We start from the raw sequence: 67,727 nt of genomic DNA, 5'->3' as shown, positions 1-67,727 counted from the left end.
CCATTGGAACACGGATTTTCTAAGGAAACACTTTGTATAGCGGTGGAGGTGTCCGAAACCATTGTGGGCACCCCAACGCATGATTATTCCTTATAAAAAGTGATCCAAGTTTTCCATCAAAATACTCGTCCCCTCCATAGTCACGCCAGAGTAGACGCCGCAAATTAAGCCGGGCAGTCAAATACAGACATGTTCACAACGGTGGTTGGGATAGCAAATCTGACCACCTCGGCTAAGACCGTGCGCGTAAGAGGAAGCGACCAACATGCCAACATGCACAAAAGCGTATAAGCACTGTTGAGACGCAAATCTGACTGCCCCGGCCAATCCGGGAGCAGCAGAGGAAGCGATCAATATGTCTACACATACGGAAAGCAGTCGAACTGCGAACAAGCAGCTGTTAACTCGCCACAACGACCAGCATGCTTAGGAACGTATAAGCACTGTTGAGACGCAAATCGGACACCTCGGCCAGACCGAGAGTGAAAGAGGAAGCGGTCAACACGTCTACAGATACGAACACCTCGGCCGTTAACCCGAAGAATGACGGGAACACAACGACTGATACGTAACATGTTCACAACGGTGGTTGGGATAGCAAATCTGACCGCCTCGGCTAAGACCGTGCGCGTAGGAGGAAGCGACCAACATGCCAACATGTTTAAAAAAGACGTTAAATACAGTTGAGATACGCATTCTAATTGCCTCGGCCAAGCCGAAAGTCTCAACTAATAACGCAGGAGGACAACTCAGAGAAATATGAGATAAAGACCTCGGCCAAGCCGGAGGCAAAATAAACAAACTCTTATTGAAATATTTGCAGGTAATACAAAGAAAGGAGTCGACGGCCGTCCCAATAAGGGTAGCCCAAACTCAACCTACCAAAGTTTTACAAAAAAAGAAGGAACAACAAAAGGTTACAGACATAAGACATTAAGTGCCAAAAGATGGGAGGGAGGAAAGGCTCAATAGTTGGCCCCCGAACAGCTAAAGCTATCCGAGATGCCAGGTGAGTCTGGTGACGACCGCCCGTCTCCCTATGCTTGTTGCTACCCTCCATCAGCGGCAGCAGCATCATCTTCGGTGGCCGGCCCAGAAGAAGGCTTGGCAGCTTCGCATGCCCTTACCCTTTCAGCCTCCTCTCCGGCCTCCTTAACTTTTGCATCATAGGCCGCCTTGGCCTCAGCTACCTGAGCAGCCTTCGCTGCCTCCGCCTTCTCCGCCGCCGTTTTCTCTGCAGCATCGGCCATCTCATCCAGATGCCGGTCAAATTCTTCCCATGGGAAGGAGCCTTCAGAAACGATCTTCTTTATTGCCTCCCTGCTAGCCTCTTCAGCTTGGTCCCGGTACTGGGCACACATGTTAGGGATGACCTCGGTTTGCAGCATCTCAATGTCCTCCTCCCTCTGGGCAAGGACAGCCTTTGTGCTCTTGTGCGCCTTTACCTCGATGGAATGCAAAGACTTCCATTCTTCCCTCTTAAGGACCGCAGAGTTGAAAGCATCCTGAAATTTGGTTTTCTCCTCCAGCAGCTTGGCAGCGTCAGCCACCGCAGCCTTAGTCTTGGCTCTCTCGGCTAGGACCGCCTTTTCAGCGTTCTCCCTAAGCTTTTGCGCAGCCACCGCTGCCCCAGCCTTGGCCTCCTCGGCCTCCTTCTTAGCAGCGGCCAGTTCAAGCTTCGTCCGTTCAAGCGCAGGAGTAGCTCGAGCCATGACCGTCTCTTGCTCCAAAATATGAGCGCCGGCTAGTTCATTCCACCTAGCCAGCTTCTTGCACAACCTTGTGCCTTCCACCACAAGCTGAGCAGGGGAAGGCTTCACGGAGGAGGAGTCAACGACGACATTCGGACTGACCGCCTGCGCTGGCCGCTTCTCCAATTGCCGTTCAGTAAGAACAGCGGCTGCCGTCGGCGGATCTGCAAAATATTCACACAGAGCATCAATGTCAACATTCATCGACATGCCAGAAAGTCTGTCATCAGGGATGCCCAATGAACCAGCTAAGTCTGAGCCACAGGTTAGATCCGTACCAGCCTTGGCCTTCTTGGTTGGAGGCCCCTTTTCTTTACCGACCTCGGTAACCACAGCGGCGACAGACTCGGTCTCTTTTCTCTTATTCAAAGAGGGAGGGGCCTTCGCAACAGTGACCTCCACATCCTCGACATTGATGACCACCTGCTGTTCTTGGATCACGGGGATAGAAGGCTGAGCCGGAGTTGACGCCGTCGCCGCCGTAGACGTCGTCTTTCGTGCCCGGCGCGGTACGTTACCAGCTACCCGCGCTTGAGCCGCCATCACGTCCAGTGCCTTCAACTTCTCCTTCATTAGGTCGTTGGGGGCCGGTCTACGATCACGCGTTAGTTTCAGCCTTAGGGTGCCGCTGAACAACGTTCCCGTCCTTATCGAGCCCCAACTTCTTCAAGATCTCCTCAGACAGATCCGGGCCAAACCGGTCTGCAAGAAACCAGACAAGGGTTAAACAAAAGAAGATAAACCAAAGCTCTAAAGCAGAAGCATAACAAGCAAAGATGGGCCTCACACCGACCCTACTCACCCTGTTTGAGGGCCAGTATGAGGCCGGTATGGCAGAGCAGCTCATCCTGAAGAATGATCTGCGTCGGGGGCATCCATCCCGTCTCAGCCTCAAACAACTGCATTGCCCGCTTCTCATCCTCCTTAAGATGGACCCTGCTTGCGTCCATCTTAAGCTTACTCCGGGAGACATACTTTTCACGCTCCCCCTATTCTCACACCGCAGGTTGACGCGACTTTGGAAGGACCGGGGCAGCGGATAGTCCTCCGGCACCTCGACGTATACCCACCGCCCCTTCCAGTCCTTACAAGATGTAATTTTGGACACGGTAACATAACCCGGCTCCGTCTGAACGCTGAACCACCCCGTGCTACCTTGGATGGACGGCCGAAGATGATGAAGCCGGCGGAATAGGTTAACCGTAGGAACCTCCCCCTTGAACAAACAAACCCATACAAAGCTCACAATCGTCCTAATGGCCAACGGATGCAGTTGTGCCACAGCGACGTTCATAGCTTTAATAATGGCGGCGACGTGTACATTCAGAGGAAACCGGAGCCCATACTTCAGGTGTCTGATGTATACACCGATATGGCCCTGGGGAGGACAACAGACCGACTGACCCTCCTGAGGTACAACTATTCCATACTCCCCGCCGAAGAAGTAATGGTTTTCAAAAAGTTCAGGCCCCGAACAAGCGGCGAACTTGTTTATCCAAGCACCATCAGGACTGATCGAGCAGACGTCGCCGTGATGCGAAGGATGCGGCCTCTCACCACCAGAATCAGTCACCTCCTCATCATCATCATCATCCTCCCATTCCTCCAAAACTTTTGGATCAACTTCGGGAGACGACGACCTCGAACCCCCAAACCCTACTGGGGTGACAACTAATGCCTTCTCTTCATCAGGACGCGACGGGGAGCCCCCCGGCGCAGAAGTACTAGGTCCGGCATCAGCAGAAGACATAATAACAACGGATATTTAACAAGAAAAAAGATTGAAGAATTTGTTTGATTACCTTGGAAGAAAATGTTACACCGAGTAAACGCTTCGAGAAATTAGAAAGAAAAAAAAAAAAGGAACTCTGCGAAAGAGAAGGCTAGAAAGAAGAAATTTTTTGAGAAAATGAAAATTTGGTAACCAAAATCCCTGGCTAACTGCTCTATTTATAGAGCAAAGCCCGTGAAACGGACCAATCAGGGCAAAGCCCATGAAGCGTCCACCAATCAACGCCGAGCCACGTGTCAAGCATGCAGCAAGGGAATGTCAATCGACGAACAGTTACAAAGCTTCTTCAACACGCTCCTTGACGGAATGCCAATCGACGTATCTTCTTCAAACACGCTCCTTGGTATCTACTTGCATAACGGCCCGCTGTTCAACCAAGCTTGGCAGCACCGGCGCGGGGGCAATCAAAAGCACACGGCACTCACAACCTCGGTCTCGGCCAGCACTATTTTCTTTTCCACATCTGATGTCCATTACACATCCATGTGGAGGGGGATATGATACGGCCTAAGCGAAACCAAGCCGAGGAAGAAGAAGCCGATGGAGAAAGCCAACATGCGCAGAATATACGCTCAACACACATCGGAGCTCATACCACGGCATAGACTACGCTGGGGGCAAATTGATGGGGCATATTCTGCACCCGCTGACCGAGTCAACATCTTGAGTAAGGTCAAAGATAAAAGACAACAGGTCAACGTATTAGACAGCCTAGCCGATGCGGCCCATCGGCCTGTCACTTGGGTCCCGGCTAGGACAACTAGCCAGCCGGGATACATATCCGCGTACTCATATCCAAGACCCCTCGGCCGGCCTGCCATGGGTCCATCGGCCGAGGGTAAAACGGTCTTTCCACCTGCTAGCCACTTGGCCACTTGCCACTACGTGACAAAAGGTGAAAGTCTATAAATACTCCTCAACCCTCATTGAGGAAAGGATCCGAAAAATATAACCTAAACCACTCATAATCTGGTATAAACTCCCTTATCTCTCTACAACATACTTTGCCAAGTATCACACAACTTAATCCCTTTAAGTTTACTGACTTGAGCGTCGGAGTGAGTACGCTCGGTGCTAAGCCGAGCCCTTAGTTTGTTCATTGTTTCAGGAGAGGCCGAAAGGAAGAGTCAAGCAAATTCATCGTTCAACAAGCTTACGTGGTAACAACACACTCGTAATCACACCCCTAATGCAACCAATACTAATATAGTGCGATCCTCGGTCCACCTTTAACCCTTATTCAATCTTCAATCTAAAGAGTTTGGTCCGATCCGTTCCTGCACCAATAAACACCCCTACTTTTATCCCATGGTGAGGCCAATTAAGAATCAACTAGTTTTTGAACCCGTGCACTGCACGGGTGGAAACGGAAATTATTATTAAAAGTAACAACTTACATATTTTTTGCATTTAGTAAATTATTAAATTTTAAAAAATTTCCCTTTGTCTACTACCCATACACTTTTGATAATATGATTTTTTTTATTCGAAATACTATGATTTTTTTCTCGAATTTTGATAAGTTATTGGCAAGTAGTCGAAGTAGGCGCCTGAGGTAACTTAGACTTGTCAAAATTGAGCTGATCCGAATAGCCCTACCCGACACCCAAATTCAGGACCAAAGCTTGATCTGAACCCGAATTGTGTAAAACAATGGATAAGTAACTTCTTATATGAAACTCCCTTTGTCCCACTCATTTGTTTGCTTATTCCATTTTAGGTTGTCTCAATCAATTGTGTGTTTTTATATTTTAGGAATGCCTTTGATAAGCAATTTGATACTCCACACTCAATTTGATCCACTTGTTATTTAATAATTGACCCCCTCCTCTTTTCTTGGCATTTGTGTCCAAAGCAAAGGCAAACGAATGATTGGGACGAAAGGACTCAAGGGAGTATGAAAATTCATATTTTATTTACCCAATTGTTATTACACAAACTAAAACTATTGCAATGCGACACATGTTATTTTCCTACCCCGTTTACGTATCAATGTTTACGTTCTCATACACATTTAAGTAAAGATGTCTAAAATGGTTTTCCTACCCCGTTGGCATATCAATGTTTACGTTTTAATACTCCGCCTTAAACTTAAAACGGATCAAATAAAATCCATATGATAAAAGAATAATATCTAGGGATTAATAATAAGCTTGTCCGATCCATCCAATTACGGTGTTATTTAACCCCATTTTAAGAAATACCTTATGCATTTTATAATGTGAAGTATCAAAATGGTGGTAAATACAAACCATAACCGTTGTGAATTTCTACGTCATTGAATTTCTATGTTAGTTATATTTCTTCAAATATACTCTTTCGTCCAATTCATTTATTTCTGTACCTTTGATTAAAAGACCTCACACAAAGAATATCAAAGATAAACAAATGATTTTGACATTGGAAAGGAATCCCTTTTTGACGTTAATGAGGATAGACATAATTGGAATAATCATAATCCAAATCATTTTGAATGAATTTGGCCAAATTAATATGCTAATTTTCTAATTGGAATATTAATTGGAAAGTAACCCTTTTTTTCTTAATTTTGTGGGAGATGCTGTTTGAAGTTAATGAGAATAGTATTCAAATTACATCTACTAAATTTAACGCAAATCACATTATTGTTATTTGAGGTAAATTTACAATTCTTAACAATTAACAGTTTAGGAAATATAATATATGATTATGATAATATATGGTAATAATATTTTAATATATAGTCTTTCACCTGGTTATGACACGTGGCATTCAATACGAAGTATATATACATCAAGATGTCCTACTATAAAAGAACATTTGGAGTTGCTTATGATAAAACAGTAACATTGATGTGAAATACCAATAACATTATCGAGTATAAATTAACAATTTAACATAGATAACATCTTTCCTATTATCTTATTCTATCTAATATTCTCTAATATTTCTTATTCTATCTAATATTCTCTAATATTTGAAGTATAAATATAAAATTATAAAAAAAGGAAGAAGCGAAAAACGTAACTAAATAAAACAACACAATCAATGGCTCCCAACAGTTATCAAGTCTCTTGTTGGGTCTAATGCACTTTTGCAAATTGAAAATGAACAATATGATAAACAAAAAAAAATGAAAAAAAATGACATAATTCTAATTTTTGTTCCTTAAATAAAATTTACCTAAACGAAGGTAACAAATTTATTTGTCTACTATTGTGATATAAAGTGTAGATTAGACGGAATCTCAACAAATCACGATTTAATTTCAAATTTAATTTAATAATGATAATTTCTCCTATAATCATGTTAATTCCTCAAATAAACTCTCCCTATTATGGAAATAATATCATATCAAATATTCATGTGTTTAGAAAGAATCAATATTATCATTCTATTTTAGGATTTTGTACGTGATTTAATCTTCCTAGCTATATGACCTTTAGACTTTTGAGACGTGTAACTTTTGGTGTCATCGTCGCTAAAATCAGGCATTGCCACAAGGCACATGCTTCACTTGAAATCTAGACACATGAAAAAACATAATAGGAGTATTAAAAAAGACATAGATTTAAGTGGATTCTAATTCGAAGAGATCGCAGTAGGTAATTCTTCTTACTAATTCTAATTCAAGATGCACTCCAACCCGAGTCCCCACGCCTGAAAAGGAAGTAGTATTTACCATATCTTTTCAACCGCTGCTTGAAGTGATTCTCGCATGATGTATAATACTCGTTAGCATCGATGTCAATATTTTTTACATGAGCATGTGTGACACACAATATACCACCTTGATAATTCTTGCGCAATAAATAATACACGTACCATTTTCGAACCACATTTTCTTGAACATTTAGGTATATGAGGTATCGTTATGATTGTGATGTCGTTGATGGTGGGAACTGGTGGTAAGTAGGCTACTTTGAGATATTTTGGGTGAAAGTTTAAAAGTGAGTAATGGTGGTTTTGAAAGTACGATGTCGACCTAGGTAAATGGAAGTGGAGGTGACAGTCATTGACACGACGAAAAACATGACACGAACCCGACACGAAGTTAGCGGGTTAGGGTTAAGACGTTGTGCCCCATTTAAGTAATTGGGTTGACACGAACACGACACAAAACATAAGTGGGCCAGGTTAGGGTTGAGCTCTTTTGAAACGAATAACCCATTTATTTAAAAGTATTTTAATATATTTGGGTTGAATCAATAACCTAACCAAACAATTTAAAAATAAGCATTTTCATTCATCGTTTTTTGGATATTAGGGCTGCAAAACTCGGTTTATTTTATTAGTTTATTGGGTTAAACGGGTTAAGTGGGTTAAAAATGACCTGCTAAAAGATAAATGGGTTAAACAGCTCGGGTTTGGTTATAGAAAAATTAAATGGGTTGGGTTAGGGTTGAGACAAGTGACCCGTTTATGTAATTGGGTCGGGTTAGGGTTGAGGTAGTTGTGACCCGTTTAAAGTTGACACAGACACGAACACGACACGACTCGATCTGTTTGCCAGAATCACACGGGATCAAAATAAGATGAGGTATATTTATCTTTCTTTTTTTGGTACATATGAGGTATATTTATCTTGAACAGCTTCATTTAAAATATGTATAATTTATTTAGGTAAGATTTTATCAGAATAATCTTTTTTTTTTTAAGAAAATATCAGAATAATCTTAAATAACTTGATTTTTACCATAAATTATTTTATTAGTAAGGCCAGGTTAATATTCCAAGATTGATACGCAATTGTTTCATTAGGAAAGATCTCAATATTCTTCTTGCCTTGATGGTCGGCTATTAATTATGGAGTAGGATATTAATACTTATATACTTCCTAAATTACTAACGTTAGAGATTATATGTATAACTGCTATAAATACGTAAATATACATATATTGACAAATTTAAACAGTGGACGACACGTGGCATTCCAACATGTTGTGACACGTGGCGATCAAAGAGGCTACCGGTTATTGCTTTAATATAATATATGATATGATAAGGAGGGCTTTAAAAAGAATGTTTATTTCCAAAACGGAAAAAAAAAATCATTGAAGGGTACTTAAATATTGCTTTCTCATTAAGAGGAAAAATATTGCAATATCGATCCTAATTTTTCTTTTTATTTTTTTTTTTTTTAAAAAAAATATGAAAACTCTTGCATATTCAGGTAATTTTGGCTCAATCAAGAAGCTAAAGCTGGATAATTCGGAAGCGGTATGTTGAATTTGTTGTTTACTTGATTATTTATTTTTTGTTGGGTTATTCCAAAACGGTATCTTTGTGCTGCTAAGTGGTAAAACAGTAGAGCAAGACGGCCTTTAACCGATCCCCTTGCTCGCTATCTGCGGGAGCCCTTGAGACTCTGGGATAAAATTACCTATTTTATTATGAATTTTTTTTATATTTATTTATTAGTGTTTATGTGATTTGCAAATTTCTTGGGAGTTTATTATGGATACAAGCTTAATTAATTGAAATATATGAGTAATTAGAGAAGCAAGTTTGATCACTTGTACTCTCTCCGTCCCAATCATTTGTTACACGGTTATTTTGTGTGTGAGCATATTTTAATCAAAGTTAAACAAATGATCAAGACGGAAAATTTCATCATAGGCAAACTAGTATGATCGAGCTTTGACGATTTGCAAAATACTGTATATTGCTTTGCAAATTTTTTAGTTGTTTATTTATTGTGAATGAAAGTTTGACTCGTTGAAATACGAGTGATTAGAGAGGTAAGTGTGATTACTAATGTGAATGTAGTGCACACAAACGAGTAGTACAACAAGTTTCGTCTCAATCATTTGTTTAACTTTTCTATGTTGTGCGAGCGGTATTTTAATCAAAGTTAAACAAATGTTTAGGATAGACGGAAGATTTCACCGCAGGCAAACTAGTTAAACAATAAGATAAACTTAAAAAGTTTGAACTTTTAACTAAAATTTTGTCTTAATTGAGCTTTGACATATTGAACAAGATACAGTCTTTTCATTAGCTGCAACAACAACAACAACATCATTACCCCAGTGCCTCAATGGCTCCCGCAAATTGCGGGGTAAGGGGGGGTCGGATGTACGCTGCCTTTCCCTTGTGTTAGAAACACAAAGAGGCTGTTTCCGAATGACCAAGACAGAAATTGCGTAATGTGTCAGGTACTGGGATCCATGATGACTGACCGGTTAAGCGCGTTACCTGATGAGATTCTCGGCTACATGCTCTCCTTTTTGACATTGAGGGATTCTGTAAGAACAAGGTTATTGTCAGCGAGGTGGAGATATCTGTCTGATTACCGCTGTGTTCTCCACTTTGATGCACTTAATGTGCTGGGAAATGAAAACAACAACCGCGAGTTATATCAGTCCAAGTTTGTAAGTGTTGTTGATCATTATCTAGAAATATGGAAAGGTTGGAACTTAAGTGCGCTTAAAATCCATTTCTGTCTGCACAATAAACACGCTTTGCATATTGATAAGTGGGTTGAAAGTGGTATTCGGATGGAAGTTGAGGATTTAGATCTCAGATTTCCGTCAACCAATCCCGAGGAACGTTATGTGCTCTCTGATCAACTGTTTCACTCTGGAAAGGCCTTTTCTTTCAAGTGCTTACGGCTGAGATATTGTACCCTAACATTCTCTTCTGGGTGCACAAGTTGGATAAGTTGTTTAGCTACGCTTGAGTTATATTTTGTACCTTTGTGTCAAGAGGACATAGAGTGTCTCATGTCTGGTGGCTTGAATCTCACATCACTTAGCCTGGTTCACTGCTTCAACACAGATATCTCGTCTGTAATTGAACTGCCCCGTTTGAAGAAACTCTTCCTTAACAATACGTTCACAAAGATTGAGCTCAAGTGTCCCAATCTTGAGTCACTTAAATGTGAAGGCCGCGTAGATTATTTTAAATTTTCAAATGTCCCTCTTTTGAAAAACGTGAATCTGAGACTCCAATACCATTATCGGGGCTGCTCACTCACATTTGAAGACCTCGCCATACATGCTCCTAAGCTTCAAAAATTGTCGCTTTTGGTGATGACTCTGGTCAGTAATAAATGATTTGGATACTTTGTCCGGAGTAATATTATTCCTCATTGTCACTTGCTTTATGACATTATTTCTTGTTTATCTTCAGGTACAGCCGCGTCCTGCAAATAACTCTCTGTGTCTAAAGCGCTTGGAGCTTCTAACTGATGTACCAACTGGCTTTGACCTTTTTACCATCACTAGTTTGTTAAATGCTTCTCCGTTCCTCGAGATATTACATCTGCAGGTTAGTATTTGGTTTCTAAATGCTGGTTTTGAAGTGAATTGTTCTCGATTGTTTGTATTTGCTTCATTTCAACCTTTGATCTGTTATTGATTTGTTCTTAAAAATTGCATCATTTTATCCTTGGAGCATGTTTTTTTAATGTAGGGTTCTAGCTAGCGTTACTATGTTACTCCACCTATTTTCCTAAATCAGTTTCTTAGGAATGATTCTTTTTAGGATCTTGTACTTGTCTGTTATTAATATTTTAAATCTCCCTTTGTGCACAAACAGTTGCGGATGCGTAACTACACCAAACAGAGTCCCCATATAGAATATTCAGACTGTCCGCATTTGAACTTGAAAGAAGTCAAAATTGATGGATTTAGAAGATGGTGGAACGAGATGGAGCTTGCTCGATATTTGTTGAAAAATGCAGTGGCTCTTGAGCGAATGGTCATTGTATGTCTATGTGATTGTTCCTCGACGATAGACGGGAGTGTTTCTAGCTACTGTTCCTCAATAAGAGAAGAAATCGCTACCACCCTACTGCGAGACATGAAAACATCTACAGAATTGGTGTTTACGACCCCAATTCCATGTAGTGTTTCGAATGGATGGGATATTTCCAATTATGGGGTGCGAGTTTTTTGTGGAGAATGAGCTTCTCAGTCAGTCGGATCGTGATCTTGCTTCAAGTTGAAGTATTTTGGGGTCTCTTCTTCTTCAGTATAGACCAACTTAAATCAGAAGACTTTTAACTTACTTTATATTCATCTTATATGATAACAAACTCGCTCTCTACTTATCTCTTCAACCTTCATTACTACTATTGTATGTGATCTTCATTCTTCATTATTCTCTTGCACAATTATCATATACTCTGTACCTCCAACATACATATAATGCTTGTCAATTAGTGAACATATCTATAATCATTAACTACAATACTACACATTAAAAAAATATTTCAAGTGGGGGGTTACACTTTGACCCAACAATTCATGCATTTTACTCATTTAAAACCCCCTGTAAAGTGTAATCCTTCAATTCAATGTCATACAAATCATACTCACTTGTTCATTCCTAATCGACGAGACTTCCAAGAGCAAACTAGTCACCACTTGATAGAGGGATGCAACTGCTCTCTTAACCATTCACTGCACTTGTTTACGGCAACAATAATAGTCTCTAAATCCAACCATTTCCATTACAACAAACCAATCGTTTCTTATGGGTCAAAGTTATACATTAATTAACTTAGTCTCATACTACAATACATACTAACTATTACAACCAAACAAATCAAAGTCGCTTGCATAACAACAATACACAACAATACATGGGCTTCATGCTTCATCCACGACTCCAAAATTCAACCACCACTTCTCTAGTCAACAACGTTGTTTTTACTCCCATTCCACAAACATTGATAAGCTCAAGTTCGATCTTTGGATTTTATTTAACAAGATTTTTGAGTCTTCACGCTTCACGTGGTTGAATGTTGCCTCGTATGTATACTTACCGCCTCCCATTCATCTTGTATTAGCACGTAAATATGCGCTCTCACGACAAGTGCACCATTTAAGGGAACAACCACCACATATTTCGACAGCGGTATTTCACTACCAACTATCTTCCCAGGACGTGTCTCGCTTTTATCAAATAGCGTGGTTTGGAAGAATTTTTTCTCATAGTGTGTATTGTACCTAAAATTCGCATATCTCCCATTTATCCTCCCAAAAACTCGTCCCATTACAGGATTACCGGAGTTAGACTTAAGAATAAACTTGAGCTTTGCTTGAACAGCATCGGCAAAGATGGTATAGTGAACCGTCGCAAAACCTCTTTCACCTCTAACAATTGAACATAAGCGCTTATTTAGCCAATTTCTCACTGAGTGGAAGTTATATGCCACATAACCATTACAATCTCATCTCTTTCAATATCCTTCAGGTCAATTTCCATGGTAAAATACGGACCTTCAATACAACGGCTAGGAGAAGATTTTAGTGGAATAGGTTCATAAGAGCGCAAATGCTTCGGGTTTGTCTCGGCTCTATAAAACATCTGCAAATCTCCATTTGAATGCTTGACATTAATTGTCCCGTAAAGATTCAAATTATCCATATCAACTCAATTACCATATGCACAAACTGAGATTGAGAACACTTCCACCCGCATTTCAGGGAAGCTCGACATAATCCTGATAACACCAAAAAAAATTAATCAACAAGAGTTTTTGAATACTATTACATTAATGAAAAAACACCTATTAAAATAGCTTTTACATACTATGACGTAGGCGCTAGCTCCTTCAAAAACAATTTTACTTCACATCAAAATGCGGAGTATAATAAAACAAATAAGTTATGATGCAAAATGCAAAATTGCGAAACACAATACAGATCACAAGAATCACTAAACTTAAAAATATCAAAAGTTATATTTAGGATCCTCTAAAGAAGATTAAAAACATTTTAAAACATCAGAAATATATAAATCGACCATAATTTTTTTTTTTGACAAATCACTTGAGAGAAGAGAGCCACATACCAATTTCGATTTCCCAATGCTTCTAGTCTTGGGTGAATAGTAATGGGCTGAAAGTTCTCTTGGTTTATATATCTAAGCCTCTTTTTACATTTCTCAATGAGTCTACTCGATATAATAGACTTTTCTTCTCCTTCTTCCCAATTGCGATCTTCTATTACTTTGCTTCTACTACGATCGAGCCACTCGCATAGTTTAGCTTCGCAGAGAAAAAAAGTTGCATGGCCCCATTTAACTAGTATCCTCAAACGAAACTTTTGTCCTAGCAACTCTTAATGTGTGCCCTTAGGGCACACTTTAGAAAAACCCTAATAATATACTATTCTCTCAATAACTTTCCTGTTTCTTTTTTCATCAATTCTATTGACTTTCCTTATTTCTATTTTTTGGAAACTTTTGTATTATGGTAGAAATTTTTGAGTAATCCTCTAACAATAATTTTTAGGGCTTGTTTGGATTGAGGGTAAAAGGAGGGGAATGAATATGGGAGTAATAATTAGTGAAAATTACAATTTACCACCTTCTATTTGCCGTATTTTACAACTTACCACCATGTTTTTCATTTATTACAACTTAACACCTACGTTTTACCGTATATTCCCGAACTCCCACCGTATTTCTATCCTGATATTCATTTAACATAATTTCCGACTCTTTTAAAAGAATAAACTATGGGATGACCGAAATACCCCTATTGTATTCCCTCAACCTACCTCCCACCCTGCGACCACATCCCCACCAATTAACAGCCACCAACCTTCACTCCTCCTACCGCGCGCCACGACCACCCTTACGCTGTGGACCACCTCCATACACCGCACATTTAAACACCCCATACTAACCCACCTCTTTACCATCCCACCAACAACCCATTCCAACCGCCTCGCTCGCTTCCTTGTCAAAAACTCACAAAAAGGTCCTTTAGCACACCCATACACATCATGTGTCTCAAATCTGGTACCACCACAATTACAGCCGCCGCACCATTTTTAGAGACATTACAGCTTGAAGATTCTTCTTCTTATTGAAATCTGAAGAATTTGAAGTTTACAAGAGAGAGCAAAGATGGAGGAAGATTAAGAAGTCATACTTTTTATGGATTCGGAAACAACAATCTTCTTCCTGCAAAATTCGAGATATTACAAACAATTTTTACCCACTAAACTCCTACGAAGACACCCGAGATTCGCAGCCTAAGTTGTTGTCGGAGAGAAGGCAATGGTGTACTTACCCCTCTCCATCCCTTAAAACCGTAGATCTAGAGGTTTCGTCGATTAAGGTGGTGACGACGACAAGGTGAGGTGATGGTATTTGGAGCTAGGTGTCGGGGTGTGCACTACAAAACAAAGGTTCCATAGCGACGGAAAACTCCGTCGCAAATATGTCAATCCCGTCGCAAAAATAGATCTTGCGACGGAATTGCGACGGATTTAATCCGTCGCTCTATTTCGTAGCAAATTTTGGTTTTGCGACGGGAATTCCGTCGCTGCTAAATACCTGCGACGGATCGATGTCGTCGCAAATACCCGTCGCAAAAGAGTGACTTGCGACGGAAAATCCGTCGCTAATCACTGTTCATTGAAGGCCACGTGGTCACTAAAGTCAAACAGAAAGTCAAAATCTGCGACGGAAAATCCATCGCAGATTACTGTTCATATGGGACACGTGGTCACTAAAGTCAAACAGGAAGTCAAAATCTGCGACGGAAAATCCGTCGCAGATCACTGTTCATATGGGACACGTGTCCCCAAAGTCAAACAGGAAGTCAAACCTTGCAACGGATTTTCCGTCGCTAATTCCGTCGCAGGGATTAAATGCCCAGTGGGTTTACAGCGCTTTTCCAGCGCCCAAATTGCTTTGAAAGCAATTACATTACTCCCGGTGTCCTACAAACATACAGAAAATCCAGCAATTGACAAATTCACAACTCGTTCAAGACGAGATTCCCAAACAACGTCTTCGCATTAACTTAAAATAAAAGGTTTACAACCGTTTAGTACAATAATTGTTCAACAAAGAAAGCCAAATAAGTCCATAAACTACGGGATAGGAATGATAACTACTAATCAACAAACAACTACATCAATACACGGGAGTGGGAGTAGGAGTAGGCCTAGCATTGTCGCCACCATCATCATCATCAAAGTCATTCCTAGTTTGAGATGGACCTCCGGGGTTACAAGTTTGAGTGGTAAAACCTTGTTGGCTCAAGAACTCCTCTATTGCCGCAAGCCTTTGAGATTGTTCGGCCTCGACTTGCTTAAGTCGGGCATTCTCTTTTGCGACTCTACCAACAAAACCCGGAGTATGAGGAGTAGAAAAGAGGTTACCAATCGAGCGGCGGTGGTGCTCCCAAATTTATGGTGCTTTGCATTTCCCGCGCCAAGTACTCTACCTTTCTTATCAAATCCTCCATGTTCTTCAATATAAATCTCATTATCATCGATGTTCTCGACCCCTTGACTCGGTTTGAGTTTTCTTTGTGATTATTTTACCCTATATCAATAAAAAACGAAAGATTAGATACCATCTACTAAATAATCATGATTGAAAAAATGAGTTAAAAATTAAATAATTTTATTAACTTACGAAGAGTTGACCAGTTTTTTTGGATAACCATCCTTTTGTGCTATGCTTCCTTGTCTTCTCCAACACTTGCAAAGCGGACGGAATATCTCCTTTCCCATCTTTATCAATCTGCAATTTTGATACTTGTTAAATATAATTAGTAACTTTAAATAAAATTAAAGAAAAAAAAGGTACTAAGTTAAAAAAAAAAAAGTGAAGAAATTACCATTGAGTCCATATATTGCAAAGTGTTTTTTCGACCCATTACGTGAGTAGCCAACGCCTTCCCTTTCTCGTCACTTCCCGACCTACGGTTGGCGAATTCTCTCCGATCTTGGCGTGAAACTAGGATCTTCAAGTGGTCTATTCCTCAATCACTACTACAGATACAGGCTATAACAACGGTTAAAAACCGTTGTTATATAAAAAAGCGGACGTTGTTAAAGCGTCCGTTGTAGAAGGTTTTAACAACGGTTGGTTTACTTAACGAAACCGTTGTTAAAACTATTAACAACGGTTTTATGTATAAAAACCCGTTGTGGAAAGTGTGACTCAATTTTGGGGGGAAAGTTGTAACAACGGGTTGTAATATACAAAACCGTTGTTATAACTAAAGACAACGGGTTGTTTTAAAATAACCGTTGTTGTTTGTTCTTAAAAAAATAAAAAAAAATTAAATTAAATATTACTAGATGCATGCATAATTACGGCCTGTTAGAATTCCGATGCATGCATTATTACTGACATCACTGTACATATGAACGGATAATATGGAATGAGAAGGGTTAGTAATAGGATTTGAAGCAGCATTATTGAGAGATATGATGATGATTATTATGGCACAACTTCCTAACATATATATTAATTAAAAAGCAATTAACTCAACCCACACATTGCTTAGTATAAATAAATTGCATATCTCAACTAACATTTCCATTATCTCATATATTCATCTCCAAACTCTAACTGTTAAAACAAACTCTACTTAATCTTTCAAATCAAACTCAAAAAACTCTAACAAAATGAATGATTTCATCCTAAAGACTCTTACCATGATCGAGAACAACAACAACTTCATCCGCCTGGTTCCTCCCATATTGAGGAAAGTTTCAGAGCTACCTTGCGGAAGCTCGATCCGCACCGAAGCACACCAAAGAAAATGGCTTGACGGGAGCAAAGATTGATCGGCTATATGACGATATAGCAATCTGGCTGAACGGAACCTCCAAATAGCCAAGGAGGAGAGGACGGATACGATAGAGCACAATAAGATCCTCCATGAAAATATAAGAATTGCATTTTTACATATGTAATTTTTTTTTTTAATTTATGTATTTATAAATATATATATATATATTAATTATGTTTATCTTACTTCTTCATCTTGCTTCTTCATTGTTTTAGTAACTAATTATGCGAACAATACTTAAACAAATAACATAATGGTCGATAAAAACACATACATGCAAAAGAAATAAATAGAAAAAGAAAATAATGACGATGAAACTAACAGCGACGGCGAGATTTACCTGATAAATACAGAACGTAATATACGATGAAATCACAGTGACGGCGAGAAGATAAAGCGACGATGAGAAAGAGAGAAATAGAGAAAGAGAGAAAGAGAGTGTGTATGTGTTTTGTGTTTGTTTGTCTGCTGTTTTTGTGTTTGTGTTTGTGTATTAAGGGTTGTGTTTTGTGGTCAGCAGACTTGTTTGTGTGGTTTATAGTATGGAAGGTATTGACAACGGTTATTAAACAACAACCGTTGTGAAATATGTTTTAACAACGGTTGTAAAAAACACCCGTTGTTAAATAAGTTTTAACAACGGGTTTCAAAAATAACCGTTGTGATTACTTTTCACTAACTTTGCGCCAATTTTGCGCCAAATTATTAACAACGGTTGTGCATGTGTGACCCGTTGTTAAAACTAATAACAACGGTTTTTATAACCATACCCGTTGTAATTGATTTTAGTAAAATTCGCGCCATACATTCTACAACGTCTATTGTGATTTTCGTGAATAATCGTTGTTAAAGGGGCGTTGTAGTTGCCTGGATTTGTAGTAGTGAATTGACAGTGCAAGTCAACACTAATCCAATCCGGCTTTTCATGCTCTTCCTTATGATAAGCTCGATAAATCATTTGCCGTAAACGGGTCTTCATGGCATCTTCCCAAGCCTTCTTAACCCTTGCCTTGTCACGGGGATCGTAACTAACACGCCACTGTTCAATAAAAAATAAAGTTAGAAAATAAACTTTATTGTAAATAAATATAAAATAAATAAATAAAATACCTAGTATTAAATTAAATGACAATTGCTAATACCTCAAACCAATTCCACCAATCCTTCTTTAGAGTAGATGACGCCGATTTCCAATTAGGAGCATGTTCTTTGTAGTTGCATCCAATAGTATCCGATATCAAGCTCACAACTTTTTCATTACTGAACCTGAAAAAAAAGAATGAGAAGATAATAAATATTTATATATATATATATATATATATATATATATATATATATAAAGGAAAAAGTTAAAAAACGCCCCAGAGGCATTCGTTTAGCTAACATTAATTTACATATGTACCCCTATGATACCAAATCTTTACCGTCATTCAAGCACTCTTGTTCCTTCTTTTTCTCAACCTCCCCTGTGAATCTCTCTCTTTCTTTACCAAATTCCCAGTGACCTAATTTTCTCCCATAAATATTAAATACTACTCCACTATAATTCTAGGTCCATTAAAATGAAATTTGTATCACGATTACCACCATTCATGGACTTTATCCCTTGTTCAAGATGTTCTTTCGGTGCCGAAAGCGCGGTGATCAACCTTAACTCATTACCTCCGACGTCGTCATTCCCAAATACCACCAAAACCCTCTTTTAACCTCATTCTCAAAAGGGTTCACCATTCCCCTCATAGGGTGTCTATTGTTCGAATCCGGGCTTCGCCACCGATGGACTCATCCTAAAAAGGGTTTAGGGTTCAATTTTTTTTCGAATGAATTTTCGAGCATGAGAGAAAAAACGATTTGATTTAATGGCTGGTTTGGGTGGTCAGGGACGGGTGAGGGTGCGGTGGTGGTCTTGGTGAGTGGTAGTTTACTATTGTAATGGTTGTAATGGTGATTGGAGATAGTGGCGTAGTGTATAAGGAGTTTTTAGTTGAGAAATTTGCGGGAGACAAATAAAAGAACCGGTCTTTTTTAATTTTCATCTAATATATTAATGTCTGAATATTGGGCTTAACAAGTGCCCCGGGGCACTCGTTATCAATATCCTAATAGTAATCACTCTCCTCTTCATTTGTGTTGTGCCACACGACACACCCCTTCTACAAAAGCCAAAAACACCCTTTGTCTTTTACCCAAGACCACGTGACTCAGGAAACAACTCCCTCAAAATTTGTACCCGACCGGGCAACATTACACCCGCCCGGGTATAACTTCACCCGACCGGGTATCTTTTCGCCCCTCGGCTGCATTAATTTCACTTGATGGTTTCGTTGACTCTTCTTGCTTCTTGCTTTCTTCTTCCATTAAAGACATCGACACCATGAAAACTGTGATGGGTTGGGTTTCGATTCAAAGGTAACTTCAGATCTATGATTACTCAATTCCAGCGCAAGATCGAAAGTGAGGTCTAATTGTTGTTGCTCGTTGTTGTTTGAGATTGAACGGAGCAGCTGAGGTCGTGGGCTTGGTGCCGTCGATGGTGGAAGGAGATGAGCTCGAGTTTGAGAATCGAGAGCTGCTGGTGTCGGGTTCGATTGGTGACTCGACATTAGTGGGGTCGATTGATGGGTATGGCTGCGACATTGAGGAGCTCCGATTCGGGTTTTCGGGTTGACGAGCCAAGTGATTGATTGTGCTTGTTGATGGTTGATATGGTGGCTTGATTGGTGGAGCACGGAGGAGCTGATCAGTGGAGGAAATTGTGGTGGGCGGATGGTGGATGTTTGGTTGATGATGGTATGGTGATGTACGATGATGATGTATAGTTGTAAAAGAAGGGTGAACAAATGTGTGGCAATTATTTTGATGAATTAATCTTGGCATTTGGTATTGAATTCATTTTCAAGATGCACTTGAGTACAACTTTTGAGGATGAACAAAAATGATAGGAATTTGCCACTTGAATTAATTGGGAATGGGGATGGTCAACTGTTTGACCTCAATCTTCTTTTATTATCGTTTGACACCGTCTTATTCACCCGCTCTCACTTGTTCGCTACCTACAAATACAAAAATATGAGAGGAGTTACCATATACTTGAGATAAAACAATTATTCCCGATAAATGTAATAAAACTAATTACTCCTAATTAATTAACAAAATGAGCTTTTTAACATTTAAAGCAAACAAAATCGAGTCAAACACAAGATAAAAGCATGGGTAAAATGACACTAAATTACGACTTATCAAGGGTATGTGAAACTCTTATAGCATATTAAAGGATTGATTAGGACCATACCATATGACGGATACCGAATAAAGAAGAACGAAAAATCTCGCAATCCTCTGCCTCCAAACGATTAAGCAACAAGGACCAACACTCAATCACTTTTTCATCCATTGGCGTCTCAGGGAGCATGGACAACATTTGCAACCTATTAATTGATCCGTGCCGGCCATAACTCACAAGTGGTTCACCGTAGTTCGGGGACAGTGTTAATCGAGGCTATAACGTATACTAAATGGGAAGGTAACTGCTATTAAAATGACTGCATAACTTCACTGATGAAATGTATAACTGCAGATTAGGAATGCGTAACTCCATTAACGATATGTATAACTTCAGTGATTAAACATATAACTCCAGGTATTACTCTAGATATAACTCCAGGCCTCTGATGTATAACTTCAAAGTATATATTGTACAACTCTGAGCATATACTGTAAAACTCTAGGCAAATAATGTAGAATTCCAGTATGGAAATGTCTCTATATTGATAAAACTTAATATGATAAAACATTAGGATTTTAGACAGCTTACCCATTTGGAAATTTGTAGTCATCAAGGAAAACGTAATCAGCCACTTGTTTGCGATACACCGGGATATCCCTAATTAATGCCTTGTTCAACTTCAGCATCTTGGCGACCACTGTAAGGTCGGCGTCTGGTTCCCCGCAATATGTGGTGCAACCAAGGCCATCGCCCTTACCACGGGAGCGGCTATTAATGTGAGAGGGCCCGACTAGACGGCGTCCGGCCCGGGGCTACTTTGGAAGGTGGAGTCTGATAGCTTGAACTCGACTTTAGAGCAAGGGCGTTTAGCGAATCTTTCTCTCCCAGGCAATTCCAAAGACCTCTCTTCCTTCCACTTGTGTTGCTTAGGCTAACCTCTCGTTTATCACGCACTCCTCCATTTCACGGTCTTTATGCTCCTTAAAAGCTGTTACCCTAGATAACACAGCTTCCCTGTCCACGTTAATGTCACTGATGACAAGGGTGGCAGCAATTTCCGCTCGCATGAGGTCATTGTTGTCCTTTGTCCCTATGGTACAGTCGAATGGCTCTCCAAGGTACAGCAACATATGAACCATGACGTAAAGACCACAATCATTGTCGGTATACCCCGATCCTGCCAGTTTAATTTAATGTTGACAAAAGGAAACCCTTCAACTTTCTTCCCTTTGTCGAGCCCTTTGTAGGCCATATACTTTCCCATTGCGTCAGCCTGGCAGAAGTTAGGCAAGGCGTTTAAAAGGGGAAGACTAATTAACAAAACAATGGAGCTGATAATTAATCTAGTCACCAGTTTTATAAGACTTACAGTAATACGCGCAATCCCTCCGTATGGTAATTTCAGAAGATCGTCCTCGTAAGAACGATTATCAAGGTACTCGATCTGCTCGGAGAGGAAATTTATGCAAATGCAAGAGTAATGATCTTGATCGCCAGTGCTAACCGGGACGAAAACCTACAAACGTGCACCAAAAGTCTAAGATTTATAAAACATAATTAGCAGATTAGAGGCATACATATTGTGCATAATTGGAATTATACATTCTATGGTTGGAGCTATACATTATATGTCTAGAGTTGTACATTCAATTTCTAGAGTTATACAGTATCTTCTTGCAGTTGTACATTATGTACAGTAAGCAGATGCCTAGAGTTATACAGTATATGCTTACAGTTGTACATTATGTGCAGTGAGTTATACATTCTATAGTTAAAGTTATACATTCTATGCCTAGAGTTATGGAGTGAAGTTAGCCACTCATCAAAACTCTAAGCATATACTGTATAACTCTAGGCAAATAATGTATAACTTCAGCCCTAAAATGTATAACTCTAGTCATTCTGAAAGCTAAAGTTATATAATGTATAACTCTAGCCATAAAAAGTATAACTCCAGGCCTCTAATGTATAACTCCAAAGCATATACTGTACAACTCTAAGCATATACTGTAAAACTCTAGGCAAATAATGTATAATTTCAGTATGGAAATGTCTCTATATTGATATCTGAGCTCACCATATCAGAGTCCAGTTGGAATGGACTAGAACACGACTCTTGCCACATGTCCCACAAGGCACAAAAGCCTTCAGAATGATCAACAACCAAGTTTTTTTTTCCTGCCTTGCCAAATTGCAATTGCTAGGTCCTATAAAAATGGTAGACGGGGGTTGCCAGCTTGTATCACAAGTTACGTACAGTTTGTCACAAAAATAACTTGCGGGACTTTGAGCACACTTACAGCGTGACCTAGGCCAAAGAAACAGCGCGAACTTGCAACAGCTGCGGTGTTCGCGTGCGTAAGCTGATTGAGTAGTACAGACCAGCAGTCGATGACATTGGCCATAATCTGAGACCCGGGCATCAACGTCTGGAGATCGATACGCGTTATGCAGTTTGGACAGGCATATGTGACCAATTGTTCCCTACAAAGTATTAGCAAAATGAGACACGCAGCAAGGGAAAAGATTCATGGCCTGTTTCACTGTCGTATTGAAATATAGGTAAAACTTATCTTTTACGTACTCTTTATTATGGTCGTGGAATTGATAAAAGACATAATCCATTACATCCTTCCTCACCTTGAACACCGTCCTGAAACGTTCCTTATTAAATCGCAGCAACTGTGAGCACACATGCTGGTCAGGTTCGGGTGCCCCGCATTCCCGAGAACAACCTAGGTTTTCAGGTACAATGTTCATACACGGAAGGGGGGCAGTTGAATGCAGTAAGAAAGGATGGTGGATCATGTCACATCGCGGCACATAAATAGGGGGTGGGGCTGGTGCAACCGGCTCAACCCTAGCACCAGCGATTTCAACTACCACACCTTCTTTGGGCGCACCAATCGTTCGCTCCTCAACCCCGGCAAATGCCTCATTCACATCTGTCGTGCTCATGAAAGTCAGAGGGATTTTATTTCCACTCAATTGCGTTGAAGGATCCTCCGGGGTGACCTCCGCACCCTCGACAACATCTACGTTTTCACCCCCGTTGTTGGAATGTTGTTCAACATTCTCAATTACATCCTTTTGAACAGTGGCCTGAATGAAAAATAATAAAATTAAAAACCAATTTTTTGTATCAAAAAATTTACAGGTTTAACTCTAAAAGTGATACAAAGAGGTCACAGAGTTACAGACCCAATGAATTACAGTTATACATATAAGGGCAAGAGTTATACACATGTGTGAAGTATTAAAAATATGCTATCAGAGTTATACATATTTGAGTTAGAGTTATACACATATGGTTAGGAGTTGTACCAAACGGCCGTTGCAGTTGCACAAATTGAAAGATAAAGTTATACAAATAGGCACTACAGTTACAAGGCCTCATCATAAGTTTCAACAAAGTTATACTTTATCAACTTAGAGTTATACACGACCAATTAAAAAAAAACGAATGTATAAAAAGTATTTAGCGCAAATTAACAAACTTACCTCGCCACCAGGACCACTCCCGTACGCTGGAAGTCCACATAAAGCTTCCTTGATTTCAGCAGTAGAAAAACATACACTCCATCAATTCTTGTGTCTCCATTGGCAATTCTGGGACCGTAGATTTTTCCATCTCCTTATCTGACGGTTGATTGTCTGACAATCTTTCAACATTTTCTTTCAATCCCTCCCCATGAACTTGCTCATGCACCTCATCACCTACCCCGGGCCGAGTTTCAAAGATCCTCCGATCGTCCAGTCGCCTTGGTCTACAATGTCTGATAATCTTTCATGGTCAATGTCTGACAATCTTTCAACATTCTCAACATTTTCTTTCAATCCCTCCCCATGAACGTGCTCATGCACCTCATCACCTACCCTGGGCCGAGTTTCAGCGTCCTCTGACCGTCCGTAAGCTTGGTCAATTTCCTCCTCGGTGTAACTCGCCTCCAACAACAGCTCTCTGACAGTTTGGACGGGGGTGCACACAACTTGATCCTCTAACCCTGGGCTAGCATTTGACAACGGATTAGAAACTACTGTATCACCTCCCACTTCCTCCATAATCTTTGACCATGAAACTGCAACTGATTTCGTTGGCGCGTCAGCCTTGTCCGACTCTCTGCGCGGCTCAGCATGAGGGTTACCACCCTTGCCACCCCCATCATTGGCGAGACTAGACAGAACTTCACTTATTTGACGCGTAGATGCATCGATTCCGTCAATTTTTTTGGGCGACTCACTAACTACCTCTCCAAATGCAGGAGCGTTACCAACAGAAACCTTCACCTTTCTCAACTGCTCTCGCTTCACGATGTACTTTTGAATCTTTTCACCCTCAAAGAATTCTTGAGAGGCCTGACTAGGATTTAGGCCCGTCGGATCACTAGTTACAGCTTTGATCCTTGCGGTTGCATCTGCGTACCATGAATAGAACACAATAGCGTTCCTTTGCATCTGTAGATAAAGCTCGTGAGTACGCTGCATTGAAGAAGTACACTAAGTTAGTTATATTATAATAGATGGGTACGTTCAGCTGAAACAGAATCAATCTGCAGAAATATATAATAGTTTGAACTTACATCGACAAATTTCCCAGCTTTCAATTCCCGGTCATCCTCGACACCTGCCGGTAGTTCTATCTCGAATGAACTTCTTCTCGAAGTTGAGCAGAGAGAGGGGGTGGGGGCCTGATAGCAACAAATGAGTTTGGGTTCACGCGGGTCGCCGAGGGCCGACATCTGTCCAAACTCCTTCTATAAGAGGGATCTTGAAGGCACTTCGGATACCTGGTCTTAGACAAAGTTAAAGTACCCAATCCCTCTTGAGCCACCTCAAATTTTACCCTATCTTCAAGCGAAGTTTCATCCCAATGCTTAATCAAAGGTAGATCGTGGGGACACAGCCTACCCTTGTAATCATATCGCTGAAAGTAGCTTATCATGAGGAAGGAGATGCAGCGACCCAACATCGTTACCCCCTTTTTACAGTCTGTCCCCGCTTTCACCATCATTTCCAAAATATAAGAGCACCAGTCAAAATGCGGAATGGCTTTAGGATCTTCTACAGCCCTTAACAGCTTCAAATCTATCCCGTTGTTTGGGGTGGGTGCGAGGAATAAAGACATACAGAACAAAACAAATAGCCGGCAAAAATGATCGTCCGCCTCCTCGTACTTCATAAGTTGCTTGTGAACTTTCCCTAAACTTATTGAACTATTTGCTTTGCCCACCCCGTACGCTTGCCGCCATTTGTCCTTCAGCTCCTTATTCTCGGGATCGTTGGACCCCTTCTGCGAACCAGTAGGCACCAATGGGAGACGGTTGGGTCCAAAAGGTATCAAGAAACAGTCATGCACGTCATGCTTACTGATCATAAACTCCTTCTTCCGAGAAGCCCTGAACACATATGACCCATCCGAGAAGGACTCCAAGAATAGGCGAACGTGTGCAAGTGGGAAGCTGCTAATCTTAAGCTCCAAAAGGCCACCAAACCCAATTTTCTTAACAGCGGACACATGATCCTCATTAAGCTTTTCAATGAGAGAGACAAGCCTTTGAGGTCGACACGAAACCGTGATTTCATGCACCCTCTTCACCCTTGGCTTGGCCTCAACCATCTGGGGAAAAACAAGGACAACACACAAAATTAGACATACTGTAGTTGTGACACCCTCATTTATTGCGGAAAAGTAAACACGTAAATTATACAGAAAAGCTGACAGGATATGTTTGTAATAGGTTCATTTGGGTAAAAACCTGTAATTTTTAAAACCTGAACCTGTTATAAAGATATCCAACTTGGAAGGTGTCAAACATACAGGGTCTAACTAGAAGTTTCATAACCTAACCATCGCTAAAGTCGCGAATAGCAAATTATACAAACCAAATATGAGAAAGGGAGACATATGTCCCTAAAATGTATGTGACATAAAAAGGGTTTAAGGGTCACAATAAAATAAAACCAGTCTAGGTCCCAAGGTTACTTTGCTCGCTAGCTCGTCCATGTACCCCATATATGCATCACCTACCTGTCATTCGCATTTTATACAAATACGAAAGCCACAGTCAGTGGGGGAGTAACTCCGAGTTCTCCCGACCACGAAATGTCATAATTAATATAACATGTAAACATAAGAATATGAATATGAATAACACATAGCCTTAGCATATAGATGCTAGACAATCGTGCTTATCATGCGAACAACAATATAACAACACATAGTCCTAGCATGTGAATAGTAGACCGACTCATACTACACTATCATGTGAATCACATAACATCCAGGAATCCAAACTCTATCAACCATAGCCGGCTTGCATCTCACCTTCTATGATTCATAGAATCATCAAACAAGAAAGGGCAATATATCAAAGACAGGCATAAGTTCTTAGTACGGTCAATAGTCACTCAGAATCGAGTCTATACCACGAGGTAGGGAAGGTAATCGAACCGGTATCTTGGCTCAGCGGTTAATATTAATAAAACATGGCCAAGACACAACACAACCCTAGCCTAAAATCTGCGCAGACCTAGACATGCGGATACACACCACCGCACCCAAGACCCACAATTTTTCTAAAACAACGTGAGTACCCTAAGGAGTCCACCAAAGGGTTGGCTAGTACTTAAGCTGACCACTTACTATCAAAATAAGTAACGAGGTCATGCCCCAACTTGGATATAAATCCACTAGTCAGGAACACAAAGGCTATTAAGCAGTGAACATATACTCGTCAGAGACTATAAAGACCTATCTATGATGAAGGCCGAAATACTCACCTAGGACCTAGTCCCAGCTAGTCCCAGCTTGAATACTTTAGCCCACACCACACAAGACAAGTAAGACACCCACTTAACCATAAGAGGGCAAAGAGTCCAACTTACCAACATAAATGCTAACATTCTATCATGTGAAAAGCTATATAAATGTCTATTCAGCAGACAATCCAACAATATCTACAATATCGATAATAATCCAAATTGCAGCTAACCATTAATCTCATAATTCATGAGAACAAGCTAAAATGGCAAAGAGGCAACAAGACTGAAGTATAAGGCAACCAATTCATCCAACAACCAACATGTGAAATGATAATTACAAATATCAAGGCATAACATAAAACATCCAATCTCACCTCAAAGACAAACCCTCGACCCGAGTCCCGCGACGGGTCATCGGTCAAATCGAGGCTGACTGGTTTAAACCTAGTTTGACCAAACTCGTTCGGTCAATCTGGCCCAGCTCAGAGTCTTGGCTTGCTTTGGCCCAAATTACAAATTTTATCGCAATATTATTCTCATGCTATTTCTAATTTCTATCATGTGAAAAAACGAAAGTAACACATTATCAATCACCTAAACACTTAACAAACAACAGGCACACATTAACTACTAATGTGACATTAGTTCGTCGAGTAACTCAGAATAGTTACCTTAAGCTAGCAAAGAGACAAGCAATAAACTTGAGAAAGCTTCTAAAACCCAAAATTACTCTTCATCTTCAACCACATATGAGTCACCTAAAATAATTATGTGAAAGGACGATATTAACGAATTATCGTTATATAAAATATGAGACGTAAATTAATTTAATTATATTTTAAATAAACCAAACTAGCGTCAAAACAATTTAGAGATACGGCCCAAGCTCGCGACTTAGCTAGGCCAGGCCACAGCCAGGCCACAGCTAGGCCAACCTTATAAAAGTCACTCTCGTCCCAAAAATTAATTCAATCTCAACTCTCTACCCCATCTCTCTCATTACTCCGTCCTATAATATAATACTCCATAGTAACCAGATTTCCATCTCAATTTCAATATCGATATTGTCAAAAGGTCCAATAATGAACCATGCTCAACACTTAGAGTAAAACTTTAAGCTACTCACCCGCTAGTCAAGGTCGAAGGAAACGATAAGTAAAATACAATACAAATCCAACCAAGGTTCAACATTACCAACTCACTATATAACCATAATCAAAGTCGGACAATGTATTCAACATACTACCACTATTATGGAATCATGCAATTCATAAGATTCTAATGCCACTGCAAGGATAACGATTATCATCGTTCACATTCAAGATTGTTATCTCTCACAATTTCCAATTGAGCTAAACTTTCGTCCATACTCACCAAACTCGTAACTTGACCATTACTATCCTTTCAATCTACTAATATATCTCAGATAAAGTCACAATACTATACCAAGAGACCATCTAAAGGCTACGACACACTCCACCCATCTCACAAACAATAAAAACGATTGATAAATATATAGCTACTATTACTATTATTAACAACAATCCAATGACAAATCCAGTTAAAAGTAACAATTAATTAACAAGGCTAAATTAACACATAAACATACAACCTCGAACAATAGTAATAGTAATAGGATCGGTAGAATCGTGTTACCTTAAACGCCCCTTATTCTTCGAATAAACGGTCCACAAGGCACGGGCCTTACCCCGGGTCTTCGAATCCTTCATAAAAGGGTAAGAAAATGGAATAAAGAAGCTAAAAGACGACACTTTTATAAGACGGCGAAAGACGAGACCATTACAAAAAGGAGACTTTCTTACCTTAAAAGGAGGAGGAAGGAAAGGGGAAGAGAGTGGTACAGAAATTACGGAATTTGATCGAGAAATGGGCCGGGATCTGAGGTTGAATGTCGACGGAAATGGAGTTTTGATCTGGGTTTGTTGTTGCTGGTAGAAAAGAAAAAGGAAAGGAAGAAATGAAAGTGGGAAAGTGACGGGTCACAACAAAATAATATTAGTAATACTAAATATAATAATAATAATAATGAGACACCAGCTAGTTTGCTAGCTATTAATTATACGTACGTTTCTTCATCGTTAAGTAATTTCGCTCGTTTTTAAAATCGTCTCGAGTTAAATAGAAGCGATTTTAGTAAAGTTTTTCGAGATAAAACATACTCAATAATAAATAAATTTAATGAATGAAAATAAAATAAACTCAGCTAGTTAACTAAAATAATACGAAATTAGCTCGAATCGGAATTATTAGAGATTTTAACTAAATTAGCGGCTTTTAAAGATATTTGCTAATTTAGCGGAACAAACTCGAAAGAGCTAACTGATCCGTCTAGAGCCCACTTAGCTCGACTTTGATAAGGGACTTAGAAAGAAACAAAAAGTTATTAAATAAATAAAACTATTTACATGAACCCATAAAAAGTCAACTAAACAAACTCGAGCTAACTTTTAAAAGAACTTATTAACGATTATTAAATTTAACGTAACGAATTATAATGAAATTAATTAATTAGCTGAGAAAATAAATATATAAATCGTTAACCAACGTAATTAAATATAAAGTAGCAATTAAAAGAATTTTATCCAACTTATTAAAATACGGGGTGTTACAGTAGTTGCAATTAGAGATATTTGCAACAAACAAATAGACATACTGTGAATTAAAGTTATACAATAGATAGTCAGAGTTATACAAAATATAAGTAAAGTTATACATTCTGACAGCAGAAGTTATTCAAAATGTAATCAGAGTTATATAACAAATGACAACAGTTATAAAAAAGACAAAATTTGAACCTGGGAATCAGGTCCCTTCTCAGTACTTGGTACATCATCCATCTGTAGCTGATAAACAAATAGGCATTCAGATTATGTATAACCAAAATTCTGTTAAATCAAATTTCTATAAAATCCAAAATTCTTTTCACCATTCAAAAGAAGAGATAACCAGGAGAGTTATACAGAATAACAGTAGAGTTATACATATAATAACAAAAGTTAGACAATCTGAAACTAAAGTTATATAATGTGTAACTCTAGCCATGAATATACTGTATAACTCTAGGCATATACTGTATAACTCTAGGCATATATTGTATAACTCCAGGAATAAAATGTACAACTCTAGGCATATATTGTATAACTCCAGTTATACATTATGACAGCAAAAGTTATTCAACATGAAATCAGAGTTATACAACAAATAACTGTAGTTATAACAAAAGTCAAACTTTTACCCTTGGAATCACTCCTTGTCGATTTTGGTACTTTTAACCATTCAAAAGAAGAGATAATCAGGAAAGTTAGCTATACAGAATAACAGTACAGTTATACATATAATAACAAAAGTTAGACATTCTGAAAACTAAAGTCATATAATGTATAACTCTAGCCATAGAATGTATAACTCTGGCCATAAAATGTATAACTGTATGCATATACAGTGTAATGTAAAACTCTAGGAGTAACTCCAGGTATAACTCCAGGCATCTAATGTATAACTCCAAAGTATATATTGTATAACTCTGGTCATATATTGTATAACTCTAGCTATATATTGTATAAATCCAGGTATAAAATGTATAACTCTAGGCATATATTGTATAACTCTAGGCATAGAAACTAATTAGAAGTAGAGTTATACATATAACAATTAGAGTTTGACATTATGAAAGAAGAGTTGGTCACAGAATCAGAAGAGCTATACATCTAGTAACCAGAGTTATACATATTGAGTACTAAAGTTATACATTTAGTAACCAAAGTTATACATCTAGTAACGTATAAATAAAAATCAAAACATTTAACCTGGATATCAAGTCCCTTGTCAATACTTTCTACAACTCCAGGAATAACTCCAGGTATAACTCTAGGTATAACTCCAGGCATCTAATGTATAACTCCAAAGTATATATTGTATAACTCTAGTCATATACTGTATAACTCTAGCTATATATTGTATAAATCCAGGTATAAAATGTATAACTCTAGGCATATATTGTACAACTCTAGGCATAGAAACTAATTAGAAGTAGAGTTATACATATAACAATTAGAGTTTGACATTATGAAAGAAGAGTTGGTCACAGAATCAGAAGAGCTATACATCTAATAACCAGAGTTATACATCTAGTAACCAGAGTTATACATCTAGTAACCAGAGTTATACAGATTGAGAACTAAAGTTATACATTTAGTAACCAGAGTTATACATCTAGTAACGTATAAATAAAAATCAAAACTTTTAACCTGGATATCAAGTCCCTTGTCAATACTTTCTACAACATCCATCTGTAAATGACAAACAATTGGGATTAAAATTATGCATATATTTAATTGAAGTTATACATCATTCTATAAGAGTTATACCAACAAGACGAAATTTTTTACCTTTGATTCAGATTTCTTGGAAGTTTTCTTGGCATTTTTCTTGGCAAAAACCATTGTTAATTATCAAATGAACTCGAATTTGATCTGCACAACCATAATTAACAATTGAACAAATCAACATCAGCAAACCCATAATTGAAAATTGAAAAATCAAATGAACTCTTTTTACGATAGTTTAACAAAGGCAATAATTAACAAAAAACAAAGTACAAATCACTAAATAAGGAATGGAAAAAATACCTTATAAAAAAATGGAGACAGGGGAGTTTGCAAGAGAGTTGGAATTAATTGGTAGTGATGAAAATGGCGTCTGTTGAGATGGAATTTAATTGGTAGTGATGAAAATGAAGTTATCAGCAATGTGAAGAAAGAAAAGGAAGACGAAATGACAGGAAATAGAGGGAAAAATACCCGCAAGTTGTTTTGAATTGTCTAGAAAATGAGGAGGGAAATGATGATGGACTGATGGACATAATAGTGTAGCATGCATGGGTTAGTGGGTAAGAGGAGAGAGGTAAATCAAAAATATTAGTTGAGTGGGGTTTGACTGCGAAATCTTGGCCATTGGTTTGATTGATCCAACCGCCCACATTAGGACTTATGGACTTAATATGATATAATGGCCTTAGTTGATCTCTTCTCTCTCTCTCTCTCTCTCTCTCTCTCTCTCTCTCTCTCTCTATATATATATATATATATATATATATATATATATATATATATATATATATATATATATATATATATATATATAGAGTAAGGTTCAAATGAGTCCCTTACATCTATTGAGTCTCTAAGTCCTCTTATAGGCCTTTGGATGGAGTGGATGAAGGATTAAGATTCGATCTAAATGGAGGGCTACAAATGAGTCTCCCCTAATTACCTCCTTAACTCAATCACTTTCCCCTAATCAACTTCTCCTCTCATTATCAAACCCTTATCATATCTCTCTATTTTTCACCCCTCTTTCTCATTACTCTCCCACATCTCTCCCACATTTCATTCCCCTGATTCCTCAAAAATACAATTAAATCAGAAATCAAAATCAAAATCAAAATAAATTAAAACCCAAATCTCACATTTCATTTCCCCCACCACCACCCACAACCCGCCCGACACAAACACCCACCCACCACGACCCCAACCCACCACACCAAATCCATCACCGCAGCCCCACCTTCCTCCGGCCACCGTCGACACATCACGACCAGCCACCTCTCCTTCCGTCGTTCGCCGTCTTCGCCTATCCTGCCACCACCATCCGCTATTACCGCCACCTCTTCTATCAAAAACCAAAAACAAATACACCACCTCACCACCCCTGACAACAATAACAACAACACGCCGACATCTACCACCGAAACAAGCAGCAACCGATAACCACCACCGCCTCCTTCTCCGTCCTCTTATCCCCTTCCTCTTGTTGTCGCGTCCCTACCTTCTCCTTTCTCTTTTTTATTTTTCAGATCTGAAAAATTCAAGTGGTTCTTGTTGTTGTTGATTGTTGTGGTTCAATTTTTTCAATTAAACGTCCATACCTTCTCCTTCTCCATGCTGCTGCGTTCACCAGATTTCGTTTTCAATTTTTCAGATCTGTTTTGTTTTATTGTTGGTTTTATTTCAACAATTTTTTCAACGATTTGTTAAAACGTTTTATATAACGTTTTAAGATTTTTCACAAAATTAGTTATTTATAATTTCATATTTTTTTTATTTCGGTTTTTTTATTTTATTTTATTGTTGGTTTTTATCTAGTTTTCACATTCGTTCGTTGTTGGTGGTGGTTTGTTGTTGGTTTTGGTGGTGATTTTATTTAATATTTTCAAATATCCTAATTTTTTTTTTGGTTATTTTATTTTTTAAGATCTGCTTTTTGAGTATTTTAGATTTAGTATTGTTGGTTTTTATTTTGGCTTTTTTATTTTTGTAGTTACATATTATTTTGTGTTAAAATTATAGATTTTGTTTTTTTTTAAATTGCACTATTCACGACTAAAGTTATACCTTTTAAACATTAAAGTTACATAAAATTTAATGTTATTTTTTTAAGTTTTAGATCTTTTTTTAAAAAAAAAATTACATTCTTTAGTTTTTTTTTTTTAATAAATAGTGGTGGTGTGTGGTGGTGATGTTAGCATGGTGTATGTTAGTTGGGGGGTAAAGTTACATTCATCCTTATTGAAGTTACATATCTTCTGTATTGGAGTTACATTCAGATTTATATATTCAAAATCACTTTAGTCATTTGATATATTCATTTGAATTTATATTGTGTTGGTTGGAAATTTAAATTTGGACTAAAGTTACTCGATTTTGGACTAAAATTACACAATTTAGGTTTAAAGTTATACAAAAAATGACTAAAGTTACAGTGCGACTAAATTTACATAAATTTCAATTAGTTTATCAAAAAGGACTAAAGTTCCTCAAATTTGGACTAAAGTTTCACATATAAAATACTAAAGTTACATATATTTGGACTAAAGTTATAGTCGTTAAATGCGAAAGTTATATCAGATTGACTTAAAATTATATAAATTCAAATTTATATATTCAAAATCAATTTAGTCATCGGATGTATTAATTGAATTCATATAACTTTAATGCTTGAAGGGTGTAACTTTAGTCAATAATACTATAACTTCAGTCGTATAGTCCATTTTATATATCGAGTGTAATTTTAGTCCTTTTGATAAATTCATTGGAATTCATGTAATTTATATATTTTTAAGTGTGTAAATTTAGTCATTAATACTATAACTTCAGTTGTGTAGTCCATTTTATACTTGATATTGAGTTTATGTAACTCTATTATTTTGAGTATAACTTTAGTCCAATGACAATGTAACTTTAGTTCATAATAGTGTAATTTAGTCCTTTCTTATAAATTCATTGGAATTTATGAAATTTTAAGACAAGCATATAATTTTAGTCCCACTGTAACTTTTGTCCATGACGGTGTAACTTTTGTCCATAACGGTGTAACTTAAGATTAAAATCAACAAATTATATGAAATCTATTTTAGTAGATCTAAGATAAAAAATAAAAGTATCTCAGAAAATAAAAACGAGATTTAAAAACCCGAAATCTTAGAAAAAAAGTATAACAAGACGAGATTTGAAAATAATAAATAACAAGACAATAATATGTATATATATAAATAAAATAAAAAACAAAAAAATTAACAAATAGAAATAAATCGAGTCCAAACAACAAATTTAAGAAAAAAAATAAAAAAATTTGACGAAAAAACGAGACTCAAAATCTGGAAAAAAAAAACGAAATTTTAAAAATAACGATGGCGGGTAGGCGATGGTGGGTGGTGGTGGGGTTGGCGACGATGGTGGGGTGGTGGGTGGGTGGTGGATGATGGTGAATGAAGAAGAGAACAGTGGATGATTTATTTGAGTTTTTGATTTTTTGGGTTTTTTTATTAATTTTTTTGGTTTTTTTTATTGAAATTTTTGTTAGGATGGTAGAGAAATGAGAGAAGAGAGGAGAGTATTTTTTTGTTAGGATGAGAGAGAAGTAAGTTGAGGAAGAATAAGGTAAGAGAGGGGGGGGGGGGGGAGTATATGTAGTGGGATTAGTGTTTAATTAGGGAGTAGATAAGGGAGAGTCTTAATCATCATCATAATCCTCATTTTTCCTTTTTGTTTTTTAATTAATATGTTTTCCTTACATATGGCAAGAATTAATGAATTAAATTAAATTAAACTAAATACTATACGACGCCTTGTTGATGTTGCATGCTACTCTAGCATAGTATATGTTTTCGTTAATGTCTTTGTTTTCAGTATGTCATCAACGAGCCACATGACTCCGAGTACAAAAAGCAACAAGTACGTCCTTGAACATTTAGAGCTTTAGACTTAGAGCTTTAGGAGAATTTTGTTGAACATTATTGCAATAAGACTCTGATATTGTTGTTGCATATTGTATATATAAGGATGTTTCAATAGTTTTAGTAATATCATTATTGTCACGGTGAATTGTAATGGAGAACATGAGAAAGTTTTTGTCAAATGGTTATCTGATGCTGATGCTGGTGCTGCTGTTAATTGATGCAGAGATTCTAGCAGTAATGCACTGAATTTGTAATTTATTTTTTATAAAAAAAAAATTCAATAACTTTTTTTTTTTTTGACAACAGTAAAAGAAATGTTCTTACAAAGTAACTACCCGACTCTCGGAGTCGGATCAATTACTACATTATTAGGAAAAGCAAATAAATTACAGATGGGGTTGACAATTAATATAGGCTTCTTAGCGGGACGATCAGAGCTGGCCAATTGCGCGAATATTTCTTTTCTCTTCTTTAACAATTGAGCCTCAGAAGAGTACCTCCAACAAGACACACTTACGCCACGAGGACGTAGAAATTTATGGGAGAGAGATCTACTTTTTGAGAAACTTTTTGAGAAAGTAGATAAATTGTGTCTTGGAGGTTCATCTCCTTTGCTTTGATTCCTCTTGAACGTGGTGATTCTCCGTCTCTCTTGCACATGATGAGTAGAGGGGTACCTGCAAAACAGAAGAGTAACAGGGGCGCCTGATGGCTTCTCAAATGAGAGAATCTTACACTTCTTAGGACGAGCTGAAAAGACGAAAGGCTGATGGTCATTAGAATCATTTTGAGCTTGGGGGACATGAGTACCGGAAGGAGGAAAATTGTCACAAACTGAAGATGCGCAAGACGTCCCGGCCCCAGTAGAGGACGAGCTCAAACTTACGCTAGGACTATCAGGTTCAACCTTGATAATATCGGAGGGGGTAATGTTTTCCTTCATTGCCCCATCATCTTAGACTTCCCCTTTTTGGGACCGCTCCTCTTTTTCTTCTTCCTCTTCTTCTTCTGGTGACATTGTTCTTTTATAAAGTCTATCTCCTTAGTAGTCTCACCCTTCAGGATTCGAATTGTTAAAGTTGACAAATCACGTTTACGGTAAAAGCTCACCGTTCTCCCTTCCAGCAACTTTTTATAAGCATTTGTTGGGATCTTTAAAGTAGAACTACCACCTCCCTTTTTGGAGAACTCAAGAACTGACTTATTAGCACCAATACTTTGAACCTCCGTCTCTTCCATATTCACACTCTGAGTATCCCTTATACTCACCTCACTTTGTTCATCCATCACCTCTGTAACCATGCTTTCACCCCTGTCATTTATACTCACATCAGATGCCAAAACATGAACAGACTTCTTGTTGTTCTCCTCCACGCAATCTTCATTAGCAACTTCCAGCACTCTTTTTCCATTTCCCTTTATGAGAAGATGACCTTTTACCACCTCCAATTCCCTTAACACATCCTTATTACTTGGTTCCACCATTAAAGCATTAACCAGATCCAATTTAGCTTTCGAAAATCTTTTCAACTTCATATAAGCAACCTCCCTACGAAAAAGTGCCTTAACATTACGAGGGAATGTGTTCAAAATCATGGAGCATAAACTCGAGGCAGCTCAGTATTCCTCAAGTTTCAGGGCACATGCAGCCATATTAGACATAAGAGAAACAGCAAGGTCAGATACCGATTGAATATCTTCACCTCCAATATCTCCCAAACTCAAACTAAGTAATTTACAAGCTTCATCGTAACACTCCGAGGCACTATCAATCAAAATCATTTTGCCTAAAAAGACCGTTCCCCTTATCTTTAAGCTCTTTTACCTCCGCTAAAATTAACGGAGCTGACCCCTGCAAATTCATAAAGTAGCCTAACATCCTATCCCCATTATTCTCCATAAACCCATCGCTGACATGGGCACTAGCAAAAGTTTCAAGAAACTTTTGATAAATATTAGCGGAAGACATAGCTACACAAATCGGAAGAAGGGATACAACAAACCACAACACCGAAACGACTCAGAAAAACTGAAAAAACGGGAGCAGGCCAGTACACCACAGCATCGAACCTACTCAAAAACCGGAAAAGGGAGAAGCCCCTTGACCAAGAACAAAGCCCAGCAAACAGACTAAAAGCAAAGACCCATAAAAAACAAGGACGAAATAATCAGTCACGAAAAAACCCCGACTAAATGCAAAAACCCAGACAACGAAACAAACACCAGGACGACGATCGGAGGAGATGGCGTCCCCGGTGACTAAACAGTCATGAAATAATCAACAATAGCGAGTAAACAGTCGATTACACGAAGGCGAAAACAAAAATAAACCCGAACCCTAAAATGACAAACGCGATTGATTGGAGAAAAAGAACACAAATGATCAGCTAATACGAACAACTCACCGGATGACAGTGAGGGAAGAGAAACAAACGTTAGAAGGAGTCTCGCCGGCGACTCAGAGAGGCGACCGGAGAAGCCGCCGGCGAGGGGGAGGTCGAAGTTTGGGGTTTTTTTAATTTTGGGTTTTTTTTGGTTTTCTCTCTCTTCGAAGTTTGGCTGTAATTAAGTTCTCTACAATAACATAATGTTTGATTAAAAAAAAAAAAACTCCAATAACAACGGTTATTAAAAAACAAAACCGTTGTCATTACAAATAACAACGGTTATCATAAAAAATTCTGTTGTTATTAACATCCCTACAATAAATTATTAAACGCGCGCATTACTATCAACAACGGTTTTATGTCATGAAACCGTTTTATTACTTTCCCACCAAAAATTTACTCAATACAGAGACTTCTTTTCACAACGGATAGTTAATAACGACAACAGTTCTAAACCGTTGTTAAAACCTTTGACAACGGTTATTAGTAAAAAATGTAACCATTGTTAAAAGTTTTAACAACGGCCCAAACAACAACGCCCGCTTTTTTCTATAACAACGGTTATTAGCCGTTGTTGTCCACCATATTTGTAGTAGTGAATTTGCAAATAGTTAACTAACTAGACGTTTTACATGGCAACATACATTATTGACCATGGCTTAAATATACATGATCACACATGAAACTTACAACATTATTGATTTTGGTACGATAGTACAAGTACTATATTAGTATTTTTTTTGTTTTATTTTAATTTAGTGTAAACTAGTTTTAAATCCCGTGCAACGCACGGTTAGTTTAAAGTATGCATAATGTTTGTTTGTCTAGTTTGTTGTTTGATTAAGGTCTCTTTTGGTTTATCAAAGAATTAGATTAACACCGAAAAATCTAATTCTTGTGAATTATTTTCCTATATACAAAATCATATGAATTCGCAAAACTCATTTGGCTGCGGATGTGGGAGTTGAATTCCACATCAGTTGTCACCTACCTAGGGAGGGAGTAGGTCAACTCCCCCGTTATGTAGTCATTCAAAACTCCTAGGAATATTGAATACCTACATTTTGCCCAAAAAAAGGGCAACCAAACACTCTCTCTTTTCTACACTTCATGGGATTTTAAGTTTCTCGTGAATTAGATAGACATCCAAATGAGGGCTAAATGTGTCAGGATAAACAAACTCTTGTTATAGACGACTACTTTTTGCCTGAAGTTTCAGAAGACATATGTGACTACTTTATGGTTAAATGTAACCACAATGGTAGAGTCAGTGTTACAGTGATATCGTGCATATATAGAGAATTTAGTCTGAAGCAATAAGACGGAATTTTGTAACTTTTTTACAGCCACTATTGAAAAACAAGTAATAGTGAGTGTAACACCTGAAGTTATTGAGAGTAAAAGTTGTCCCACATCAGGAAATTGAGGAGCTTGTGATGTGTTTATAAGTGATTTCACCCACCACTTAGTAACAAGCCCTTGTACTTTTGGGCTTAAGTGAGGACAAATAATGGGCCTAGAGATGCACATCCCATCTTATTGTGATTTTGTTACGACAGTGGCGGGTCGGGTTGTTAGTGAGGTCCACAAATCACTATGCACGATATCAAACGGAAAACTGGTATGAGAATTGGACGGATAAAATGGCAATTTAATGTACTTACCGAGCTGACAAGAATCATAAAAAATGTCTTTCAAAGGACTACAAGAAATAGATTTATTATTACGAAGAATAGAAAAAAAAATTGTCGGTCTTGCCCTTGGGTGTCCTAAACGACCATTTCTGGTATGAGAATTGGTGTCCCCGTCTGCAAGTCCTTCACAGTAAAACCAAACGGATCAAATTCGACAGAAACATTATTATCAGTGGTGAATTTGTGAACATAAACAAGAGTTTTAATAATATTCGGGGCATGAAGGACATTTTTTAATAGGAATTTTCACACCACAGCCACAAATTGGGATTTTAGTACCTCCATTACCAACAATAGTTTTACAATTGTCGCTCAAATTAAAATAAGATGAGAGGGTACCTTCGTTCGAAGTCATATGGGAGGATGTGCCGTGTCCATATACCAACTGTCCTGCTAAAGTGTCAAAGTTTGCATCGTTGCAGCAAGGTCAGTAGGTAGTAGGTACCAACACACCTTGAGGTGCTCCAACCATCGGGGATTGAGCGAGAAACGCCTGAGGACGAGGACCGAGTACACCTGATCAACGATTGGAGGCAGGAGGTGCCCAACCCGTAGTGGGGTAGCCGGGTAGGGACACAATGGAGCAGCCCAGTCCAGCCCAGCCCAAATGGTAAACTAATAACCAGGACCCCAAATAGTAAACTAATGATCAAACAAGAGGGAATTTTTTTGTCAAAAAAAATATTTTGTAAAGATAGTTTGATTATAAATGTAAACATTTTTGTTTTATGTATTAAAAAATTATTTTGTTCTACAATATATTACTGTTAATGTTTTATAATTTTGACTTCTAAAAAATAAATAGGAAAAAAATAGGAAAATTGTCTCCTGTCATACTGCTAAAATTTCTTCTAGAATAAATGAGCTCATTTTCTCTCCTTTTTTTTTTCTAAAAAGAACTATGTAGTATCCCGCGCTTCGCGCGGCCTGTTTTAAAATTTTATTATTATAATTAAAGAAACATAACATAATTTATATATGATCTTTAATATTTTTAACTATAAATAAAAATAAATCAATTTTTCTCAAATTTATTTTTTTAGGTTTAACTTCAATGTTTTAAAATAAAATACATACCATTTTAACTAAAACTAATAAGTGATAATTAATTATGCATGATCAATGTTTATAAATTATTTTATGACTGATCAAATATCATATTAATTAAAATAAATTTTATTCGAATAATGCAACAATCAACATTAAGTTCTCAAATTATATCATTTCACTATACGTTATGTTCCAAATCAATTAATATTTGTTCAAAATAATGTGAATATAATTTTATTTAATTTTTAGTTTTCTATGTATAACGTGTGATATTTACGTATCAAACATATAGAGTTCAAACTCAACTTATTCAAATGTTTTCATTGTGTCTTACACGTGTTATGTGTCAAACATATCTATAATAATTGCACCTTTTGTATTTTTAAATAAGTAAATAAAATAGGTTAAACTTTCTTAAATAATATTTTTTGAGGTTTAACTTCAAAGTATTTAAAAGATGACATATAAAATATTTAACTAAAAGTAATATTTAGATAGTCATGATCAATATTTATACTCGACGTATACATATTTTAATTGAAAATATTAAAGAAAAATATAACGCTTTTTCTACTTTTTCATGTCGTTTATAATTCTATATTATTTTATAATCATTACTTTTTTTTATTATTTAAATTCACTCACGATCACTGTGTACATACATACTCGTTATCATACTATTTAAACCTATCAAAATCTAACATATATTCAGTTTTTCGCAATATATTTTTGTTGAGTTTATGGATTCAAGTACCTAAGAGGAGGAGGGGGTGAATTAGGTACTATTTAAAAAAATTAACTTCAACTTTATTGATTTAAAGTGAGTTATAAGAACAAAAGAAATGAGAGAATACTTCGAATAATATTGAAAGACTAAACGAGTATCAAGATGAATGTTTGCTGAAGTATGAAAGTAACAACTGTTCGGACTGTAGCTATTTGTCTCAGTTAATGAAATACAGACTGCAGACCAAATGTGATAGTATGATGAACTGTTACTTCGAAGATTAAGCAAAGCAAGAACAAACAAAATAAAAGAGCAGCGGAAATAAAGTAAAAGATCAAACACGAGATTTTGAATTGGTTCGGCAAATACTCAAGTGCCTACGTCCAATCTACTTTTTATTGATTTTTTTAGTGATCTACTCCGACTACTAAAAGACCCGTACAATAAAAACACCAACCTACTCCGGTTGTAAAGCGAGTCCAAGAACTACTCCGTTCTTATGACAAGCCAACTCGCAACCTACTCCGGTTGCCAAAGAGTTGAAGACTACTCCGTCCTAACTCTACACACACACTAAGAATGTTTTAAGGATCAAGCTTCCACTATCTTATTCTCAACAAAGAATTGAGGTGGACAACTTTTACAAGATCAACAATCTTAAGTGAGAGAGTTTAGTAAGTAAAAGTAACAGTAGCCAAGATTGTAACAACTTGAAGACTCTTAAAAGTTTTGCAAAGGAAACACGGTTTTAAGCTTTGAAAAACAATTTGCAAACTTGAAATAAATTTCAGAAAAAGTCTTGGGATTTTTATGAAGAGATGGCACGCCTTTTATAGAGAGGATGAGTAAGGGAGTTGCTAGGGTTTTGAAGGGTCAAAGACCTCACATGTGATGAGTCTCAACAACCTCCCAAACTTGCACCAAAGAAGGTTCTTATGCAAAGGCAAAAAGAGAGAAATAGTGTTTGAAAATTATCCATAAAAGCTCATGCAAATTCAGAAAATAAAGAAGGAAAAAACAAGTCACATGATGACAAGTTTACACAAATATGGCAAAAAGCATTTCTTGTTTTATAAAAGACCAAAGGGTCAAATTTGCATAAAGAGAAAACATTTTGAAAATGATAATTATTCAAACCACTTTTTATTGAAGGCCAAATCCTTATAAAAATCTGAAGTTTATCTTTCAAAAATGAGAGACACGAAAAAGGCTTTTGAAAGATAAAAAAGAATTCAAGTATTACGAATTAAGGCAACAGTCCAGGCAGCTGTTACTTGTAAAAGTAACAGTCGTCTTGACTGTTTCTATTACTCTAAGATACTTTACTTTCTCACTTGTACATTAGATGACACTTAAGACTCAATACAAAGGGATGATCAACAACTCAACACTTCTTAATCCAAGCTTGATTTAACCATAAATCCTGAAAAGGTAAACTAAGATAGCACACATCAAATGGGCATGTTATCACCAATCAATGGAACCCAACAAATTCTCCCTTTGATGATGACAAGCCCTAAACGAATGTAAGCAATGTAAACAACTCATTTCAAGATTTAATCAAGCAAGATCATATGAGAGAAGGGACTATATTACCTTATATAAAGAAGAACTTAAATCAAACTAACCATGACAATTTTACATTGCCCCAAAACAAGAGTAAAAGCTAAGAAGGTTAGGCCTAGTTATTAGTTAATCAATATGCAAAGAGATTAAGAGCATGAGTTTACCTTTTCCCCCTCTTGACATCATAAAAAAGGATAGGGATGTCAACGGCATTAGAGTGCAAACAACCATAAGAAAACACAAAAAGACACATATAACCGTGACAAGATAACAAAGTCAACACAAACATACGGATTAAACATAGTCTAACCATAGTTCACCATGGCTAAATAGAGTTTAATATACACCACCACGCAAAATATAACGAGTGAAAGAAAAATAGTCTTAGAAAGGCACAACACGGTGGGACAAAATGAAAAGGCTAAGGACAAAGTCAGGGGGCCGAAATGGATAGGATAGGCTAAGGAGAGGAAACTTGGTCACCATCTGAGTCACTACCCAAAGGATCATCATCCAATTGATTAACATGAGCATCATCACCATGTTCCTTTGTTGAGACAAGAGTGGAGATAATGTCCACTTCACCACGAATGAGGTCCACGGTGTAGGCAAGAGCCGAGATGGCCATGTCCTTTTGACTAGCATCGTGCTTAATACAAGCACTCAAATCAGCCACAGCTTCAAGAACTTCCCGCCAATTTCCCGTACCAGCTTGACCAGACGACCCACCCTCATGATCCGTCTTAATTTTCACATAAATCAATTCATCATTATCCACTTTGATAAGCATTTTCCCCATTTGACCATCATTCATGATGTCGCACATGTCCAACGAACCCAAACTAGAACTCACTAATACCCCGTGTGCCTTGAGCACAATCGACAACCACATTCCATAGGGTAAGTGTAGCATGCTAGAGGAGGGTTTACGGAGTTTGGTCGAAATGAGGTGAAATCGCTTAAACATTAGCCCAATCAAGTTCACCTTTTTGTGAGTTGCAATGTGATAAATTAGGTATTGTTGGGCTATGAATAGTTTGCCCCGGTCACCCGAAGGGTAAATGGAGCGACAAAGCATGTTAAAAATAATTCGGAGAGGAGGGGGTATTTGGGTGTTGCTAACTGGACCACAAGTGACTGTTTTGGACACACAACTTGAGCGACACCTAGGGGTGAGGCGTAAGGTAAGGCAACCCAAGTTTCAGAGGGGAGATTATCATAACCTCCGGTGGGAATATTAAGGGCGGTAGCAAAATTAGATTGAGTCAGTTTAAGGGGCTTACCATTCACCTTAGCCGTGAGGAAATCACCCGATTTATCCACTCGGACGGATACAAAGAATTGAATCACTTCACTTACAAATACCGGTTCACGCAATTCCAACAACTTTTCCCAACCTTGAGCCAAAATCATATCACGGACATTGTGAAAGGCGGGAGACTCGAACCAAGACTGTTTGTATACCCGAGGAGAATGGATAGCTTTTGGGTTCATCAACCACTCACAGTTTTTGTAGATGGAGGTGGGAAGATCTAAACTTTCAAGTTGTTCCCAAACATGAGCCACATCCCATTTAGAGATTAGGGATACCGAATCAGAAGGTGAAAGGTACACTAATTTTTTCTTGGATTGTTTCGATTTTTTCAAGGGTGGTTCACTGGGTGTTTCATCAGGGGTATTGATTGTGGGGGTTTCAATCTCACTTTGCTCGACACTTTCGGAAATAGGGGGTAATTGAGATGAAGAGGCTTTATCTTTTCTTTTGTTACCTTTCTTTGCCGGAACCGGAACTGAATCGGCAGATGTGGTCGGATTTTCATTCAAATCAATTGGAGTTTCTTCAATTTCATCGATATTGACAGTGACAGTCTCGGTGGAGGAGCTTGTGGCAGAGGCACCCTTTTTTCGACCTCCTCGAGTACGACGCCCGACCATGGTTGAGATAGGGATGTCGTCAGATGGGACAATGGTTGGTAGGATGGTGGAGATAGGTGTTGGATGAGGGTTAGGTGGTTCTGGGTTCGGTGATGGGGATGGAGTTGTGGATGTGTTTTGTTGAGGAGAGTTATGGGAAGCTTTTTGGGCAGGCATGGTTGGAGGGGTAGATGGCTTGTCTGATGTGACGGATGGGGTAGACATTTTTACTGGCTTGATGGGTATAGGAGTGATAAACGATGTTTTGACCATGGTGGGTAAAAGGATGGTTTAATGGGTAGGTGAGATGGAGGTTAGGAGTTGAAAGATTTTTGTGGGTTATGGAGTTTGGACGGTAGGTTAGGGATAGGAAGTGACCCAAATATTAAATGTGGTAAGTGAGGTAGTTGGCCCAACCAATTAATTTTAATCACTCGAAATAAAACGCGAGGTAACATATTATAAACGTAAATTTAGATATGAGGTTGAGTGATTATCGACTCACGAATACGGTGTCAATTTTTGGTCTAAAAATATTATGAATGCACTTAGAACACTTAATAACATATATCCATTTTAGTTTAATCAATTTAGGAAATTTGTAAAACTCACACTAAAAATCACAAGCAATTAATTAACCCATTTTCTAGTCTAAATTTCTCAAAATGTTCTCTTGCAAGTGGCTTAGTGAAAATATCGGCAATTTGATTTTCGGTTTTGCAAAAGATAAGTTTAACATGTCCTTTTTCCACATGATCACGAATAAAATGGTGACGAATATCAATATGTTTGGTTTTAGAGTGTTGAATAGGATTTTTGAAAATATTTATTGCACTCGTATTATCGCACATTATGGGAACGGAGTCAAAAATAATACCAAAATCCAAGAGTTGTTGTCTTACCCAGAGTAATTGAGAACAACAATGTGCGGCACTAACGTACTCACTTTCGGCCGTTTAAAGAGCTACCATATTTTGTTTCTTTGAGCCCCAAGAGATTAAACAAGGACCCAAGAATGTTGCAATTCCGGAGGTGCTCTTTCTATCAACCGTGCACCCCGCATAGTCCGCATCCGAAAAGCCTATGAGATCAAAAGGACAATGTAAGGGATACCATAAGTAGAGATTTTGTGTTCCAATCAAATACCTAAGAATTCGTTTAACGGCTTTAAAATGTGATTCTTTCGGATTTGCTTGGAACCTAGCACATAAACAAACACTAAAGAGAATGTCGGGACGACTTGCGGTCAAGTAGAGAAGTAGCCTATCATACCTCTATACACCTTATCGCTAACATTCTTACCGAGTTCATCTTTGTCCAATTTGGACCCGGCTACCATAGGTGTATCATGAGACTTACCATTAGTCATCCCAAATTTATTAAGCATTTCCTTAATATACTTTTGTTGATGGATCATAATTCCATCCTTTGATTGCTTAATTTGGAGCCCAAGGAAAAATCCTAGCTCACCCATCATGCTCATTTCAAACTCCGATTTCATTAGTTCCGAAAAATATAAGTAAAGGAGCTCATTTGTTGCACCAAATATAATGTCATCAACATATACTTGTACAACCAACAATTCGTTTAACTGTGACTTTAAGAACAATGTTTTGTCAACGGAGCCTCTTTTAAAACCATTTTCAATAAGAAACTTAGACAATCTATCATACCAACACCTAGGTGCTTGTTTTAAACCATAAAGAGCTTTGTCTAATTTGAAAACATGGTTAGGCAAATCATTGTTCTCAAAACCCGGTGGTTGCTCTACAAAGACATCTTCTTCCAAATATCCATTTAAAAAAGCAGTTTTAACATCCATTTGGAAGAGTTTAATACCTTTGTGAGCCACAAAAGCTATAAGTAATCGTATGGCCTCAAGTCTAGCTAACGGTGCATAGGTTTCATCGTAATCAATACCCTCTTGTTGGTTATAACCTTGCACCACTAGCCTAGCCTTGTTCCTTACAATTTCTCCCGAGTCATCAAGCTTATTGCGAAAGACCCACCTAGTACCAATGACGGTACGATTAGACGGTCTAGGGACTAAGTGCCATACCTCATTTCTCTTGAATTGATTGAGTTATTCTTGCATAACAAGCAACCAGTCTGCATCAGTCAAGGCGACTGTTACATTTAAAGGTTCAATTTGAGAAAGGAAGGCATTGTGGGCACAAAATTCATTGAGATGAGCGAGATTGTTGAGGGATAATCTTGTTCGAATTCCCGAGTTGAGATCACTTGTGAGATTAGTGAGTGGATGAGAGCTTTGATGTTTCCACTTCTTTGGAACAATGGTTTCTTGTTCCCCCTCAGCAGCATCAGTCACAGTGACTGTTTCTTTTGGCCTGGAGGGATCTTCATCCTCACTGTTTTGAGTAGATTCAGTTCTGGAGGTGGAGGCAACAGTCGTTGGGTCTGTTGCTTCCATAGAGGAAACAACAGCAGGTGTGCTACGTGTTCCCCCTGAGTTGCTGATCTCCTTTGAAGGTGACTGTCCCTGTGTCTGTTGCAAGTCAGCGTTGGGAGTTTCTTCATTCTTGAACACGAAGTCTTTTCGAATAAGACCAATCTCAAACTCATCGTCATCATCATCTTCATCATCCACGTTTTGTACCTGTCCAAGCACACTAGATTCATCAAAAATGACATGGATGCTTTCTTCAATTAACAAGGTTCGTTTATTGTAAACTTTATAGGCCTTGCTATGATCGGAGTAGCCAATAAATACTCCTTCATCACTACGTGGATCGAACTTATCCAAGTTGTTTTTACCATTGTTATGAACAAAACATTTGCTTCCAAAACATCTAAAATATGAAATATTGGGTTTTCTTCCACGTAGCAATTCATAGGGAGTTTTATTCAATATACTCCTTACCATGACACGATTATGAATATAGCAAGCGGTATTTACCGCTTCGGCCCAAAAGTTCTTAGGCAACTTACTACATAATAACATTGTTCTAGCCATTCCTTCAAGGGTTCTATTCATCCTTTCAACCACACCATTTTGTTGTGGGGTTCTAGGAGCCGAGAAGTTATGGTCTACACCATTGTCATCACAACAAGCACCAAATGATGAGTTTTCGAATTCGGTTCCGTGATCGGTTCTCATTGAAACAAGTTTTAAATCAAGTTTATTTTGAATCTTTCTTAACCAAATTAGAAACTCATCAAATGTCTCATCCTTAGAGCTTAAGAAGAGTGCCCAAACAAACCTAGAGTAATCATCAACAATGACACACACATAACGACTACCACCTCTACTTCTAGTTCTCATTGGTCCAGACAAGTCGATATGTAAAAGTTGCAAAGGTTGGGATGTACTCACAATTCTTTTGGATTTAAAGGAACTTCTAACATGTTTGCCTCTAGCACATTCATCACATACTTTATCAAAATCAAACTTCATGTTGGGAATACCTTCAACTAAGTCAAGTCTATTAAGGGTATTAAGAGTTTTTGTACTAACATGACCAAACCTTTTATGCCATAACCAAGGATCATTGTTTATTACACTTATGCAAGACATGGTGTGACCGGATAGAGTGTTCAAATTAGTTAAGTATACGTCTTTGACACGTCTTCCTTCGAGTATAAGTTCATTAGTAGTGGCATCAATTATTCGACACATATTAGCACTAAATTCTACAATATTACCCTTATCACAAAGTTGAGAAATGCTAAGGAGATTATGCTTCAAACCTTTGACAAGCCGCACGTTGTCGACATAAAGTAATGGTGACTTACCAACTTTTGCAATGCCAATTACTTCACCTTTCTTGTTGTCACCAAACCTTACCGTGCCACCATTGTATGCTTTAAGTGAGAGGAATTGGCTTCTATCACCCGTCATGTGACGAGAGCATCCACTATCCAAGTACCAATTGCGGCCGCCTCTCACCAAGTCCTACACAAGATTAGATTTTGAGTTTAGGAACCCAAACAAACTTGGGTCCCCTTTTGTGATCAACATATCTTATGGTGTCTTTCCTAATCCATATTTGCTTGATTATTTTGATGTTCTTGTTAATGTCATGAAATCTTTTCTTACAAGTGTTGAGAACATGACCATTCTTACCACAATAATTGCAAATAATGTATTCGGGAAGACCAACATACTTTCTCCTTCTAAAATCAGTTTTAGGCTTCTGGATGTAACATCATGTCACTGTTCCATTTGAACCCCAAACCAGCAGTTTTGTTACATCTCTCGGTTTGATTCGTGAGGAAGTTTAACACGGTTTGACTTCCTTCCCATTTTTCAGTGATGTTCCTAGCACTAACAAGTTCATTGGTCAAGTCGTTGACTCGTGAGAGGAGATGCAAATTCTTTTCTTTTTCCCTCTTGAGTTCATCATTGTTAACACTTTCTAAGGACAACCTTTTCTCAACTATGAAGTCATGGGTGTGGCTGTTGAGTTTAGACACGAGATACATGATTCGTTCTTTGGACTCTTCATATTTAGACGTCATCTCATCAAGACGTTTGTTTAGATCAACGAATTCATCGGATCCATGATGAGAGGTAGATCTAGAAGTGCTGCATTTGGGCATACCCTTTTGAAGAAAAGTAAGCCTTTCATGAAGAACTTCTATTTCTTTCTTGAGACAAGCTATCTCATCTTTTAGACACTTGTTTTCATTGACCAAGGATTCGACCTTTTCTTTGGACTTGTCTAAGTGTTTGTCAGAAGCAACAGTCTCAGAGACTGTTTCTCTTAGGTCGACAATCTCAACCACAAGGTCATAGACTTCATTTTCGAGAGCATCTTTGTCCTTCAAAAGATCATCACGTTCCTTGGTTAGTGAGGAAACTTGCATCACCAAGGTAGTGTTGACATTTTCAAGGTCAGAGACGTTCGTGGGGGTCATCCTAAGACGTTCTAGTTCTTTAGTCAAATGTTTGTTTAACTTGTTGACTCTTTTAACTTCATCATAAGCCTCAGAGGTAACAGTGACACTGTCTGTTGCTTTTAGTTCATTTTTAAGATTAAAGTTCTCTTGAGCAATTTCCTCAATCTCATTTTGCATTACCTCAAGCTTATCATTTTGAAACGGACACTTATCAAAAAGTTGGTCAAGAAGCTTACATACTTTCTTTTTGGAGTAAGTTCTAGTCTTGGCCTTTAAATGATTTACCTCGTTTTCGGAATCGGATTCGGAATCGTCGGGATTAGCCATGAGGCACCTTAAGTGTTCCATTTTTGAGGATTTCGAGACTTTTTCTTTAAAATGATTTGTAAGACACATTTTAGCCTCTAGTTCCTCCTCAATGAGTTCCTCATCTTCCTCGGAGTCGGACATTCCCCAAATGGACCTCATGACTCTATGTTTATAGTCCTTTTTAACCTTTTCTCTTCTTTCCTTTGATTTGATTTCATCCCACTTGGGACACTCTTTAATTTGGTAAGTTTTATCACCACATTTAAAGCATCCCACGGTGGAGTTAGGTCGTTTCTTAGGAAAGCGTTTTTTCGAGTAATTATTAGTGAACCTTTTGTTTCCTTGACCATTGACCAACCCGGCTAGATTCCTTGTGAACATAGCAAACTCGTCTTCCTCCTCATCTTCTCCATCACTTGGAGAGGACGTGAGAGCGAGACTCTTTCCCTTTGAGGACTCACTAGAATGCTTGTCGAGATTAAACTCGTGAGCCATTAGTGATCCCATTAGTTCATGAAGAGATAGGGTTGACAAGTCTTTAGCTTCCTCTATGGCGGTGACTTTGGGTTGCCACTTAGGGGTTAGACTACGGAGGATTTTTCGAATGATGTCCTCGGACTCGAAATTCCTGTAACACCCCCATACTCCAAGTGCCTTACCAGGACCACTCAGGTATAAGGATGCCACCATCTCGGTTACCCGAGGCATGATATTCATAAGACAATAACGAAACAACTTTATAATGATATAACTTTAGTGAAAAGTACAACTGAAGCCAAATCCCAAAATACGGGTACAAGTTCTCAAACCAACTGTCTAATCAACTAAAAGCAAAGTTTATAAAACTATTAAGATACAGCGGAAGACTTCTATCGTCAGACAGTGGCACATCCCAGCAATCCCATGTGACTCAACTCAAACCTGCTCAATTACTGCTCACCATCCCCGAATGGATCACCGCAGGTTTTACAAAACAACAACCGGGGTCAGTACTAATCACAAAACTTATATATATATATCAACAATAAGACAAACAGACAGCTTACACCGTCACACGCACACACAATTACACCAGTCCCATCAATCTCAATCACCGACTGTCCATTGGACCAGCCCTGCCAGTGGGGAACCGTAGCCGTACCCACCTAAGCCCCGCTCCTCATATTGAGCGATAACCCTGTCCATTAATGTGCACATCCCCTTTCGTGGCGGGTTCCACGAAGGGCGAAACTAGGGCGTGAAGCCACTCCCGCAAGTGACCCCACTCAGCCGAGGACACGCCTCGAGAACCAGAGACAAACAATCACAATCAACAAACCGTCACAATACAATTACTATATTATTCAATCAACCACAACACATCAACAATCATCCCATTATGGGACTAATACTGAGTAGGAAATCCTACCTGGAAAGCACAACAATCAGACGGTCTCTACAGCTGTATCAAAAGCCTCTTCTACAAAACCTCCTCCTATCATACAAACATATAAACACTACCAAATCACAATCTACACAAAAACCCCCAAATCCCCATATTAGGGTTTAAACAACTTAAAGGAAATATTATAAAAACGGTACATAGGTCTTACCCTCGACGCAAGGATCTCAACGGTATAACAAACGGTGAAATCCGACCTTCCAAACTCCGGGATTTGCTAACAATGCGAGTAAAGTGAAGAACGTACTTTACTTTCTCTCTTGACAGTAAATTAGGTTTTGAAAAGTGTCTAAGAACAATGACGGAAAAGCTTAAATACTTTAATCGCATAATTAACAAAACCCGAGAAATAACTCCCCGTAAACCGGCTACTCGATCGAGTAGCTAAGGTACTCGATCGAGTGCCCCCTTACTCGATCGAGTATCCTAGTTACTCGATCGAGTACCCAACAGGTCAGAAACTATTTTAAAACGCAACTCACCCTTACTCGACAGAGTAAGGCCTACTCGATAGAGTACCCCGAGACTCATAAATACGGAGTATTACAATCTTCCCTCCTTAAAAAGAACTTCGTCCCCGAAGTTCAACCCATACTCAAAAACAAACATACTAGCTCGATCAAGACACAACAACGTGACTAAGAACTCTAAACAAAACTCCAACCCAAACATGAACTCGTAACACCAACTCCACTAACTATTCCTACCTCCGCAACATGGCTCACGATATCGTATCAACTCCACTATATCTCTCTCAACACTAATTCCATACACTACCAACTAGCTTCGTAATATATCATCCAGAGCCAATCAAATATCAAAATACCCATAACATCAAACGGAATGTTACATTCTACCCCCCTTAAAAGGAACTTCGTCCTCGAAGTTTACTCAGACTCATAACATCATCCTCCAACTGTCAACACTATATAAAATATTCTCACACTCTGAAGCATCACACTACTACAAGCACGGCCATGGCCTTTTAACAACATCAACTACAAAATATACAACTTCCTTCTTTATGCTACACCAACACTCTACTGCGAATATACCACCATATGCACAACCATCAAAATCTCTTTTATCGCATCCTACTTCTCTTAAGATAAATGTTACGTCCTCGTAACTCAATAATACTAAATCCTAGCTATATCGTCTCATTATCCTCATCACCACCGCATGTCAATGATAACCACCTATAATTTTAACACTCGCCATGCATATATCTACGGCTCTCTTACTTAAACATTTCTCATGCCTCAACTTATTCGGCACACCACCTAACCTATACCATAAAACTCGTAGCAAAAACAACATACTAATTCTCCATTATTACTGCAAAACAATATACCTCTCTATAGGTACGGCAAAACAACGTACCTCTCTATGTAAAGCACCTATCTCCCAAAAGCATAACTCACGATCCACACTCGTTACGTACACTCACACTAGATCCTCAAGTTCTTTCCTTCATTACCGCAAAACTCACACACAACTTAACATGACACTAATACCCAACACCCTACACTCATTGTCCCAAAAACTAATTATGAACCACGTGCAGCTTCCAGATTAGTATAACACATGTTCCACTAATCACTTACCATGACTATGTCTAACGCCTCATCTTAAAAACAAGGTCAAAAGTACCGTAACAACTTCTGACAACTGTGTCCCATCAACAGAATGTCACTATAACGTGACAACAACGAAAACATATAGAACTCTCTTTCATATCATACTCTACCCTCATTCCAAAACTTACCTGGTAAGAAACATCGATAACAAAACAACTGTCTATCTGCACCAACTGAAACTCGCAAGGAGCAACATCAAACAAAAAAACAATCTATGTATAACTGGTATGTACTTTCGAAACTCGAATCATAATCATCCTGCCTACTCCACCATATTCGGTGACGGCATCACAACACCGCCACCAACAGCCACACCGCAGTGCGAAAATACCCGCATCACAACACTAAATACCGTGCCCGGATCACCACCCAAGGCACCACAACCACATCGATAGTCATCACAACTTACATAATCCCATAAGCACTGACTCAACATAACTTATTGGACAAGAAAAACTTACTAAAATCCACTTTACTAAATCATAACACAACATATTTTATGAATTAAACAGATAATAACCTCATGAATATCATCCCCTTACCACATCACGGAATAACATATATCATGAATACATACAAGTATAACCAGTCATGCCAGATCAATCAAATTATTACCTTTTTGAATATCATTCAATTAGATCAGCGTACTCAACATGCATTACAGAACATTCAAATAACAACTTTATGATAATCACACCATACCACGTCTTGTGAGGTCAAAACCTCACACAAACATTTATATATATATCACAGACCCGTAATCACATTCAACCGTCAATCCTGATCACGTAAGTTACCACCTGATAAAAGTTACCTCTCTCCCGAGCTTAACTCGTATACACTTCATAACATATTCTCCCATTCGCATATCCATCACCCTCTGCCAAATGTAGCCACACCATTAATACTCAACTATTAACAACCGCCTCATATAACCACATCTTATACTCTTTCATAACCATACTTATCAATCTGGTCCCTACAAAATCAACCTCTTTAGATTTGCTGCTTTTCTAATATACCGTCACCCTTAACCACTAGTCACAAACCATAACACTACCACTGTCCGGGCATCAAACCTCTTACACTCATCTCTAAACATCACGATTTCTTTCCTATCTGTGGTTAGCATCCCAAATAACGAACATCAAATCTATCAACAACACTACCTCAACATTCTTCCCAATACTATCCTTAATTATGTCATCATCTAACTCTCTACTCAAAATCTCATATCATGCAGATATTCTACCAACTTCCTACACCCTTAATTCCTCGAAACTCATGACTAATCACGTTGTCCTGAAACTTCTGTATAATCATTAACTTACTTACTCTTGATAGTATCATACATCTCGACGATTCCTTACTTTTATGTCACATAACTCCGGTCAACGTTTTCCTAGTTTTATTCCCCTCATTCTTTTCTTTTACACTCGACAAAATCAAATAACCATTCAACTCCTTATCCCTTTTACCTAACTCTTTAGTGTTCCGGTTACTTTCTCATTGCTCCAACACCCACATCTCATTATTTCATATCGATATCATCTCACTCTTTCTTACCATAAAATATTCTCTTATTATGCCATTAATCACCCTTGCCACTAATCCATCCATAGAATCAACGTTTACTGTTTGACAATTGCATCTCCTTTGTACATCTCTAGAAATCAAAATTCCTTTCATACCATTAATTGCCCAAGGAAATCCCACAGTGGTTTCACCTCTTAATAAATCAAATCTCCTCAAACTCACTCACTGTCTACAAATCCACCTCGCGACATGTCTCCACAAAGCTCACTATATACCACTCTTCTCAACCCCTTTAAAACGAACTTTCACTATGTATATTCTTAACCCACACGACTCCTAACCATCCTCCTCCATGATTCTTTACACATCTCAAGCTGCCACCATTTGCGTCCCTCATTTCAATCTTTTCATTCTCACGTTCCATAAACTCACATCATCCCTTGCCCACATTCATTTACTTTTACATTACTCAACATACAAACATATCGCTCATCTCATCTCACAAAACATGCTCTAGGTCTCAATAAACCATGCCAATCTCCCTTTTCTTTTTCCACTATTTATCACAACACATAGAACTCATGTCCTCCCACCGAACTCCTACTCACCACAGGTGCCACTCACTACACCATAAGATTGGGTAACTTACACATCAGGATCAACATACATCTAAAATGGTGCGTAAAGAAGCAAAATAATACCTTTGAATTAAACATAATATGCAACGAATATCAAAAGATAAGCATATGACCCAAAACAGGGGTCACTAGATCGAGTACAGGCCACTCGATCGAGTAAGTGACTTACTCGATCGAGTAGGTGAAGATCAGAAGCACGTAAAACAAATTACCAGGGCCACTCGATCGAGTAACTGACGTACTCGATCGAGTTCCCCCCTAATCGATCGAGTACCAAGGCTACTCGATCGAGTACCTACGTATTTCTCAGCACTGTCCAGTTTTCGTAAAACAGTCATAACTCACTCATTTCTTGGTCGTTTTGGGCGTGTGACCTATCGTTAGAATCGTAAAAGAACAAGCTATCACCTCCAATTATAATCACATCAAAATAATTTATGCATCTCAAGTTATAACAGTTTAAAGACAACTTTGCTGTAATCAGACGACATAACTATTTGATTTTTACTTCCAAACAGCTTAAACAACAACCAAGCAAACAAAACCAGTCCAAAACTCATAAAACCAGTATTCATAATCATATGTTTCTATTTTCAAAAGCCAAGCAACAACATTCATCATGCACATAAATTATTTAACTTGTCAATCACGATTTACCTACGTGATTTTATTTTATAACTTTACGTACACAATAACATAATATACGACATAAAATCCCCTATTCACATGTTACTAACATTGCAACATTATACAATCCATTACCCACATAAACATGCTCCACACACATGAATTTCATATTCTTATGCAATTACTTACTTAATCTCTTCCAACGAATTCATCCATTACAGCTACACACTTCTTACAACATATACACATGAACAATCGTGGACAAGTACATAAACTTATCATACAACTCTATGCAAACAAAATATACGTATACAACACAACATTCTATTCACATGTTATTCTTATGTCACATTATGAATCATCCATCCTGCAACATCATTACTCATCCCATATCATCACATATGAACTACTTCCTTTTTCTACCACATCATTAATCATTCTCATATACTTTTCCTACGATTCAAAATAACATTGTAAACCAACTATCATACTTTCAATCAATAGCTTACGAAATCACATCATCACCATCTTTTCTACACATTCCCCATTCTCCACATACATATATCCACTGATTCATGCCACACATCACCATATAGGTACACAATTCACAAGATAAACACATAGCGATCCCGACTCATATCCCATGGTGACCGGTTCAAAATTGTAGGGCGAGTTCGCGACTTTAGGACGTCTCCCAAGCCTTTGCATTAGCTCCTACAACCTTTACCTCGGGTTCATTTTAATTGACTCCCTATATTCATTAAATTCATTGGTTACAGGTTTCAGGATCGTCGCTCTGATACCATTTGTAACACCCTCATACTCCAAGTGCCTTACCAGGACCACTCAGGTATAAGGATGCCACCATCTCGGTTACCCGAGGCATGATATTCATAAGACAATAACGAAACAACTTTATAATGATATAACTTTAGTGAAAAGTACAACTGAAGCCAAATCCCAAAATACGGGTACAAGTTCTCAAACCAACTGTCTAATCAACTAAAAGCAAAGTTTATAAAACTACTAAGCTACAGCGGAAGACTTCTATCGTCGAGACAGTGGCACATCCCAAAGAATCCCATGTGACTCAACTCAAACTCGCTCACCATCGCTCACCATCCCCGAATGGATCACCGCAGGTTTTACAAAACAACAACCGGGGTCAGTACTAATCACACAACTTATATATATATCAACAATAAGACAAACAGACAGCTTACACCGTCACACGCACACACAATTACACCAGTCCCATCAATCTCAATCACTGACTGTCCATTGGACCAGCCCTGCCAGTGGGGAACCGCAGCCGTACCCACCTAAGCCCCGCTCCTCATATTGAGCGATAATCCTGTCCATTAATGTGCACATCCCCTTCCGTGGCGGGTTCCACGAAGGGCGAAACTAGGGCGTGAAGCCACTCCCGCAAGTGACCCCACTCAGCCGAGGACATGCCTCGAGAACCAGAGACAAACAATCACAATCAACAAACCGTCACAATACAATTACTATATTATTCAATCAACCACAACACATCAACAATCATCCCATTATGGGACTAATACTGAGTAGGAAATCCTACCTGGAAAGCACAACAATCAGACGGTCTCTACAGCTGTATCAAAAGCCTCTTCTACAAAACCTCCTCCTATCATACAAACATATAAACACTACCAAATCACAATCTACACAAAAACCCCCAAATCCCCATATTAGGGTTTAAACAACTTAAAGTAAATATTATAAAAACGGTACATAGGTCTTACCCTCGACGCAAGGATCTCAACGGTATAACAAACGGTGAAATCCGACCTTCCAAACTCCGGGATTTGCTAACAATGCGATTAAAGTGAAGAACGTACTTTGCTTTCTCTCTTGACAGTAAATTAGGTTTTGAAAAGTCTTTAAGAACAATGACGGAAAAGCTTAAATACTTTAATCGCATAATTAACAAAACCCGAGAAATAACTCCCCGTAAACCGGCTACTCGATCGAGTAGCTAAGGTACTCGATCGAGTGCCCCCTTACTCGATCGAGTATCCTAGTTACTCGATCGAGTACCCAACAGGTCAGAAACTATTTTAAAACGCAACTCACCCTTACTCGACAGAGTAAGGCCTACTCGATAGAGTACCCCGAGACTCATAAATACGGAGTATTACAATTCCTTCCTAGACTTTTAAGCTCATTAATAATACAAGAAAAACGTGAAGAGAAACTATTTAAGGATTCGTCCTTTGACATTCTAAACATCTCATATTGTTGCATGAGAAGGTCAATACGGTGTTTTCTTACTTGGGACGTCCCTTCATAGGCAAGTACAAGGGAATCCCAAATAGATTTTGCCGTAGGATATCCAGAGATTCGACTAACTTCCCCCTCACCAACACAACGTTGAAGAATCGACATTGCTTTGGAATTCTTTTCGGCAAGTTTGAAGTCGTTTTCATTGTAATTTCTTTCCTCTTTTGTCTTGGTGAAACCGTTTAAGATATCAGTTTCCTCAATGGCAAGAGGTCCATTTTGGATGATGTTCCAACATTGATAATCGATACTTTTGATGTAATGTTCCATTTTGAGTTTCCACCATCCAAAATTCGAACCGGTAAAGACCGGGATCTTGGAGTGTTTCTCGGAATCCATTACCCACGAATCAAACTCTAAGGCGATTAGCCTCGATCAAGAGCACGAGGCTCTGATACCAATTGTTGAGTTTATGGATTCAAGTACCTAAGAGGGGGAGGGGATGAATTAGGTACTATTTAAAAAATTTAACTTCAACTTTATTGATTTAAAGTGAGTTATAAGAACAAAAGAAATGAGAGAATACTTCGAATAATATTGAAAGACTAAACGAGTATCAAGATGAATGGTTGCTGAAGTATGAAAGTAACAATTGTTCGGACTGTAGCTATTTGTCTCAGTTAATGAAGTACAGACTGCAGACAAAATGTGACAGTATGATGAACTGTTACTTCGAAGATTAAGCAAAGCAAGAACAAACAAAATAAAAGAGCAGCGGAAATAAAGTAAAAGATCAAACACGAGATTTTGAATTGGTTCGGCAAATACTCAAGTGCCTACGTCCAATCTACTTTTTATTGATTTCTTTTAGTGATCTACTCCGACTACTAAAAGACCCGTACAATAAAAACACCAACCTGCTCCGGTTGTAAAGCGAGTCCAAGAACTACTCCGTTCTTATGACAAGCCAACTCGCAACCTACTCCGGTTGCCAAAGAGTTGAAGACTACTCCGTCATAACTCTACACACACACACTAAGAATGTTTTAAGGATCAAGCTTACACTATCTTATTCTTAACAAAGAATTGAGGTGGACAACTTTTACATGATCAATAATCTTAAGTGAGAGAGTTTAGTAAGTAAAAGTAACAGTAGACAAGATTGTAACAACTTGAAGACTCTTAAAAGTTTTGCAAAGGAAACACGGTTTTAAGCTTTGAAAAACAATTTGCAAACTTGAAATAAATTTCAGAAAAAGTCTTGGGATTTTTATGAAGAGATGGCACACCTTTTATAGAGAGGATGAGTAAGGGAGTTGCTAGGGTTTTGAAGGGTCAAAGACCTCACATGTGATGAGTCTCAACAACCTCCCAAACTTGCACCAAAGAAGGTTCTTATGTAAAGGCAAAAAGAGAGAAAGAGTGTTTGAAAATTATCCATAAAAGCTCATGCAAATTCAGAAAACAAAGAAGGAAAAAACAAGTCACATGATGACAAGTTTACACAAATATGGCAAAAAGCATTTCTTGTTTTTTAAAAGACCAAAGGGTCAAATTTGCATAAAGAGGAAACATTTTGAAAATGATAATTATTCAAACCACTTTTTATTGAAGGCCAAATCCTTATAAAAATCTGAAGTTTATCTTTCAAAAATGAGAGACACGAAAAAGGCTTTTGAAAGATAAAAAAGAATTCAAGTGTTACGAATTAAGGCAACAGTCCAGGCAGCTGTTACTTGTAAAAGTAACAGTCGTCTTGACTGTTTCTATTACTCTAAGATACTTTACTTTCTCACTTGTACATTAGATGACACTTAAGACTCAATACAAAGGGATGATCAACAACTCAACACTTCTTAATCCAAGCTTAATTTAACCATAAATCATGAAAAGGTAAACTAAGATAACAGACATCAAATGGGCATGTTATCATCAATCAATGGAACCCAACAATTTTTTTTTCCATTCCCACTTAAAAACTTATCTTTAGTAGTTTTTTTAAGTTATATTTTTAAGAAATACAATGACTCTTCCAAATATATTTTTCTTAGGATTTAATGGTTTAAGTTTTATAACCTTCTCAAAATGTCTTTTTACATAAACATAAAATATTATGAGACGCTCACTTTAATCATCTCTACAAATAAAAATATTTCAATAAATATAATGAAAATTATACTCAATTTGAAACATTTTTCGCAATGAATGTAATTATTTACGTTTTAGAATTTATATCAAAATAATTTTTTAATAAATTTAGTGTCAAATCACCATAATTATTTAATTTAATTTTATAATAAAATTTATTAAATTATAATATATTTTGCTGAGATTTATACATCATTTATTATGTTTATATTTAGTGTTCAGCTGTAATTAATATTTGTATTTAATGCTGGGTTGACACGTGGTGCATCCACAACGTTTCAACGTGTCAACCCAGTGTTATATATACTAGATTTAATGCCCGTGCGATGCACGGGCCGTTTGGTAGTGTCTTTTATATTAATTTTATATAAATAAAAAATGCTAGTGTTCAGCTTCAATATGAGAACGACTTTTTTTCAATTATACTCCCTCCATTTTTTAATATATGACGTTTTGCTTTTTCGAGGCGAGTCTTTGACTTTAATATTTACAAAAATATATTTGGTAAAAAATTATAAAAATTATACCATTAAATTCCTTATGAAAAACTTTTTCATATGCGTATACATATCACTATATTTAAGCATATAATTTGAGAGATATTGAAGAGAGAACTGTGTGTCTCGGAATGTGAGAAAGTCATATATAGAAAAATAGAGGGAGTATGACTTTACTTGAAGTCCGTGAAGATAACTGAGAGTCTGAGACTGATTTGTTTTAAAATGAGCTTGATTAAGGCTCTGTTCTTTTTGGCTTATTAGAGGTGGGCTGAACTAAATGGAACTGAGCTGAACTGAATTAAATGGAACTGAACTGAATTGTATAGAGCTGAACTGAACTAAGCTATTAGTAATTCAATTTGAATATTGCTTCGGATATAAAGTTGCATAAGGGAGTTGCATTATTAATATTGGGTAATATCTCAATTACACAATATTGCTTAGAAACGTATATGCACCATATGCTATTAATAATGCAACTCTGTTATGAAGTTCTCCATTTTGTGTTTATGTATTGATAAATAATACTTATACTTGTTCTCGATGGTGAGTAACTATTACAATTTTTTTTAGATGTCGAGTGGGTCTATTATTAACGTCGAGTGTGTAAAGAATTGTGTTGTATATCTTTCATAAGGCATAATTACAAGGCTTATATACTAGTACAAGACATACGATATGGAAAACTACGACTTTCCTAAACCATGTACAAAATATACGGAAATATGAAATAAGGAAATAGGACCTAGAGAAAGATACAATTTCCTAAATACAATTATAGACGAGATATTATTTACTTGGAGAACAAGGAGAGACGATATTATTTACACGCCCCCGCAAGACTGACGGTCGAAGAGTAAGACCAGTCTTGGAGATAAGAGTAAGAAACCGGGACCGATGCAATGGCTTGGTCAGAGTGTCGGCGAGCTGGTCAGAACCGTTGATGTGCTGGACACGCAAGGAGCCTTGTTGCACTTGCTCACGAACGAAATGAAACGAGAGAGCCAAGTGTTTCATTCGGGAGTGAAATATCGGATTAACAGAGTAATGAGAAGCACCCAAATTGTCACAATAAATAGTCGGAATGTGCAAAATGGGAATACCAATTTCGGATAACAAACCTCGAAGCCAGAGCACCTCGGCAGTGGTGTCGGAGACGGCCTTGAACTCAGCTTCAGTCGAGGAACGGGAGATGGCACGTTGCTTTTTGGACGACCAAGAAACCGGATTTGTACGAAGAAACAAAATGTAACCACCAGTGGACATATAATCATTTCGATCACCCCCAAGATCGGCATCACAGAAAGCATGTAAAACCAAGGGAGAGGAACGTCGGAGATGAATACCAAGATGCAACGTACCTTTCAGGTAACGTAAGACACGCTTAAGAGCGACCCAATGAAGCTCAGTCGGATGCGTAAGAAACTGTGCAAGCTTGTTGACGGAGTAAGAAACATCAGGGCGAGTTAAAGACAAGTATTGAAGACTACCCACAATGGCACGATAGGTGGATTCATCGACAATAGGCTTGTTAGGTTGACGAATAAGGAGCGAATCAACGGACATAGGGGTAGACACAGGGCGACAATCAGCCATATTATAACGTTGTAGAATGTTGGAAATATACTTCGATTGATTTAAATGAATACCTTCACGAGTCGGGGTCACCTCGATACCTAAGAAATAGGACAAAGGGCCGAGGTCCTTGAGGGAAAAACGAGCAGCAATACTAGAAATAAATTTCGAAATAGCTTGATCAGTGGCACCAGTAACAATAATATCATCCACATAAATAAGAACAAAGAGATGATCGGATGCGTTTTTATAAGTAAAAAGAGACGAGTCAGAGACGGAATTAACGAACCCATAAGATAATAAATAAGTGCGGAGCTCCGTGAACCACGCTCTCGGAGCTTGTTTCAGACCATAGATAGCTTTAGACAGATGACACACATGACTAGAACGTTCAGCGTCAACGAAACCAGGAGGTTGAACCATGTAAACGGTGTCAGTCAAGGAGCCCTGCAAGAAAGCATTATTTATGTCGATTTGACGAATTGACCATTCTTTGGTGATTGCGAGACTAAGAATTAATCGAACCGTAGCCGGTTTGATGACCGGGCTAAATGTTTCCGAATAATCGATTACAGGACGTTGATTAAAACCTTTAGCGACTAAACGAGCTTTATATTGTTTAATCGAACCATCCGTGTTATATTTGATTCGAAATATTCACTTACAGCCAATCACGTTTTGGGTTGGAGTACGGGGAACAAGTGACCAGGTATTGTTACGGGTGAGGGTAGCGTATTCCTCAAGCATCGCAGCACGCCATTTGGGGTCGACAAGTGCTTGCTTGACCGTGGTTGGGGTAATGTACGAGGTTTGGGTTTGGGCAGAGAGAGCATAGCGAGGATTCGGTTTAACAATGTTGTGAGACAGCCGGGTACCATGTTGAGGCGGGGGTGGAGGAGGTGGTGGTGGTGGGGAAGTGGCAGCAGTCGAGGAGGGAGTTGTAGCAGTGGAGGCATAACGGGGATTCGGTTTTCTGATGTTATTTGAGAGACGGGTACCATATCAAGGTGGTGGAGGTGGTGGAGGAGGTGGTGGTGGGGTGGGAGAAGTGGATGGTTGGGTGGCAGAGTGCGGGGAAGAGACGGGAGTAGAGGGAGTACGTGGTTGAGGGGATGATGGAGGGGAGGCAGTAGTGGTTTCGGGTGTGGCAGATGGAGCCGTGGTGTTGGAGGATAGGACGGGCAGTTGGAACGTGACCCACTGATGAGCGGATGTGGGTTGGGTTGGGTTAATTTTGAGAAGAGAATTGTAAGGAAATTTCGTGTCCACAAAGCGAACATGACGGGATGTGTACACGCGAGAAGTGAGAGGGTCAAGACAATAATATGCGGATTGCGTAGTCGAATATCCTAAAAAGACACAGGCAATGGAGCGTTGTTCGAGCTTGTGGGTCGTATAGGGACGTAGCCATGGGAAACAAAGACAACCAAATCCGTGTAATTTCTGGTAGTTTGGTTGTTGGTTAAATAATTTGTAATATGGAGAGTCGTTTTGAAGAGTAGGAGTCGGAAGTCGGTTGATAAGATACGCAGCAGTGGTTAAAGCGTAAGGCCAAAATTTTGTAGGTAATTGAGCGTGAGTGAGGAGAGCAAGGCCGGTTTCAACTATGTGACGGTGTCGGCGCTCAGCAAACCCGTTGTGTTCGGGAGTGTGAGGTGGAGATGTGAGGTGTGAGATACCATTGTCGAGTAATGACGGAGTCAATTTAATAAATTCACCACCGTTGTCGGAATAAAATTGTTTTATAGGACGATCGAAGTATTTTTCGACAATAGCACGAAATCGTTGAAAAATAATTGCGGTGTCGGACTTCTTTTTGATGGGATAAAGCCAAATATAGTGAGTAAAATGATCAACAAAAAGAACATAGTATTTGTGCAATTCGGTGGAGTAAAGCGGGGCAGTCCAAACATCCGAAAAACTTAAATCAAGGGGAGCATGGGAAATTAACGAGGAACTTTTAAACGAAAGTTTGTGACTTTTATTAAGTAAGCAAGGATTACAATGCGGATAATCGGAAATTCGAAAATTAAAACGAGAATTTAAAAGCTTGAGGATGACGGATGACGGATGTCCAAGTCGGTGGTGCCATAGTGTGGAAGTGACGGATGCGGTGTAGGCAGTCGGTGTAGTCGGGTTCCACTCATATGCTCCGTTGTTAAGCGGGCCTTGAAGTAGAATTGTTCCCGTCATTCGTGCCTTTATAAGAAAAGAAGTTGGTGAGAAAACGGCTAAAGCATCATTATCACGACAAAATTGATTTACGGAAAATAAATTTTTGGAAATTTGTGGAACACAAAGGACGTTATTAAAAATTAGAGAAGTATTGGAGTGAGGAAGAGTAAAAGAACCTATATGAGTAATTGGAAGGGAAGAACCGTCACCAATCACCAAGTCGTCAGGACCTTCATACTGGTTGTGAAGAGCAAGAGTATTGAGGTCATGTGTGATGTGGTGCGACGCACCGGTGTCGATGGTCCATGTGTTCGGGTTAGAGGAGGAAGCATGGCTGGCCGTGTGAGCATGAGGGGCAGGGGTGCGATATTGACGGGTGGGGAAGACAATCATGGGATAATCAGCTTTGAGTTTGCGACATTCGGATGCGACATGGCCTTTGATGTCACAGTAGTGACATTGGCCTTTGTATGGAGCGGGTTTGTATTCGGGGTTGGGGTTGGGTGTAGCAGACGGGTAGGTTGTTTTAGGTGGGTATGAGTTGGGTCGTGGGGTATAGTTGGGTCTATTGTAGTTGTTGTTTCGGTTTTGGGCAATTTGTGCGGATGGATTGAAGGTATTGGTAACGATAGTTTTGTTGCGGACAGTGAGTTCATGTTGGATAAGTTTTTCATGGAGGTCCTCGAAGGATATGGGTGTGTCACGGGCTTTGACGGATTCAATTACGGGTCCATAAAGGTCATAGTTAAGGCCATCGAAGATGACAGTGAGGATGTCTTCGATGTCCATAGGGCGATCAAGTTAAGCGATGTCATCCGTGCAAGATTTAACAGCTTGCATGAATTCGGTGATGGTACCGTCACCAAGTTTGAGGGTTTGGAGGCGAGCTTTTAGTTGAAGTTTACGGCCACGTGATTTATTCGCAAAGGTACGGGAGAGGGTTATCCATGCTTCGTGAGCCATGGTGGCATGGACAATTAACGGGGCAACGGTGGAGGAAAGTGTGCCGGTTAGGGCTCCTAATATGAATTGGTCTTGGCGATACCAAGTCGTGTAGGCCGGGTTGGGTTTGGTTTCGGATTTTTCACCTTCTTTTGTGGGTGCCGTGGTAATGGTTTGGGGAGGTGCGGATAGAGTGCCGTCGAGGTAAGGGAATAGGCAATGACCGTTCATGGTGGCTCGGATTTGGAAACTCCATTGTTTGTAGGTTAGGGTGTCGGTGAGTTGAATGCAATTTTGGAAATTGATGACGGAAATTGGCTTGTTTGGTTCATCGGGGTTTGGGATTTGGAGATTGTTGGAGGCCATGGGAATTTCGAATCAAAGACAGGGACGGATGGTTTGATGTTTATGACTCTATTGATATCATGTAAAGAATTGTGTTGTATATCTTTCATAAGGCATAATTACAAGGCTTATATACTAGTACAAGACATACGATATGGAAAACTACGACTTTCCTAAACCATGTACAAAATATACGGAAATATGAAATAAGGAAATAGGACCTAGAGAAAGATACAATTTCCTAAATACAATTATAGACGAGATATTATTTACTTGGAGAACAAGGAGAGACGATATTATTTACGGAGTGTATGGTGCTATTATCTAAACTTTCAAGTGAAATACTACAAAGTAATTGATTTCATGTTTTCTACTACCTTCGTTCCGATGATATGCTTACACTTCCTTTATTTCTCCCCTCACAAAATAAAGAAAGTTTAAATATATCACTGGAACATGGAGTATATTATTATAGATAGAAAATTTCTCATAAATCCCTACTTGTACTCATGAATGTCATATACCCATGAAATTCTATGTTGATTCCAACACCTAAGAAAGCTGCTTCCCAAATCATACGCGGATATTTTGATCCGTATCAGCTATGACAATAATCAAACAATATATTGGGCATAACAATGACGCAAAAATGTTTATAACTAATTTTATACATTGGGAACAATATTAATAATGAACATAAGGGGGAAAATACTCTAAAAATCCTAAATAAAATTAATCAGGATCACAAAATTTATTGCAAAAGTTAAGTAACTAAGCTAGCATGGGGATTGAGGGCTGATATATAAAAACTTTCAAAGTAAGCAAAAGCTTAACATGGGTTCCAAATTTGAAGAGATACAAAAGACGGTAGCATTTGTTCGACACAATTATCCAAACACGATCTTATCACACATGTAAGGCGGAGCGAACTCGGGTATCCAAACCCGTGTTTTGTCGATACCGCTACTACACACAATAATCAATTGCGTCAACAATCTATTTATTAGCTAGGTAAGACAATAAGCGCTACATATGAAATTTCCGAATTATGCCTCTTGCAAAATGGAAACCAAAGTCATCAATTTAACACAAACTCACAAAGTAATAAGATCATACTTCATCTGTATTTTCGGTCTCAATTATTTGTTTACCTTTTATATTCATTGTGAGAGATATTTTAGTCAAAATTACATAAATGAGAGATACGGAAAGAGTACTGCATCGTCTACATGTCTACATTACTACACATTCTATAACTTGTTTAGTATGCTAATCCGCGGGCCACTTATCGGTGTTTTTGCATTCTTTTTGGTAAATTTTTTGTTAAAAAGTTGTAGAATAATCACTCTAATTTGTACTCGTAGTCCGTATATATACATACGAAGTACAACTCAATGCATGGACTTGAAATCCAAATGGACGTGAAACCCAAAAATACCATATTCAAACAAAGATTTATACGGGATGGTGAATTTCAAACTTCTACCATAATAATAATAATAAGTTAAAAAACGAAAATTTAAACATTAACAAACAACCAGAAACTCATCAAACATTACTTATTATGATATTGATCAAATACTTTAACACTGAAATTTATTGTCCTCTACACCATACCATAAATTAAGAGTCTCCAAATTTCTATATGGATAAAGATGGATGTATAAACCATTACCGAAAAAATTCACACCCATAATAAACATAATACAACACTCAGTTTTGTTTTGGCAGCCAAATTGTTACACTCGGCAACGTCAATTTGTTACAATGAAATTCTGTCTAGAAAACCGATGGTCAAAATTTGGATTAATGAGATGATACATAAAGAAAAAGAAACTTTTACCTCTGGTGGAGATTTAAAATGTCCTATTGACCTACATATTTAACATGCACACAAAATTATCAGAAAAGTATAAACAATAAATTTCAGTTAAAATAACTCCAATAATTAAGGAGTTTATAATGGAAAATCAAATATCAACAATGAAACAACATTTACTATGGGAGTATAAGACTAATAACAACATCATTACATGGCATTATATAATGTTGTATATTGATACAAAAGGTAATTTAAAAGA

At 38.2% G+C, this 67,727-nt stretch overlaps 1 protein-coding gene and 2 long non-coding RNA genes across 3 annotated transcripts; 1 reads left to right on the top strand and 2 right to left on the bottom strand.

Moving 5' to 3' along the window:
• The first annotated feature begins 8,602 nt into the window (after window positions 1–8,602).
• LOC141642389 (F-box/FBD/LRR-repeat protein At5g56420-like) lies at window positions 8,603–11,531 on the top strand. Its single transcript, XM_074451171.1, has 4 exons — window positions 8,603–8,742; window positions 9,681–10,565; window positions 10,657–10,794; window positions 11,065–11,531. Exons 1-4 carry the CDS (start codon window positions 8,674–8,676, stop codon window positions 11,431–11,433), a joined length of 1,461 nt encoding a protein of 486 aa, XP_074307272.1. The 5' UTR covers window positions 8,603–8,673; the 3' UTR covers window positions 11,434–11,531.
• A 424-nt stretch (window positions 11,532–11,955) lies between these two features.
• On the bottom strand, window positions 11,956–13,632 carry LOC141628662 (uncharacterized). Its single transcript, XR_012537173.1, has 2 exons — window positions 13,327–13,632; window positions 11,956–12,976 (listed from the first exon to the last, which is right to left on the bottom strand). It is a non-coding gene; the product is annotated as an uncharacterized LOC141628662 (long non-coding RNA).
• A 12,568-nt stretch (window positions 13,633–26,200) lies between these two features.
• Window positions 26,201–29,018, bottom strand: LOC141628657 (uncharacterized). The gene is made up of 4 exons (XR_012537172.1): window positions 28,892–29,018; window positions 28,725–28,792; window positions 27,740–27,826; window positions 26,201–26,334 (listed from the first exon to the last, which is right to left on the bottom strand). It is a non-coding gene; the product is annotated as an uncharacterized LOC141628657 (long non-coding RNA).
• Window positions 29,019–67,727: the final 38,709 nt, after the last annotated feature.

The sequence above is a fragment of the Silene latifolia genome, chromosome 2 (genome assembly GCF_048544455.1).
Source record: "Silene latifolia isolate original U9 population chromosome 2, ASM4854445v1, whole genome shotgun sequence".
Lineage (NCBI taxonomy): Eukaryota > Viridiplantae > Streptophyta > Magnoliopsida > Caryophyllales > Caryophyllaceae > Silene > Silene latifolia.
Note: the sequence above shows the minus strand (reverse complement) of the source record. Positions and strands in the feature narration are given on the sequence as shown.

Excerpts from the sequence above, each read along its gene's own strand:
- LOC141642389 (XM_074451171.1), top strand. The coding sequence starts at position 8,674 with ATGAAAACTCTTGCATATTCAGGTAATTTTGGCTCAATCAAGAAGCTA. Across the intron at positions 8,743-9,680 it reads AGCTGGATAATTCGGAAGCG|GTACTGGGATCCATGATGAC; the intron begins GTATGTTGAATT and ends GTAATGTGTCAG. Across the intron at positions 10,795-11,064 it reads TCGAGATATTACATCTGCAG|TTGCGGATGCGTAACTACAC; the intron begins GTTAGTATTTGG and ends GTGCACAAACAG.